A 70,155-nucleotide genomic window follows, 5' to 3' on the forward strand; every position below is an offset into this window, starting at 1 on the left:
AAGCAGAAAGTTACCGAAGAGATCTTAAGGTATAGAAGACATAAACCTCCTCGTCACATCATCTAATTAAAACTAGTCAGTATTTAAAAGGCTGGCAGATAACTTTGACAATCAGTGTATGCTTGTGTGAGCATTGCAACTCAAGTCTTTGCATTTGTGTGTGCGTGAATGTATGTATGCATATAATGACATCATTATTTATTGATGATTGTTTTTGGTGCACCTTTCTCTTTTTCTTTGTTTCATCCGATCAGGGATCGAATTCAGGCAGAACAAAAGTGAGAGTCAGTCATATGTTTTTTTTTTACAGTTATAACTTTATTTGAGTTATAGATGACACAGGCCGCAAGCTCTGTTTTTAAAGTTTGTGTCTATAGGCCAAAAAGGAAATAAAAATAGATTGCACAATTAACATAGTAGCAGCATAACATCAAACACATGCATTAATTCACGATTGAGATCTGGCTAAGATCCACTGTACTTTGACTTGCAAATACAAGCACTGTGAAAGCAAGGATTAGGACCATTAACTTCTGAATGCAAATCTACAAATACTTAACTCTGCATCGTTACATTACACTCACTTTGCTACCAAATTATTCTCATGATAAATACATTTTAGTTTTACAGTTGTTTTTAGAGTCAGGTCTCTCAAAGAGAATATTTCTCTTTGTAACGCAGACTTAGAGCAGCTTATCTTCTGTTTCTCATTTTCTGTCTGCATGTGGTCATTTTGTGATCACTAATCACTAATGTAAATCACAGCAGTCAGCAACTCATCCGACAAAGGATTGATATTTTTAGAAGTTGGACCAGAGGAAAAAAAATCCAGTAATTTAGTCAGACTTTGTTTAGAAAACCACAAACAGTAATCTTACTGATTTCGAGTACAATCACAAATTGTGCACGTGTTTTATAAAGTATATACTCTATTAGCGGTGAAAAGGAATAGTTAACCCTGCTAAAGTCGGGAGAGCCAACTCGTAAAATCATGTTTTGCTAAATTGCTTGAAGAAGTATTTACCAATAATCTTCAAGCACACAGCCATGCAAGGCTCAAATAATGATGGCAAAAGAAAAAAGGGAGGTGAACTACAAGTTCTGACTTGGATAGACGGACCTTGGATCAATCCAGATTAAACTTCACTAAAATTGGTCAAAGGATTTAAAACAAAACAAACTGTTCTGGTGAATGAAGCACAACTATAAGTATGATTTACAAAGTAACATTTTCCTCTCCTTTTACTCCTTTGTTACAATTGTTGTCGTATCACCTTCTGCTTGATTCCCCCCTATAAAGAAAAAAGAGAGGGACATTTCTCATCTTTTTTTCATTGGGTACTTCATACATTGTATTTTGTATAATACATTTAATTAGTGTACTTACTGAAGCACTCCTGGAAGGTCTCAGATCGTTGCAGCGTGATGTACACAAGAACAACCACCAACAGCATGCCGAAAAATCCCCCAATGACACAACCAATGAGAATGGCATAGTTTGTGCCGTTATCTAAGAGTAATGAGAATGGGATGGAGGGAGGGAGGGATTGTGATAAAGCAAAAAAACCAACAACAACAGCATAAGAAAGTTCATCTTTGCATCAAGATATCTTCAATCTAAGAATGACACATCTCGCTCTGACTGAATGGCTGCTCTATTCCACCTATTTTAGAAGGAAAAACATAAGAGTTAAAGGGGACTACATGATTTAAGTTTGTATTTATGTTGTGATGGACATGCTTGATGAAAAGATCAACAATTTGATGCTCTGTCACTTCCTCTATGTTTGTCAATAGAACATAGAATAAGATTTATTTAGTGAAAAAAATACTATATTTCAAAATCAGTAAAGAAATGAAAGGTGCTGTTTTGTCTAAAGGGGTCCATATAAGTGACACATTCTCAATACAGGGGTCTCCTGAAGGGATACAAACTTTAAGTTCCTCACAGGATCTTTAACAATAGCTCATTCAGTTAATGCCAAAATGTCAAAATGGCTGAATTACAAGGATAGAAATGATAAATGATAAAATGATTCAGTATCATGGCTTTAAACATATAAAACGATTAACGAGTCTTTACCATAAACACGTAGAACAGCAACACGTTTGTCAGGATTGTTTGACTGTTGACATTCAACTCGTGTGCCGTTGTCAGAGAAAGAAGTTCCCTTGATGGTCCAAACAGCCAAAGACTCCCTATCCTTCACTTCACAGCTGCCATAGAGAGCCTGAGAGAGGACGGTGACACTCAACAAGATTCAAGTTTACAGTGTTCACTTACATGTCTTTACACTTTTAATACCTCCAAACCTGATTAAAACAACACTCTGTTGCAGATGGGTGTGAAACAACTCTTTGAATCTTGACACTTACACTTCTACATTAAAAGATTTCAAGAGGGCATTTAAACCACACATGCAGGTAACAAACATAACTCACAACCTAATGCTGTATTCTTCTTCTTGTGTGTGCTGCATTTGACCCCATATTGTGTTTGCATTTAGTATGACATCCAGTTGATGCACATCTTTCTTCCACTAATTCTTCTTCTGCTTGTGTTGGGTATGATTGTTGAATCTTGTGCAGGAAAGGCTGAGTCTGTCACAATGTGGACATTTCAAATATGCTTGAAGAATCCGAGCCCTCGCAAAATGTTTAGTCAGATATGTCAGATATGATTATTTCAGCACTTATGTTCACCAGACAGACGAGAACTAATGTGTTCTTCTTTGAGAAATTCAACAAAAATGGTCAGAAGGTAAATATTATAGTGTTTGAAATGTTTTATGGAATCACCAATTAGGGCCCTCATGTTACCTTACACAGATAAAAACCAGGCTTTGTTTTTGGCTTAGCTTCATACGCAACAACTTGTCAAGCCAAGATTCAGAGTGTTTTCCCATATTTTTATGCCTCTAAAGACTTACTTTCTATGTTCAAATGCTTTTAGAGACTGAGATTGTAATGCATCCCACCACAAAACAGCTATCCTTCCATAACTGATGTTTTATTCTTCTTGGTCTAAATTAACATCCAATCAGGAGAAGTTGCTGTGTGAGCTGTTTTACAATCTAAATCAGTTCTCTTTCAAGATCGAGATCATAGACTGAGTACAATGTTAAAAATGTTGTTAATGTTCGAATTCTTACACTGACTTTGAAAAAAAAAGAAGTTAAATCCCGGAAAATATAGGCCTATACAATTTGCAGTAAACGAACTAGCTGTTCTGGGAAATGTTTACTCCCCCAATTGTGTGTGTGTGTGTGTGTGTGTGTGTGTGTGTGTGTGTGTGTTTGAATGTGTGTGTTTATCCACAACCTTACCTGGGGGATGTCCTCCATGTGGCCTTGAGGGCAGGTGAGACTGTAGTTGCCATGACTGCTGTAGAGAGTGAAGGTGAGGTTTGGAGAGGTTACAGGGACTCCACAGCGAAACACTGCAGGTTCTCCCAGAGCCACTCTGACGTCAGCTGGACGTGTGCGGTACTCCAGCCCGGCGGGGTTCGGTGCTGAAGTGGTGGTGGGGCTACTGGTTGTGCTTAGAGCTGAAACAGTGGTCAGGTGTTGATTATGAAACAGAAATGAACAGATAAAATCAACAGAAACACCACAGAACATACTCAGAGATCATACAAGATAAGGGAAGCAGACACACTGCACACAATATAACAATGTTATAGATCAGATCTTTGTGAGTTAAGTTTTCTAAGACCAAATAAAGCACCTGTGAGGATTTATCAGGTTGTGTGGATTTTGGCGCCCCCTGTGGACAAAGTGAGAAGATTCCTTTTGTCTTTGCTGATCTTGCCTTGTCCTTCCTCTAGACCTAACATGTGTAGGTTGTGCTTTATGTAAAATAAATCTCAACCTGCTTTATTTTTAATGCCTAATGCACAACTCACACTTATTCTCTAGCTAGGAAAAAATGTATAAAAGGTGTTTTCAGCAGCATGCTGTCACTCCCTTTATTTGACACTTACTTTTTTTATAGAAATAATGAATTTTCTCTCTGAGTGTCTGGTTTGTTTTTGTATTTCACCTCATGGCATAAATAAGAATTTCAGCCTGTTGTGTTACCAGCAAAAAAAGAAAACCTCCTCACAACAGCTTTAAAAGATCCAGATGGCCTTGTTGTTTATCAGAAACACATGTGCAAACACAAACGCACTCTCTTCCCTGTAATTTGAATATGCTAGGGAAGGAAACTTCCATGGCAGGGGTGAAAGATTTCCATGGCAGGGTTGGAACATTCTTGATGCAAACATTTGTTGATTAAAATTTCACTAAAAATCGAACAAAACCGAAGATCTATGTCTTTCCGCACACAGAAATTCCTGCTTTGACTTCTTCTTTCAGGTTATTTCTGGCTGTTCTAAGAATGTGTTGATGATAATGTCAGTAAGGTGTGGAAGCCTACACCTCACTCGTATAAGTCTTTTATGCTAACTAGTTGTTATTTACCGGAGGAGGGTGTGGAGATCTGGAGCAGAGCCAACAGCAGCAACACCAGACGATTCACCTTCATCATCTCTACTCTCCTCCTCTTCTCCATCTTTTTCTCCACTCAGTGTCTTTTAGCACATCAATGCAATTGTTTAGAAGATGTAACTTAAACTTTGATACAACAATAAAGAAAATACATCGCATCATGAAATGTAATTTTTCTACATAGACATCATTGTCAGTGAATGTTGTTGAATGAGAAAGAGAGGTGCAGAAGATGGATTCCTGAGGGCAGATAACAAGTTAAATATAATGTCACACCTTAATTTAGATACAATGATTCACTGCCTCATACAAAAGAGCTGAGAGTATTTTTGGATACTTCAAACAGGTTTTTTTTTGTGAAGATGACGGTGAGAAAGAATCATTGTAGTCTATTTAAAATATGTAGAATATATCTGCAGTGTGAGCAGTAAAATACATCCAAAAAGGAAAATCTTAAAAGTCTTTCATGACTTTTAAAAACTATTACTTATTCAAGACCTTGTTCTCATAACTTAGTAAACACAAGAGCTGTCTTTTGTGGATGGACAAAAGTAAATAAAAAAGTATTTGAATTTCACCCTTTCAAACGAGATATAAACAACAATATTCACAAAAGAAGATCAGCAAAACCAAATCAGTATTGACATGGTTTCTCTTCAGTTGCATTGCCACAAAGGTCAACATTGCGGCTACTTATAGTTACGACTACGAGTACTATTTCCATTTGCAGAGCTGACATGCTTCCAAATAATCTGCTACCTTCTTATAGAAATTTTTTAATTGTTAACTGAGATTTTAATCAATTCCTACTATTTTTCAAATCAGTGCTGTAATCCTGTCATCTACAATATGACTTCTTTATCCCTAAATCTAATTTATTTCTCATATGATATATGATATATGGAGTTGATGGAAAATTGTACCATGAATCATAAAGAAACTCTGAGAAACTTAAAGTGAAAAACACTGACCGCAAAATGAACTAGAAAATCCCCAGCAGGTTAGCAGGAAGCTTCCTTATTTGTAGATTGTGATGATTCTCCTTTTAAAGTAAAAAAAAAATAAAAATCATCTCCTTAGATGCCTCATTAAACTATTATTCCGATACAGATCAGAGTCTATATTATCTCCTGACAGTGCGACTCTCTCTCCAGCCCTCTCGGCCTGTCTGTCTCACTCCATCCTCCCGCTCTAACCAGGAACGATGTTAATAACAACAAGGCCTCTGAAGGAATGTGGCTATTCTCTTGATGCATGGGATGGATTTCTGCAAATGCAAAAAGAAACAGGTTGAGCAGGACGGGCCCAAGCCAATGGTAGCTGCTGGGAGTAACATCAGTCGGCCTTCTTGAAGCCTCATTTACTTTAATCTCAGGTAGCTTGTGCACACACAAGCTACCTGTTATCCCTCCATCCCTATGCCACACTCCAACCCCCCCCCCCCCCCCCACTTTCCTTTAGTATTGTCTTACAGAATGAGCTTTAAATACTTGCAAAACAAAATTTTACTTTCAAATACGCGTTCTTTCTTTCTTGAAGGGCACAGCTTGGCTCTCACCACTGCTTGAAAGCAAGAGAGCAGTGACGTCAGTAAAGCTTCATTAATGTAAAACCTTTAAAAACACACATGAAGTGGTCCAAACACACATAAATGAACGAATACACAAATTATTTAAAAAAACAACAACACAAAAGGTTAAAGGGATACTTCACCCATTTGCATTAATCTTTGTATCATTAAAAACCTGGTAGTATTTTCAAATGGTTGTGCATCCCGCCCTCATTTTCCCCTGAGATGGGAAATCTTTGTATTTTTTAGTCTGACAAGGAGCTTCCAGTGACGCAATAATCATCATTTTGCATCATCAGAGGCTGTTGAGGTTAGCAGGGTGAAACTACAACGCTAGTTCCTCATATTTTCCACCACTGAAGCTACAGATCTATCACAGATCAATGGGTGGGAACTCACTCCCAGAATCAAACTTAATGTCCACCATATTGCTTGGAAGCTATGCTAGCAGGCTCAATGGAGAAAGCTGATAAGAACCGACAATGGCGAAAAAAATATCTTCCAACTTCAAACTGATATGGATGAATGGGATTTTGAAGGTCTTGTGCTCGAATCGGGTGTTCGTGGCTATCGCAATGAACCGCAATATAGCAGCAAGGCAGCTGCAGCTGAGCCGGCGGTAATGAGGACGAGGAGTCGGGGCCGGCTCGAGCTGGGGCGGACTGGTAGTTTCGGTGCTCTCACTGTTTGCTATGGACACAGACGTAGAGTCTGTTTTCTGACAGGAATTTCCAAGATGCTAATTCCTTCTGGAAGAAATCTCGGAATCAGTTGAGGAAACGGCCTTATGTGTTGTAGTAAACGTCTGTTGAGGACCTTATTGGGAGTGGCCTGCGGTGCTGTGCATTCTGGGAGTTGGTGCCTTTTCTCAGTCAAGAAGGCACCAACTTCAAAATTTATTTGACATTTCTACTACATATATGACCCAATATCAATACAGATTCATGTTTCAATGGGTGAAGTATCCCTTTAATTAGAGAGAGTCAAAACCAAAATCAAACACAATATGAGACATACTGTAAACTAACCTTTTCTTGTTTGAATGCCAGCTCCAAAAATGGCGCTGTCGAAAGTTATTATTTATTCTACATAGTCGAAGAGAAAGATTACTTGTAGTAAATGTTTCCCTTAATAAACCGTGAAATCTGCAGCTAAACAAGCTAAATGCTAACACCTGCTTGTTACAACATGAAAGATGGCATGATGATGTAAAGCAGGTTTGTTTACGCACTAGTTTTGGTGAAGCCCGTTACCATGCTAACTTTGGCTTGCTAACAAAAACGTGATACAGAAAATGTTTTGAAGGAATTTTGTAGAATAGATGAAACGTCAGTGAATCAATGTCTATAAACTTTCTTCTGGGGATTGGGAAAATCTTTAGGCTAGCTGATTTCCTGTTGAGAGACATTTATCTATCACCACGTATAGTATCCACCAAATATCTGGAATATCAGGATACTTTGACTGATTGGTTAGTGCAGCTAAACGTTCATCTAAAAGTCCTGACTGTTTGTAACTCTCAGTCTGGATCAAACACTGACATGATGAACGTCTCATGACTAAGTGCTCTTTTTGAGTGCAAAGCTGTTCTCCTTTATCCAATGATTAAAAACACTGCAAGGCCCTGGAGATCATTGTGTTTTAGCAATTGCCTTAAAAAAGAAACGTTTGCTAAATTAAGGAAGTAAAAAACAGAAAACAGAAAACATGTGCTAAATGAACTGAAGCAAGAAGTGTCAACCACAAGTTCTCCATTTACTGACACGTATTATTACACATATTCAAACGATCCGGAGAAACAGAAAACTCCTCCTATCATATGGTTATGATGTATTGCAGTTTACAGAGCGTTGTGCTCAGGAATAAGAACCTTATTTTTGATCAGCTTGAGACTGTCTTATGTCACGCCCACTTATGAAAGATAAAAACAAATCACAGCCTTTTGCTTTTTGTTACTGATTTGAAGAAGATGATCGCTTTCCTGGTGCTTTCATTTCTCGGAGCAGGTAAGCAGTTACTTTTTAATACTAGATGAAAGATTTATTAACTTTATCTAGGTTGTTGCATTGTTTTTAAAGTGTTTCCATCCATTTGGACTGTTTCCATCCATCACATGCTCTTTCAATAAAACAATAGATCAACTTGTGAATGGAGATTTTATCTATGGAGCTCTCTGTGTGTAGGATGAACCAGGCAGGCCAGGTTAAGATTGAAAAAAGACTGAAAGTGATCAAGGATTCAAAGTTTACTTGTATATTAGCAGGGACACGTTGTTATCTTATGTTATGTTGTTAATTTAGTCACAATTTATGGATTTATGTCATGATGTACACCAACAACTTTTGTCTAAAAGAAATTGAAAAGTTGATCACAAAAGAATATTTGCCACATCCCCTTGAAAAGTGTTAAAATTACAATTTTTTGGAAAATATATATTGTGTTTTGTGTTTTTTTTTCAGCAAGCAAGGGGCAAAAAACCCTATTATTTAGTTATAACATATGCAACACAACAGTTTAAACTGAGTTTGTTGTGTTGTGTTGTTTTTATTTTATCTTGGAAGGAAGAGCCCATGATTTCATCATAATCCCTTTCATTTAAAACAATTCACACCCTTTAAAGTTTTCAAGTCACTTCTAAAGATTGTTGTTTATATATAATTTTGCTTGTTTTTCCTGCAAAGGTTAATTAAATGTTAAACACAATGCATGACATCTTTCTGATCTCTGTGCAGGAACTGTGGGTGCTGATAGGGCTGTGACTTTCGAAAACCCAAATCCATGTGCTGTGGAGGGGTCATCTGTGGAGTTCAGGTGCTTGTACAACTACCAAAATGGACAAACTGTTAGAAAGACTGAGTGGTACAAAGGGGAATTTAAAAATGACGTCTGGATACGTGTGAAGCTCTCAGACCTTGCTTCATATCGAAATCGCTTTGAATTCATTGGTGACCAGCAACACGACTGTAGCCTGGCACTCCATGACCTGCAGCATAGTGACACTGGGTATTACTACTTCAGGTTTGACACTGACAGGTTTGGGTGGCGCAGTAAGACTTCAGTGTATCTCTCTGTCACAGGTACATTTATTCTACAATGAGCTTTATTCTACACTTTACAGTAGATATATTTAACTTTTCTTAATATGATGTTCTCTGTTTTTTTAAAACTTGGGATATCAAGAGCTGCATGTCAGACTGTACCCTGACACTGTGAGAGCAGGAGACAGCGTGAGTCTTCAATGTAATACATCCTGCCATCTTAGCAGCACAGTTTGGTTCAAAGATGGACACCCAGTATCCAAACCAGAGTTCCAGGCTCAGGCAGAGGATGCTGGGAATTATTTTTGTGCGGTTGAAGGGCAGGAGTCAGTGCAATCGGAACCTGTAGCTCTAGATGTTCAGTGTAAGTATATTCACCACTGAATCATTGGTTGAATTATTGTGTGATGTATGGAAGTATGGAATAGTTCAATATTTTAGACATAAATGTTAGGGTAAATATGACTACAAAGGTGCAATACAAGTGTAGTCCATTTAGTACTGTGTATAATGATCCAGAATTAGATGTGAAAAAAATATGGCCTACAACTTCCATGTTCATTTATTAGATAATAAACTAAATCCAGCAGCTAGTTAGCTTGGCCTTGCAAAAAGACATAAACAGGGATGTACAGCTAGCCTGTGTCTAGTAGTTAGCTACAACCAAGGGGGACATGAGAAGACATTAAAACACAATGTCCATCTTTACATGCAGTTGATGCTCTCTACAAATGAAGCCAAAATATCCCCCACAACATGTGCGGACATATTGCACTTGTTACATGATTTTGTTAAGCTAGTTAAGCTGTTGACTAAGCTGTGGTTTTGTTCTCCTGCCCCTTTCAAAACACAGATTTAACTTATAAGGACCCTCACAGTTAATGTTTGTCATGTCTCCTCTCTGTTCCTTTATTCTTTTTTATGATCAAATAACTTATTCAAACTTAAATTCTAAAAGTAATGCACACTTGGAAATAAATCAGCGCAATTGGAATCATCATTTTCTATTCTGATTTTCTAGTTTGATCCATGTCCCACCTGTTAACATGAAGGAGGCAGAGTTCATGACCTATACTGCAGCCAGTCAGGATGGGGAGCTAGATGTTTTGGCCTCACTTTTAAGAAGATGTTGCGTTCATTTCTTTTATACAGTCTATGAGTTGTACAGTCCTTAAGTGAGTGTATCAAACAATGTTTATTTTACAGATCCTCCTCTGAATGTGTCTGTCAAGGTGACTTATCCTGACAACCTAAATGAGAGCAGCAGTGTGAATCTGACCTGCAGCAGCTCTGCTAACCCTGCAGCACAAAACTACACCTGGTTCAGGAGGACAGCTTCTCCCAGCTCCGGCTCGAGCTCCATCTTCCAGGTGGGCTCAGGACAGGTGTTGTCTCTCCCCTCTATGGAGGTGAACCACACTGGACTCTACCTCTGCCAGGCCAGGAACACAGTGGGGGAAACCAACTCAACTGAGGTGCTGCTGACCATAAGTGCCAAAAATTATGGTTTGTTTCACTTAGGAGTCACAAGAAATCACACAGAGATAACTAAAGGTCAAGATCTCCATTTTCAATAATCAACTATAACTCTTGCTAAGTTTATTTTATCAAAACAATCTAACATATGGCTGAACTTTTCATGCAGAGCTTTGGAGTTCTTTCTCATTAAGCCAAGTCATCCTCCTGATTGGAGTCAAAGTAGTAATTTTGCTTCTTCTTACACTGGTTATCATCTGGGCTGGGTAAGTTCAGATATGAATAAAATGTTCTTAACTTGTGACTCTCAGATATTGCTGTTTTTATTTATAAACCTCTTCTCGTTTCATTTTAAAGGAGACATATACGTATCAAAAATGAAGAGGTGAGAGAAACCCCAGCCCTATTTAAATGAATTATGACCAGTGTTTTTGTGTGAAATTGTCTAATTTGCCCTATTACATTTCAGGAGAACGACCACGACTATGAAAATGAAAGCACTGGAGTATAATGGATTACAAAGAGAAGCCTGGCCTGCAGGAAATGTCTGTTTAAGCATCTCAGAGATGAGTGATGGTATTTAAATGACACGCTGCCATGCAACTTGGCATAAGTCTGTGACTTGTGTTGTGGATGGAGAGCGACTACAAGAACTGGAGGAACAGCTCAGGAGCAGGTTATTCTTCTTTATTTCCTGTCTGTGACACATGAAGAGACATGTAAGAGTATCAAATGTTATCAATAAGACATCATTGCTGTTCCTTTCATCAAAGAAAGACCTTTTCGGAGAAGCACAGTGAATTTTATTGAACAAAAAAAGGCATTATAATTCTAAAAGCTATGCTTTATAATGAAAGTGGAGTGGACTAATTCATGTTTTATTCTTACCTCTATGCCATCGTGTTTAGTTCATTTCATCAGAGTTTGTGTCCTGTGAATGTTGTTCTTGATCTACTTTTAGCGATGTGACAAGTTAAACCATTGTTGTAAAACCAGAATATGCTGCCCCCTTCAGTTGAAACTCATGTACATCAATGTGAGGACTTTTAAAATAAAGATCATTACAATTATTGGTATAATTTACCTAAACAATGCCCTCGTAAGGTCAGGGCTTAAGTTGGTTAAGATTTTATTTTAAGCTTTTATTATATCAGTATACTTGCAAAAAAAAAAGAGAAAACAACACAGCCTTAATTTGATGGAAAGAGTAAGAGTGTCTTAGAGAAGAAATAATTACTATTTAATTATCTTGTCATTAAATAAAATTACTGCCATTTGTATACATATAAACCTGTTATATTCAAAAGTTGAATATAAATGCTGGCTGCTGTAATGAAGTGTATGTGGTATTCAAGAGTTTGATCATGCTATAAACATACTTATCTTATTTATGAGTCAAGCTTCTCCTTAAACATTTGACAATTTGAAACTGACATAAAAAAGCAAGGCTTTTCATCATATCTAGGTTCTGACATACTCTCAATGTCACTCTTCAAAGTGGTTCATAAAACGTATTTTGGACAAATCCCATATAACACACTATGTAGCCTTCGATATTTATATATGCAACAATAATTATCTCTGTTTCTTGTTTTAACATCATGTAAAAACAAACAGTTTATTCGACTGAAAAATTGCCTTCATGTAGATCTGCTGATTTTTTAAAACTGCAATGTAAAGCACTGTTCCCTTTTCAAAAGAGAACATGGAGGCACCAATAAACTACTATTTTGACTATAATACAAACAATAGACAAATGCTATATTCTTAAAATAGACTAACGATGACTAACGATGGGTTGATGTTTAAGTTCATTTTGTACATGTATGTCCGGCTGTCAGAGTCACTGTCCTGCTGGTTTATCAACCTCCTCCACATCTCCTCAGGCTCTGGTCTGTGTCTGTGTGAGCCTTATCACAGGAACAGTTCACCCCAAACCAGACAGCCCTCTCTTCCAACAGCCTTTAATTGGATCATTAGGATCATATTTTCCATCATCATCATCATCATGCTCATCATCACAAACAGGCTTTCAGGCTGGACATTGCTCATACAGTCCTTGCTTTGTGTCCTTGCTTACAAACAGCTCTGGATGTCTTCTTGTGGTCTTTTGTGACAAACTCTCAAGGGTGTATTTAACTTCACATTGGACACTGTCTCAATTCAAACAACTTCAGCACAGCCCTTTTTATTACAGCTTGGGGATAAAAAGGGCTTAGACGGTCTAATTTCTCATCTATAAATTCAGATTTTAACGTGAAGATGGCTAGGTGTATTCCTTGCAGAAGCATTTAGCTTCTCCCACAGCACAATTGTATTTAAATAAATTGAAAAAAAAAAATAGAACATCATAATAATAAGAGTTGCTTCACTTCCAGCAATTTTCTAATCAAGCTGTCTGCCGAGTTCATCCTCTTTCAGCCGACTGACCCCCAGGACTTCAGTGATTCAGCTCTTTCTCCTGAATGTGCAGTAGAATCAGCCACATGATCTTCAGGTTCTCTGTGTGAAATAACACCACTGTCAACAGGATTTAAAGCTGTCTCTTGTCTCTGTAGACATAATTTCAGTAATGTCCAAGCAGGCTGAAACGTGCTCTAGTTTCAAGATGTTTCCACATTAAATGCACACAATGCATGAAGGCAAACACACAAGATCGAGGGTATTGAGAAACAGTTAATACCTCTCTTGAGTTATTGGAGTGAAATAAAAAAAAAATGTCTTTTGTCTTTTGTGTGTCTGTCATCTGTTTGAAGTTTGCACACAACAGGCCCTGGTCTTGCTCAGTCCTTAAGATGCATTAGTCGCTGTGAGGACATATGACTGGTTTCTCGATGACTTTCGCCTCCTGAAAGGAAAAACAGATGATTCCTCATTCACATTATCGAGTTATTCCTGTCTTGATTTATTTTTCTTGACACGTAATAGAAAATATAAACTGATTAAATGTTTCAGGATAATATTTTACAAATCTGACTGTAAATCTCCCACTTTTACAGTCATTTGATATCAGACATGATTGACAAATCTAACCATGTCAGTCCAATCAACGACCTGTGAAACATACTACTTTGAGTGGTGCATCGGGGTCCTTCAGTATCGCTTCTTGTTAGGTTGTGCATATAATGTCTTAACCACACATTTTACATATGCCAGGTTTACTGAAGCAGTGATTTTTATACCAATTTGATTTTTTTGAACAATCCAGCTACAGTCCCTTTCCTTTAATGCTTAAATTCTGTTTTTGTTATTGGTTGTTAGATGAGCAAAAAACTCACCTGCTCAGGAGAAAGGCCACTATGGCTATAACAACCAGCAGAACTCCGATGGTCACTCCGATCATCACCCATCTGCCTCCTGAAGACTCTGATGGGGTTAATGCTTTAGTGGACAGAAAAGAGATGAGATGAGACGACACTCTCATGAAGTATCTAAACTACAATGTGCATGGGACAATCTAGACCTGGGACCAACGCCGACCTAGTTATCTGTTTTAGTTACAGACCAAAAGTTAGCTCCTTTTCACACATGCACTCCTGATAGTTTCAAGAAAATTGAGTTCAGTCTGCCCCCTGAAACCTTCCTGAGCTGTTCATTCACATGTCTTTCACTGAAGGAGATTTCCCATGTTGGAAAGGAGAAGAAATGGGGTGGGATGGGTTCCAGGAGGCAAGAAATGATGTACAAAAACAACAAACGAGGAGCACTCTCGACAGTTAAACACAGTAAAAGGTGCACGACCCAGGTTTCTTTTATCTGGGTAAGGCAGCAACAACAACAGCAACGGACGTGTTTCGGCACTATAGGCCTTCATCAGCGTTCACTGAACTGATAAAAGAAGCCGACATTTACAGTTGACTTTTTGTCTCTTTCAAGAAATGATGTAGGTAAGATGCTGCTGAAGTGACGGGGTGTAATGTTTTCAATGGCAAAGCCACAGAGTTATAAGCTTTTGTGACAGTTTTCCTTTAATCACTGTTATGGTATTTAGTCACAGTATCAAGGAAAGAGTGGAAATTAAGATACTGGTGAGCAGAAAAGAGTATGAAGCAGCCTCTCTATGTGCACACATATCACACCGGTTTCACGACAGTTACATGATATGAACATCATCACCCGGTTCACTCAGTAGCGGTTAATATTACTGACTTTTATGCTGCATTCTTACTCAGCTCCCCCTTACTTCTTACAGAAATCTTACTTTGGCGCTGGCAGAAAAAAATGCAGGATGAAGTCTGAGTGAAAAATCCATACTGCAGTGCATGTGTGAAAGGGGCTTACAACTATTTTTTTGCAGGGTTATGAAGCAAACATGCAGACTCTTTATTGACGCACCTCTGGAGCTCATGAGTGTCACGCTGAAAGTCTGTGATCCATGTTTGTTATGTGCAACACAGCAGTGCAGTCCTGGCTCCTTGGTGCTGCTGAGCGTCGGGGCTCTCCCTGTCTGTATGGCTTGATAAAAGCTTTTGTCTGATGTAGGGAGACATGCTGCACCCGTGTACCAGGTGTACGTGTGGACAGGTGGGTTAGCATCACTGCTGCAGGTCAGAGTCACAGGATGGTCATCTTTCAGGTCAAAAGAGGGTGAGCCTGATACAGCCGTGTTTCGAGGAGAGTCTAGACAGGGCAGAGGTCAAAGGTCAGTAACACATGCTTCTATGAAAACATTTACTACACTATAAAAACCATATGGGGAAGTTTCTTTAGTCAAAGATGAATTTTTCAAGAAATAATCTAATTCTAAATGTTAAGTGTAGCAATCGCTTGGTGAGTTATTTTTCCTTCCTTCTTTTGTTTTCTCTGTTTCTGTTTCTTTTTTTTCTTTCTGTTAACTGTGTCTCATCTTTGTCTGTCTATTTTTCTTCCTTTATCAGTTGGTCTATGTGTCTTTTTTCTGTCCGTCTTTCTTTCTTCTGTCTTTTTTACTTTCTTCCTGTCTTTTGAATTTCCTGAATTTTGTTGTTGGGTTGTCTTAAGTCTGACAATCTGTCTTCTTTTCTTTCCAGCCATCCTTTTTGTCTTTCTTGTCCACAAAACGTGAAATATTGACATGAATACCAGTTCAGGATCAAACTCTACTCACACTGGACATCAATGTGCAGCATTGTTGAGTTTTGCACTTCATCTCCAGTCTGTATCTGACAGAAGTAGCTGCCTGAGGCCTCAGATGTGATGTCGCTGACGCTCCACACTTGGTCGGTGTGTTTCAGGCTGCTGCTCATGCTCTTGTACCATCTGAAATGAGTCTGTGGCGTGGCTGCAGGGCTGGAGCAGGCCAGACGTAAGGTCCTGCCTTCTGTGATGTCACTGGATGGACTTGCTGACACTGAGACTGCGCTAAAGGAGTCTGCAGAAATCAAGAGTTATAAGAGAAAAATAAACTTTAAATACACATGTGGATTCAAGTATTGCAAAATCAAGTTTTTTTATTGGAATCCAATACGTCCTTGATGTGCCCAAAAGTTTAGGTCTTTGCAAATCTATCACAAGATCGAATTCAGATTTGAGAGATAAATTCCTCTTTAATGCATTTGGAATTTTTTTTTCAATACTCTAATTACTCTAATTATTTCATTTATAGACACTAGGTCTGAAAATATTGTTATCAGCCTTTAAAACCTTATTTTGAGTAATGCATTTTCATAGTTGTGTAAAGTAAGAAACATGAAGAAATTGTGGACATTTGAAGGGATGAGTTGAACTCCTTCCTTTTAGTTTCTTTCAAAAACACTAAAAGGTCTCGTAGTGTGAACGTCCTTATCATGATTCAAAGATGTTTTTTGACCATCTAGCTGGTTTAATCTTAAACTAGTATTGTTTTTAATTAGCTGTGAAGCTGTCGTGTCATTTCTGTTCATACAGTTTTGATAGTTTGATTAATCAAAGTTACAGGTCGACATTTACAGACGCCATGGCAACGGCATGACAACAGGAAAACAACACGAGTATGACTCAAGACAGAAGTTTCTCAACGAGAAGTCTTTGATGCAAAATGACAACTGCACTTCCCCACACCAACACACACAGAAAAGAATTAGCTTTATGTCTGCACTAATACTTTGAATCATTCTAAAACCGCCTAATTTTAACAAAGTAAAGACATGTTACAGATTTTCTCGGACTTGCATAAAAAAATCTACATTATTAACTGATTATTATGTCTTACTGAGTTTACACTTTGTGCATTTGTGGTGAGTTTCAGTTCTGTAAATAACACATCCCTGCACAAAGGAAGTGGTTTAACGGAAATAGAATGATGCTCAAACTCACACTTTTTGACTGAATAAAAATAAAACCGATGTGAGTTTCGAAAGTACAGATACTGCAAGTTTTCTGTTTTATTCTCCAATCCATACTGCAGCAACACAAACAAGTACGAATCTTCAGACAGTCAGGATAGTGGCAGGTTCAATGAGAAACAGGAAGAGTGAAAAACTGTCTCAACATAAAGGAATGACACATAACAGGACACTGTGGTTTGTCTACCATCATCATTAAAAAAGTCTAAATGAATGACTGATAATTGTGATGATAATGCTTTGTTAAAGGGACAACTGTTTATCACAATGAGGTTGATAGAGTTGATCAGATAATATATTCCCACCTGCCACCAGCAGATGTACACCTCTCTGCTCCGGCATCTTCTGTGTCGGGTGGCTTGTGATGATGTAAAACACGTAAGCTCCGCTGTCCGACTGCCTCAGATCAGAAATCCTCAGAGAACAGTTCTTTGTTCCTGGTCGTCCCAGATACTCCACTCTGCTCTGGTAGGATGGATCAGGGAAGATGCCATCGCTGTGGAAGACATAGCTAAGACAAACATACAGACCGACAATTAGATACTAGGTCTGTCTCAAACATATATGAGCTCTGTGTGCGGCTTAAACGATACCTAGGTGTGATACAGCGGCTGTCCTCGAGACACCACATCTCAGACAAAACGTCTCCTCCAGCCTGAGGGGGAACATTACATTTTCTGGTTAAAAACACACTACAGAGTTTCCTGTGGCTGCTAACAAAGCCCTCTTTGTTGAATCACCTGAGCAAAGGTGGTTTCATTGGAACTTTGGGGGTAGTCATAGGAACAAGGAAGAACCACTGAGGAACCACTCACAGCGCAGATAGGACTTGAGGGGAGACGAACTGACCAATCACCAGCAAGAACACCTGGAGTCCAGAGGATAAGTCACTACGGTGTAATTACTGAGTCACATTCAAATTGTGAACCATTCTCTCATAATTAATATATTCTTATAGATTTAGTTTAAAATAAGTCACTTTTGTAAATACACTTAAATATAGGCCTATAGGCTACTGTATGCAAAACATATTGTTACCACACTGCATAGGCTAGAGTTTGAGTTTTACATGGTCTAATGACTTTCAATTCACTCTGGTGTTAGAGTGTTGACACAGACACAGACAGATGTTTGGTCAGCTGATCCTCACTTAGCTAAATGTTGATGAAACCATGATGCTCTTACCTTTTAGACAGAGTGAAACCAGCAGCCAGATGATCTTTGTAGCTCCTCCAACCATCTTCTCCTCCTGTAGTAACTTGTCCACTTTCCCTCTCCTTCCTCTACCTCTCTTGAACTACTCTTTAGTTCAATCGGTCAAATGCAAGCTTTTCTTCTTAAGGAACAAACTGTTAGGCTATAGGTCAGATTTTTCAACTACCCTTTTATTTCCTCTTCTAAAAGGGAACTGTGGAAATGACTGTGGTTGACTGGCACTAAAAGGAACTCAGAAGACACAATGTGTTTGCAGGAAACGTTTAGAGGCATCAAAGTTGCTGTGACCTTGAAAAGTAGACAATAACTGACATCCTTATAAAATCCCTGTGAACTTGGTTTTGTTTCTTATTATTTACACTTGTGGGACAGTGTGTTCACCTGGAGCAGGTCTGCAGACTCCTGAGGGCTCTCACGCAGGGACGTATGCTGACGTCACACGTGCCCCTCTTGTGTGCTTAGCTGACCGCTCTCAGGACGACCACACAGACCGACTGAAACTTCGGAGAAACTTTTTCTAAATTTGTCTAAATTACTCCAAATCATCCAAATGTTTCTCTCTGCTTCATTAAAAGCTGGCACCGATGGTTTCGGTTGATGTAAGCGGTCACTAAAAAAACTTTGCTACGTTTTTTCCTCTTCTTTCTGTGGGGTCAGTAACCTGTGAAGAGAGCAGAAAAAGGATTTACCGCAAACTTTGGATTTATCTGTGGTGGCGTTTTAACAGCCTGTCGCCTGTAGAGGCTTTAAGTAGCCTATTTTACCTTTTTACAATTTTCAAAAGGAGGCTTGAAAAGGTAATAACTGTCAATAAAGACGAAGGCAAGAATCCACCTGCTTCAAGAAAAGACAGGTGAGTCACTTCCCTGGAAGGCGACTTTAATATTAGTAGCCTAAAGTCAAGTGTTAGGTGAACTCTGAAAACTAGCTTCTTTTATCAGATAATAGTTAGGCTATGAATTTGCTGTGGAAACAATAAAGTAGCATATGCCCTCAGAATTATTCAGTTGTAAAAGCTAGTAGCCTATTTTTTTTATTTCAAAATATCAGTTTATCTTTCCCAAAACTTTTTAATGTACTTTGGTATGTTGACCTGTTTTACAATGTTTGTCCCAGGACCTTCACAGTCCCAATTACCCTAATGGGCTCAGGCTAATATAAAAAAGCAAAATATGAATTTTAAAGCATTTTCATATACTTCTGCTTATAAATTGGGACATAAAGTAATCGAATATGACATAAAAACTTCTACTGTTATTCTTGAATTTAACTAATGCCTGTTAGCTGCCATGAGATTTCATGTCCTGTTATTTGCAATACTGTAGGCTACCTGGTTAAACTTTTTTTAACAGTTTAATATTAAACAGTTGTATTCGTCTTAATATGAGGAGCTTGTGAACAATGATTTAAGTTGCAAATATTTGGAAAAAGCAGCTCAGTGAGTTTACAAAGTATTGATTTTTATTTTCCTTGTCAGTTTTCCACATCAGAAATAATAAGGGCACAACTTGTTAGTATAGATCTGGCTTTCTGGAGGGGTGGGCCCTACAATTTGAAGGTATTCAGAGTGTGTGCCTTAGACTGTAAATATTAAGGTGTGTGTTAGTGTTCATGTGTGTAAGTGAATAACCCACCTAAATAAATACAACTGATCTAAAACAAACATGATCTGACTAAAATGTAATTTTGGGGATATCTATCACTTTTTATTCATTTAATAAACTATTACAAAAAGATAGACTTTATAGCCACATTTCTGTTACCTATTGGCTCTTGAACTACTGTTTTGAAGTCCCATATTTGTCTTTTTGGACTTCCCAATGAATTCTGGGGGCTACAACAGACCATATTTGGAAGGGAGGATGGATAACACATGTGTAGTCCTTATCCTGGTTGACAGGTCACCTTGTTAGCAATTTGCCAATCACAGTTAGTGAAGCTCACCCTGCTTTATCATCTACTCTGAATAGGACCATCATTTACAAAAATAATCATGCTGTTTTATAAAATAAAAATCACTTTAGTAAAATATTTGCTGAGTTTATTAAACAACAGAGAAGTAGAGTCATTTGTTTATTGACTTGACTCCAATACAATTGGAATTGTTTTTGCAACCTGTGCATTTGCCCCTTTCTGCCCTGGGACTGCATATGATATTTCATCATCAACTTAATCTGGTGCACTGCATCTCCTCTCATTAACTGAGATTTACGTATGTTGTACATGGTCCCTGACAAGCTAAACAACAAACTAATATCCTATAAAGAATACAGGTCGAAGTTGGTTATAAATCTGTAACTCTGATCATTTTTCTTACTTCAACCTGATGTCTATTTATTAATTTAGACCCTCAACATTATATTTCAGGCAAACTTGGTTACCAAGGGGGTCTAGACCATCTGCCCTGAGGAGTCAAGGAGAGAAGGACATAAGGAAGGAAGGAAGGAAGGAGACAGATCATTATCTATTGTTGCACTCTGCTTCACACTGCATACAAATGTATGCTGAGAAGGTGGTGACAGAGGGGAAGATGGGTGAGTGCATGCATAAAGCACACGCACACATGCTTAAAGCACACAAACATACAAGCATGCACACACACGTACCGACATATACACGCACACACATGTATTCACAAACGTATTTACGCACGCATGCAAGCATGCACACAAACACAAAAAAAACCTTCTTGCTGGTCGGACTGCAGCTCATGCAACCAGTCTGTCTGTATTAATGAATTACATTTATTTTAAAAAGGGACCATGTACAATATTATTTAATTTTGCCATCTGATGCCTTGTACCAGAGTTAGCTTAGAGCTAACATCAGCAGTCCCTTGGCAGGTCATATTTGGGACCAGATATCAGTTCACTTGACAAGTTAAACATTAACTGGTTTCTTTAAAGCTGGCTCTCTTTCTCTCTATTCACTTGGTTTATTTGTCCGCTTAAAAAAAGATTAAAAGGTTGTGATTTTCTTCTTTTCATTGGATTGGATTAAGTCCTTACCCAAATAGAAATGTGATGGCATTACTGAAAAAGGGAAACACGTGCTCTGTTACTTTGCGTTTGCTTACTTGCAATGTTGTCGTGTTGGCAAAATATCATTCAATTTATGGCTCCTAATTATTTTACTGCCAATTATATGATACTGTTTTACAGAAGAAGAGATAAGATGTTTACTGTGGCTAGAAAGCACACCTGTCAGTATAAAATGTGAGACTTTGCCATGAGCACAAGTGTGTCTTCTATTTGTACTGTTTTTTTGGTGCATAATTTTAATGTTAAGGAAGGAGGGAGGAAGCAATGAATGAAGGTGTGTAGAAAGGGGATTCTGACTCTGCATGTGCTACAACTTTGTAGAAACTATTTATTAACACTGATCCTGTTTTTACCCGATAATAAGATCCCAAATAATAGTTGAAGTACCTACCTCCCATTGCAGGGAAAAACAGTCAGTACAAAGAAGTAGGTTGTCTCTAGTCCATCTAGGTAGTTGTGTCAGCGATGTGCAGTTCCTTACTTTCTGTCTGAAAACAGAGCTAGTTCTTTGGTTTTACAGTTTCTGTGGCTGACTGAAGGAGTCCACCCATATGCAGTGAATCAGACCGTTTATTTGGTGTGTCTAATTACAGGACAAACAGGGTCTAGCCAAGGAGTGGCACGTATGCTCTGACTCGGTGTGCGTAGACGAGGTGGGGCATCATCTATTTTCAGAAACAAACTGAGTTTACCTTAATCCTGACATGCACACATTAACAAGTGGAGAAGCAGAAATCTGCACACACAATCATACAGCAGAGCAGAGTGTTTGTCTAATCGGGCTCATATTTACTGCACGCTTTGATTGTGTTTATTTTCTACTTTTACAGCTACCATTATGACTCATAGCTTCTGCTACATCTTCATCTGTGTGTATGTGTGTGTGTGTGTGTGTGTGTGTGTGTGTGTGTGTGTGTGTGTGTGTGTGTGTGTGTGTGTGTGTGTGTGTGAGGTGTGTGTGAGGTTTCCCCCAGTGCCTGCGCTGTTGTCTTTGCTTCACCCCACTGTTACCAGGGTTCACTTCAGTCTGCACAGGATGGTGAAGCTCCTTTGAAACTCCTTGTCCTGTTTCAGCTGTAGGAGAAAAAGCGAACTCTTGTTTTAAATGAACAACAGGAAACATAAAGTGCCTCTAAGAGGATGAAAAATAATACTGTTGATTGTGACCATACACAAATAGTCAGCTTACATTAGGTTTGGATTATTGTGACAAACCACTCTTTTCAAGGAAATGAATAAAAAAGCCACATGAAACCAAAATCAAACATGAAACCAAAATCAAACCTTAAACAATGTATATGAATTTCAGAACAACCACTGAGCTGTCAGCTCCATCTCCATGACAACAATTCAAGGGTTTACGGCTGATGAAGTTTGTGGTCCAATCAAAAGCTCTGAAAAAATCTTGTAAAATACTGATGACGTCAGATTTTTTGATCAAAAACAGGATTCTGAATAACTCTGACGCATGCGTGCCAAGAATGATCCAGGGAGTTCGCCTCAGGAAAAAATACACTTCTGCTTCACGTCTGATAAAAATCAGTTTTTTGTTATAGGACATAGGATTTTTGTCAAAGATGATAAGTCACAATAAATGTAGTTCTATGGATAACAGTCATCAGCTTGTCCATTTTGGCTTTTGGGAGTATGTGGCCAGCCTCACATCTCGTCTGCTACGCAGATGCTTTTTCCGTTTAACACTACGGTGTGAGAGAGGATATCCTAGAGGATGAGTCAAAGGCGTAGTGAACCTTTTCCATCGTGCTGCTTCTGTGTGGTCATGTTACTCATCCATGAGGGTGGACATAACCCAAAATAAAACTTTGATGCGTACATTAAATCTCTGTCGATTGGTCACTAACTGTAAGCGATGAATCATTCTGACCTCTCTTGCCAGGCTTGTTTACAGCAGTGGTGAAAAAAAAACACTGAAAGAAACGATGCAGTCACGCTGTGGCTAAACCCTAAAGGAGTGGTATTGAACAATATACCTGATGTACAGAAACAGCGGTACATATTACTACTCTTATTTGTTACCAATGTATGGTTTTTAAGCCCAAATTGAGCGCGAATAAGTTAGTTTGTAACTTGCTTGAAGCTCTGAAATGATTAACAGGAATGCACAGTGTTTAGATAAACTTTAATTATTCGATTATATGTATAGATCCAGCTGTTGAATAGCTTGACACTATCACCATTGTTATGGACCAGTAAAGCATAATTTAAATAGTATGTCTTACATGATTGGTATTAAAACTGCATGGATTTAATGTTACTGATCCAGAATTTAACTTTCGTCAACATTTAAGGTTCAATAAACACACACTTTGTGTAGGTGCTAGGTAAATGACTAAATATATGTTTATCATCAACCAGTGCGATGAACTTAATGGACCTTCACAACGGTTCTTCAGTATTTGTATTATGAAAATACAAGCCGCACAAAATATGAAGTGCACTCACAACTGCCCACAGACTTTGACTATTTTAGCCGACACAGCACGTGAGGCCCCTGAGTTCAGGAGAGCCCTGACTCATGACACATGCATGCAGACTCACATATACACAACAGAACGTGGTCTCAGGTAGAAATGAATACCGTAGAGTGTTTGTTCTGTCCTGCTCTGTGATCAGGAACACATAGCTGGGGGAAGTGAGCAGGAGAAAAAAAAAGAAGAAAGGAGATTTGGGAATGAGCAGGATGGCCAGACTAGTGGTGTTTGTGCTGGAGTGTGTGGAGGAAACATTGGGGTATTTTCTGGGAAATACAATCTGGATGAACGAGCCTGAATGTCCCTCTGATGTATCAGGTAATGTATGTATGATATACATACATGAATCAAATCTTCACTGACCTTTTGGTCAACAATTACATTTCAAATGTTTGAACAAATAGCACATTTTTCTCTAGGCATGATGATTGGAGGAGAGGATCCAGTATTAGAGGGACAAGAGTAACAGACGTGAAGCACAAATAGAGGAAGAGAGGTGTGAACAAAACAGAGAAGAACACATTTTTAAGACAATTTAGTTCAGAGCTGTCAGATTGGCTCATATATGTCCAAAGAAAGAATAATAAATGCCTTCAGAATATGAACATTTACATTTGGTAAACTTTAAGTTACAGTTCATCGACTGTGTGGGTACATTATTCTTCCTCAAACGTTTTCACAGAAAATTTAAAAAAAAGACAGAGATCGTGAGGGAGCAAGGATAGCGTGCGATAGAGACAGAAGCAGGAAGGAAATGAGGCATGTAGTGTTTCTCTCTGACTCGATCGGATACTCATATACTTACTGTATCTTCAGTTGTTTCCTGGCACATTGATATGAGCTATTACTTCAAATCCTGATTGTCTTATGCAATATAATGAACAGACAGTCCTCTAAATTATAGTTAATTCTCCCTGCTTTTAAAGATTATCAGGCTCTAAATGGCAAATATGAATGTACTCCACTCTGGGTTTCATTATCAATTTCAACATTGAAAACTAATTATTTCCTTCATCTAAAGTATTATTATTAATACATTAAAACACACAATTGCTTAATTAAATACAAAATACATTTACTGGAGTCTATCTGTCTGCATACCAGTTTGTTTGACATTTCATAACATCATGATGGCTGCCACTGTGCATGTGATGTATTGACAAGGCTTGTATTTGGTGCAGCCATCATAGTACTATTTATAACACCTGCTTGGCTCTCTAAGACAAATCAAATGTGCTGCTAAAATGCCTGTATTATTACTTGTCTACTTCTTACACTGGGAAGAAGTGATCCCTCCTTATGTGTGTCAGGGCCATTAGAGGGGCTTAGTAGACATGGCCTCCAGAAGATAAGGAGTGTTATTAATGCAGAAAGGGGTTGAATGCCTGTGTGTTAATTTTGTTTGAATTTAAAACAGCTGCTTTGTTTTGTTGAGTGCATGTGGGCTTAGTGTGATACAGTCATGGATTTCTACAATACCTGAAGCCATTATTAAAGGTCCCATATTATGCTTTTTCTGGTTTTATATGCCCTTTAGAGTGTTTTCCAAGTGTCCTGTGCATGTTTAGGCACATCTATGTGCAAAAATCCGCGAAAACGCAGCTTCTCCTACCTCCTTCTGTTAGCTGTAGCATTAGCTGCATGTAACGCTCGGTTCTAGCCCCCCTCGAAAACAATTTGTCAGTCTGACGTCATTGTCAGTGTGAGATCAAATCCATTGGCTCGTTGTGGCAAGCCCAGCAGCTCAAAGAAATTTCCGAGAAGCGTGCTGAGCAACTGACCAATAACGACAGAGTGGATCGGCAGACCAATCAGAGCAGACTTGGCCCACATGGGATCTCAGCAGAGCGTAGCTGACGGACTCAGAGCGTAGAGGGAGCAAGGAGGAGCAGTACATGAAAACAGACTTTCGGACTTTAGCTATTGTGAACGTACAAAAGTAGATACATAGATTAAATATACAAACCCCAAAAAGGGCAGAATATGAGCTCTTTAATGTCCTTAGTGATGCTGGTGATTTGTCTGCTGTGACAACTAAACAATTAGTCAAAGATAATATTCTTAGTTTGATGCACTTGCTTATACTTACATCCCACAATGTGTAACTCAAACCTACTTCCATCCCAGAATTTTTTTAAAAGTTTATAAATTATAGGTGACAAATGCAAGAGGGGGTTTGTAGATCCAGAAAAATGAAATAGTAAATAAAACTGGAATAGGGTTTTTTTTCCTTTTGTGAACCAACATTGTTGCCAGCTGTTTTTGGGTAGAGTCATAAAACTTAAAGCAACAGTAAAATGACTCACCCTTTCCTGTAGTTAAGAGGTGTAGCCTTTTGTCTGCACTGTTGATATATATGAAAATGATGATGATTATGACCATGGATTTTCAATCTTTGTTGATGGTGGGAAGTACAACCCCATCTCCTAAATAGTTGGGATAATGTCTAAAATGTAAATAAAAACTGAATGTGAAGATTTGCAAAAAAGTGTGTCAAATGTGAATCTGAGATATTTCATTGTTTTTATAAAATTGTACGGCCAATTTGAATTTGATGCCAACAACATGTTTCAAAAAAGTTGGGATAGTGGCAACGAAAGACTTAAAAAGTTGTAAAAATCTTAAAAAACACCTGACGGAACATCTCAGTTAGTAAGGTATATAAGCTGCCAAATAGACAACTTGTTTTTGAAGACACTTAATTCATGATGAAAGAGTCAGGTGAAAACTGGCTTCCTGCAGTCCTGATTTGTCACCCATTAAATATGTTTGGAGCGTTAAGAAGCGTATAATAAGACAAAGGAGACCCCGAACTGCTGAACAGTCCTACAAAGTTCTACATAAAGCATTTAAGAATGGTAAAACATTATTTTGGACCTGAGGAGAAGTAGGTCTCCTCAGATCCCAAATGCTAATGACAAAGTGATGCAACAGAGTGGTAAACATGACCTTTTTCCAACTTTTTTTAAACCTGTTGCTGGCATTGGAATTAAAATGAGCATATCATTTTCCAAAACACAACAACATTTCTTAGTGTGAACATATGACATGTTGTTCCAATTAAATATGGGGTCTTAATCTTTTGCAAATCATCACATTCTGTTTTTGCTTTCCTTTCACACAACATCCCAACTTTTTAGGAAACAGGGTTGTATAATAAGCAGTTCAGTGAAAAGGGCATTTCAGGCTGATTACATGAACAGAAGATTTTTGAGTGTTTAATAATATTTGCATTTTTGTTTGTTCTCCTACTTTCCTTGAAGTTAGTTTTTAACAGCATAAAAAGAAAACCTTGAGATGAAAAGAAGAAAAATGGGAGAATTGGGACTTCACAAGTTCCCTCATGACTGTGAGTCAGCATGCACAGCAATAAGACTCTGAAACTGGCACAGTTGGATGGATTTATACATTTGAATAATCACACTGGCAGTGCTTTCTTCAACTTCTTTTGCTACAGTGTGTTTAAACTCTTAGCTGTAGGTCGAGTTGACAAAACTCTGCTCGGAGCAGAGTGGGACACACACTGAGAATAACACTCACATGCAGGGGCACACACACTTATATACATGCACGCTGCACAGACATGGCACCGTATCTTCGTTTAAAAGTTTGTTCTTGCTTTGTGGAGAAATGGTAGACTTTAGACTATTGATCTCATCAGTGTCATTTGTACTTTTCTATCTGTGCCAGGAAAGTGCTGCATGCCCCTTCACATCAGGACAGAGAGCTGACAGCAGCCAGTTTGCTGATGTTTGTTATTGGATGGCTTAAGACCCCCCCCCCCCTAAAAAAAGCCCAAATTAAACACTAGCATCCAAATATCGAATAAAATCTAGACATATAAACTCAATAATATTTAGCCTTTGCCCTCTCTTCAGCCACCTGTGTGATAGAATATTATTTACTGTTGAAGGCTTGAGTGCTGCAGTCACATATATGTGCACTTGACCGTGTGTCTGTGTGTGTGTGTGTGTGTCTGCATCTACAGGGAGCAGGGGAATCTCTCTGACCTGTGTGTTAACCCCCTGTCGTGTCATTGGGGTGTGTGTGGTCCTGATGACCCTGGGAGCCATTGGAGCAGCCGTCTGGGCCATAGGTCAGACCACATGCTTTCACACACACATAGAGATGAATAATAAGGATGCAGCTTGTGTATAATCTCTGATACGTGATCCTACTGGCCATTGATTTATAACCCCTGGAAACATGTTCCTTTTGATGTATAGTCTCAATTACTGGTTTGGAGTTTCCTTAATAAAGCATTATACCTATTTTGTAAGTAATTGTCCCTTTAAGAGTAAACAAGACGATGTAGCAGGGTTTTAAAAAGTGTGTTGGCTGTTCATTCTCTAATTTGTTTTATTGACTTTTGTTTGTTTTTCTACCCGTTTGTAGTGACATATTGCACAATGGAGGAAGACACAGGACTGTATGATGGTAAGCATGTGAATGTTTTCAAATGATTTTTGACTCTGTTCTCATGTGAAAACTTGTTTAACTGAACATAAAAAACAAACACATCACTTAATCCAGCAGAGTGCGCTCTGATCCCCTGGATTACAATACTCTCATCACTTCCTGCAGTCACATGTAACCCAGCATCAAAGGAAGAATGTGCAACGTTTTACACATAAATATAGCAGAAATCAAGTACATCCTATGTAAATGTATCTCTGAGTCATGACTGTCTACAGTAAGTGAGAGTGCCATCTATCTGTACAGTTGTCGGAGATGTGTTTACATCATTTTAACATGGACAAGGCGGCCTTGCTTAGAAAGCTATTTTAGTCAAGGACTTGAGAAAAGAAGAATAACATACTCACTGCTTATTTGAATGTCCCGTAAATGTGTTTAGATCATGGTCATTCTGTGTCAATTTATGTACAATGTGAAACTATAAGTTAACCAAAGTGCGCTAACATTAGCCTGCTAACACAACAATGCAGACCACAGGCATTTGCAGCTTGTGCAAAAGACAATTTTGTCTGCGGCCTGCTCTTAATGGTGATAACTACTATCAAAAAGTTGCACATTCTTCCTTTAAAGATTTGCAGGCAGTCATACATACAAATGTTTTCAAAATATAGAATATTTATAAATGTTCATTCATTCAAGCCACAGTAACTTGACTTGGTAATTTTAGTGTACATATTTTATTTTCACTACAGCTCAGAAATCTACTTTGTTAGCTTTCATAGCCATAATCATTGATCATTGAGACCATTGTAAAGATGTTTAAACTACCTGAACCTGAATGATATATTTCCACTGCTGTCTGAGACAAACAAAGAAGGACTTTTTAATTAGTTGCAGATCCACAATAAGCCCAGATCCTGGTGTCACAAAGAATTCTTTGTTGATCATTTCAGTTACAATGGGGGAAGAAATACATGTAGGATACTTGTAAGCAGGACTTTGTTTTTGCATTAAGCTTGTTTGAAAACAAACCTTTATTATCCCCTAAAGTTCAGGTAAATTCTCCTGACCAACGCCTCAGAGTCTTTGACTCCGCCCAGAGGAGGTGGCGTCAGGTGTGCTCCTCCTCAGCAGACGAGCTTCTAGCTAGCATCAGCTGTGAAGAAATGGGCTTTGTCAGGTGAGAGCATTTTCACAATTACACCTCACTGTCTTCATGAAGCAAAATTTTATACAACACAATGCGTTTGTTTTAGTGTGGTGAATTACTCCCTCACGTTGGTGCCTGAGGCCAGTGGAGACGGAGGGGAGTTCTTCTGCGTCAGAGAGAAAGAGCTCAGCTATGGCAAGAAAATCAAAGACTCATTGTTTCCATGGTAATAAACACTTGCCTGTTTGATCCTTCAACTGTCTAACAACAGTCTCACTATCCTCACTGTTCCTCGTCCTGCCTCCTCGGTTTACAAGGAGAGAACTTTACAGTTTGGATGTCCTCTCTTTGTTCGTTGGTGTGATATAACTCTGTGTGTCTTTTTTTCAGTGACTGTGAGAGCAGGGAGGTTCTCACACTCCTGTGCCAAGGTAAGATGTGATCTCAGATCTGCTCTTGTTCTGTCTGACACACTGACACACTTTATTCTCCGATAACCCAGACCCCCCTCCAATCTCAGACTCAGACAAACTTTTCTAACACATACGTTTATCAACATGGGCCTGTCACTGTTCATTACGTTCTTTTTCTTCTAAATCTGCCATTATTTCATTTGACTTAACTGTTCTCATTCTTGCATCACATTGAGTTAATCCAGACATTAACATTCTCTGCAGACTGCGGCAGGCGTAGTTTTGCAGCAGACCGCATAGTTAATGGTGTGGATGCAAGGCAGGGCAGCTGGCCGTGGCAGGTGAGCCTGCAATACGATGGGGTCCATCAGTGTGGAGGATCCATCATCTCAGACCGATGGATTGTGTCTGCAGCTCACTGCTTCCCAGAGTAAGTGATCCATCCTGAAACCATACTGACATCACATTTGAATTGAAGTGATTGTTGTCATTTTAAGATATTCTTAATTTTGGCACATATCTGGGAGAGAAAAAAAACTAAAGACACTGTTAAAAATTGATTGTATCTTTCAGTTGAGACCAAAGACTGTATATAAGTAGATGTAGTCAATCACCGCCTCACCCCATGTTATATTTCCTTGTCCTCAACTTGTCTTTTGGAGCCTAAAGTGACTACATTAGGCAGGTGGGTGGATACTCATGCTACACCTTTTTATTGTTGGATGTGTCGGTGATGTAGTGACCATAGGATACAAAGAATACCATTCTGCATGAAATGACTTATAAATGCAAAATAGACAATAAATCATGAAGAAAATGATAGAGCCGAAACAAAGGACTTACAGCTTGTGTTCAATTTTCAACACTCGGTACTTCTCATCTCTCTGAAGATCCTGTTCTGTAAAAAAAGGTCTCCTTCTGGTTTCATATAACATATCAGTCGGATGGATAATGACAATAAAAATGAACAAAAAGGCTTTTCAGTCTGCATTCTATAAATTGCTTCATCGCCAAGCTGATGACAGATGTGACAGATGAAAAAAAAACGTAACTCTCTGTTGGTCTTGGTTACTTTTGAAGGTTTTATGGAGGCAGCATTATTAAAAAGACTCTCTTTCCTCACAGTCAGGTTAACTGAGGAGGTAAATCAGCTGTTTGAGAAGCATGCTTTTTAAACTTGTCTGTCAATACATTTGACATTTGAACTCGCCCCCTGCTGGCCATTAGAAAGAATGCTGGATTTGTTCACTTTGTATTGATCTTGCTTTTGAAACATAAAGACTGCGTCACCTCTTATATAGAGTCTATATTATTAACACACAATGAGAAATAATCTGAACAACTAACTCTTATGCTCAGTTTTGCAAACATGAATTTGTTTCCGTGTTGATGTCTAATTTTCCATCAGTCTAGAAGTGATGGTTCTGTCTGTGTTACAGTAATGGAGGTGTATCTGTGTACATTGTATGATAATACTCTTATCAGGCATTATAATGTTTTCCTCTGTCACTCCTCTGTGTCAGGCGGCATCGCTTCGTTAACCGCTGGCGTGTGCTGCTGGGCTCCATCTATAATAAACCAGGGAACGGTAACCTGGTGGAGGTGAAGACCATCGTGTACCACAGCAGCTACCTGCCCTTTGTAGACCCTAATATTGATGATAACAGTAGAGACATCGCTGTTCTGGCCCTTACCCAGCCCCTCACCTTTAACGGTAGGTTTCATAACAACTTATAGACATAATTGTTGACCTGAGAAACACACTCATCAACACACAAGGATAGGAATACATAATAACAATCAACAGAGACGAATAGGAGGGATGACAAAGAAAGACTCAACAAGAGTCAGTCGTTTGGTTATTTACTATCTGGAGGTTGCCTGTTTCCCAAAGTTCCTTTATTCAACATAACTATTTATCAATCCTAAACACTGAGGTAAGATACTTTTAGAGCAAATCTTTTGCTTCCTTTGTAATGTTACTGGAATCTGAGGAAGCTTGTGAAAAGATTGATGAGAAATTGATTTTCAAAATCATTTTGCTTTTTTTAAGAGTGTTTAACGGAGCAATCTATTTATACAATTGTGATAGTCAAGAAGCTAAATAAATCTAGGCCTACATGCTTAATGGGTTATCAGCAAATATCACAGTGCAGATATATATTGTATTGTTGCATGATCTGATCAGGATAAAGAAACAGTATGGACAAATTGTCTGAAGCAGTGTTTACACAAGGAGGCTTTGAAAGGCTTCATCATACTGTTGAGTCATTATTGTTAGAAAATATCATGACCTACTATGAAGCAGAAGAAAAGTTAGAAATGGTTCAGTAGTTCATGTCTGCCATCTGGTGTCTGGTGTTCATAATTACAGCAACAGCACAAAGTCCACTATTGGTTTAAAATCAAACAAATTCCTGTTCCCCGTTACACCCTGTTCAGTACACAAGTGCAAATGTAAGGCTTATAAAAAAGAGATATTGCAATTAAAGACATTGTGACTGTGATGATCACTAAGTGATGGTTAAACAGAATGTGTGTATTGCTGGTATTGTTTACACTTAAAACATCAAAACGTCAATGTGGTATTTGTTGGGGTTTAGGAAAACACAGTAAATAGAAAAAAAGATTTAAAGGCCAGGCTATTTCATCATCACTACAGTTACTAATTAAAATCATAAAAGTTTACAGTTATTGAAAAAATCCAGCTGTGCATTTACATTTTACACTTGGAAATATGACAGCTTTGATTGTAATTAATTTAATTGTGTAGCCCAAGTGTAAAGCTTGAACCTTTATGTCATTCATTCAGCCTGGACTCAGACAGGAGGTGTTATGTTTGAACATGTCATACACGTCTCTACTGTACATGTTGGTTCCAGAGTCTCTCAACCCTCCCTGAACTAATTTCTCCAGTAATAAATGTTCCATGACTGAATGTGAGGACATGGACAGATCCTTTATTATAAACAGTATGACTTCTCATGCTTAATTATTGTTTTGTTTAACTGATCCGGGACTTCATATATTTCAATACTTCAAATGTCTCGATGTTTTTGTTTGTTTTCAATACTGTGACAAAAGTTTAGATGATTGTGTTTAAGTGTTTTTTAGATTTTATAATGCTCATATGTTTAATACCTTTGTGTGTGGACCCCAGAACACATCCAGCCTGTTTGCCTGCCAGCGTATGGTCAGAGACTGATAGACGGACAGATGGGAACTGTTACAGGCTGGGGTAATGTCGGATACTACGGTGAGTTGACATTTGACCACTTGAAGTGAAATTAGATATTGTCAGATATAAGCCTTTTTTTTTTTTTTTTTTTTTTTTAATAAAAAAATGTTTTGCTTGAAAATGTTGCCTCTCCATCCTTATTTTGCTTTTCTGCATTAGTTTGCTGTATTTAATTTTCTCACTCTGAGTTAATGAGTCTGACATTTTTAAAAGTTCAGGACTCAGTAGAAAGATAAATTCACTTTCATATATGGTTTTTAACTGTTAATGACTGAGATATTTCTTACTTAAGGTCATCAAGCAGATGTTCTGCAGGAAGCAAATGTCCCGATCATCAGTGACAATGTCTGTAACGCTCCTGATTACTATGACAACCAGATCACCACCAGCATGTTTTGTGCAGGTTATGACAAAGGAGGCATTGATGCCTGCCAGGTAAGATTGTGACTGTGTTTGTGTGTTTATTTGTTCAGGTTTTACTTCTTTTTATAATCGTATTCCCGCACATCACTGATATGAATGTATTTAAGTATACTATGTATGTATTTTTGCCTGACTTATAAAGTATGTCGATGGTTTCAGGGAGACAGCGGCGGTCCGTTTGTGGCAGATGACTGCCTGTCTAAAACTAATCGGTATCGTCTGCTGGGCGTGGTCAGCTGGGGAACGGGCTGTGCCATGGCAAAGAAACCTGGGGTCTACACTCGGGTGTCCAGATTTCTGCCCTGGATATCTACGGCCATGAGGGTGAGAGAGGGGATTGTTTTATTATATCCGCTTTTTTGATTGTATGAACTCGTTAATCACTTTCAGTGGTTTTGTCCATGAGCTGTAAAGCAGAAATCACGTTCCTCTAATACTATCTAGTTTATTGTTGATACTGTTATGTTTAAAGAATTCTCACTGAGGACAGGCTGGTTTGTCCTCACAAAATATAAAATATTTGTGTAAACTTTTATACTACCGATGGTTAGATAGATGAGGTACTAACATGAATCTAGGTCCTACAGGAGGATACAACTTAATTGACTCTCGGAGGGTGTTGGTTTGAACAGTTGACAATTTTTAATGCCACTTTTCAGCATCAATAAACATGTATACAAACCATAAAACATAGATTTTCATAAAAATAAACAACAACAAAAGAAGTTGTCCCTTCGAGTTGGAGTCGAAACTTGAATGCTCCTCAGTAGAGAAGAGTTGTGAAGCTCAAAAGAGTTCAATTCTGGGGGGGAATAATCCAGATGTTTGTGTTCAGTGTAAATGTCTACTACTTGGGTAGGTCAGTGGTGTGTATGTGGGATCAGAACTATTGAATCAAGCAATCAACGTCCTCTGGGGAAGGTTCCTGTAGCTGGCCACACTGCGTAAGCCACCGTCCTCACTGGGCTGGGCTCACCATCACTGAGTTTGTTTATGTTCTGATATTAAAAAAAACAACAACTGGAGATTTATGAAGACATTTATAACTCGACAGAAGTTTCTCCCTCAGGCTCTCAGCATATGTTAAAGAAAAGCTCTGTCTGCTTGTGGCTGTGTACCTCACGCCTGCAGGACGATTAGGCAGGACGTGAAGATGCTGACTTTATGTAGCACTTTCTACTGTTGATGCTACACAGCGGTTAGCGCTGTCTACTTGGGAAAGGGGGCATCTGCACATCGTAATGACATATAAGGGTTTAGTAACCTTATATTTTATATGGGCGACAGATGTATTTAACCACACAGTCTGCTCTCCTCTCTCTCTTCCAGAATTATCACAACTCACCAGGACTTCACAAAATGGCCCGAACATGAGATTCCTGCTCTCACCTTTCCTTTTATTCTATTCTTGGATGACAATACTGAAAGAACCTTAACAATGTCCATGGGGACTGTATAACAGAAGGATCAAGGGATGTGAGGTTCCCCTTATGTCACGGTTCATGAGATTCCCCTTCTTATCCTAAACCTGCGATGAGGATTTAACCCCTTCATGAATCTGCCAACATTTCTTAATGTCCTGTGTCAGACAGACAGAGCTCTTTAGGAGAAGTGTAGTAGGAAATGTGATACTCATTAGGAAGGAGCTATTTTGGTTGCCCTTTTTTGTTTTTCAGAAAAAGTACAATGACAAAAGGGTGAAAATGAAATTGCATTAGAAATACTAAACTGGATTAAAGCTGCCAGTTTCCTTTTTCAGCTGCTGCTAAGTAACCAAAAGTCAAGTTTTTTTTTACTAACGTGCTGACCAGATTTAAGACTTGTAAAAGTAAGATTCATTTTAAGCACTCTCCAGGTAATTGAAAAGATGTATACACTATAATGAATGGGCTTCTTGCAGCACAGTGAGCCTGATCAGTGTAAGTAAGTGCAGACTGCACCTTCAATTTCTACAAAGTAAAGATGTTTCATCTTGAAGTACAAAGAGCTGCACATTGTGCATCACTAAGACACAGACACACACACACACGCACACATACACACAAACATACACACACACACAAAGAACAAACATGAACAAAGATTTTAAATTTCAGTAATTATGAGTAAAGCTGACGTATTCAACTTTCCCTGGTTAGCATCATTTTGTAAAATTGATGCACAAATCAAGACTTTTAAACATAAATGTCGTTTTAAATGTCTTATTTTTTTTGTTAAAACTAACTATTCATTTACAATCAGACTTTATGAAAGTAATAACAGGTGAGGATGAAACTTGATTTCAATAATACTGAAATCCACTTTCTTTTGTTGTCTTGTAAATATTTGTCAATGTGAACATGTTTATTTGAGCCATGTTACGGATGTCTTCATGAACCACAGATCGTACACCACGAGTCTTAAAAACTGACGTAATCACCGAGAAATAACTTGATGTCTAATGATTACCAAACATCAGGTTGATGTCTGAAGTGCTGTGTTGAATACAAAAATGTAATATTGTCATTTTAAACGTAAAACACTAACATACTGTATTTCAGCCTTGCCCAGTTTTTATTTTTTTATTTTTTTTTATTGTTTGTACAGTTAAGATGACAGTGGCATCTGGCAATAGTTTCGTTTTTACACTTCAGTAACACTGTTTGCTTTTGGACATTAAACTTATTATGTAAGAAAAGGCATTCAGACAGAAAAAGGAAACATTTTAAGAACAATCGAGAATATGTGCGCACTAGAAATTACGCTTTATTGACACACATTATACAGGATAAAGATTAATGCACATAGGCAACCTGTTGTCATCATCATCATCAACCTATTACTGTAAGTTCTCGGAGAGATCATTGAGGGCGACCCTCATTTACAATGATGCCGAGAAAACATACATAAATGATAAAAAACGAGAAATAAGATAAAGCTACTACAGAAAATAAAATCAATAAAAGAGCAATAAGAACAATAAAATATATACACTAAAATAATTTAAAAGCTTGAAATTACTACAATGATAAGTCAGAAATTAAAATCAAATAAAACAGTTACAGTCAGGTATTGGACGGTTAAAAATAATATTTCTAAAGTGTCCATAAGGGATTAAAGTGCTCAAATTCAGGTCCTGTTGTGAAATATTCCAGGAGTTTGCAGCACTAACACTAAAAGCAGTTTTCCCCAGGTCAGTCCTGGCATAAGAAACCTGGAGAACCAACCTCTCACTCGAGCGAGTTAAAAATGGACCAGGGTTCAGATGTAACAATGAGATGATATATGATGGAAGCTTTCCAGTAAGTACTTTATTGTTAAAGAAAATGTGCCAGTTGTTATTGCGTCTTTCAGTGAGGGAGGGCCAACCAACTTTATCACGTAGAATGCAGTGGTGATGCCTATAGACCACATCACCATAATCCAAAACTGAGAGAAAAACTGCTCCAATTATTATTTTCCGACAGAACATAAAGAAATTTGATTTATTTCTAGGTAACCAATCTTTTGTCGTAGTTTGACAGTAAGATTATCAATGTGAAGTTTGAATGTTAGTCTGTCATCTATCAATATACCAATATATTTATGCTCAGAAAACCATATGCATTTAGTTTTCTGAACATTTAAAACCAATTAAATATCATTTAGTGCAACTTGGAGAACATTAAAGGAATGTTGCAGGTTCTCCATGGCAAGCTGAGCAGAATTAGCAATACAGTACTATATTGTATCATCTGCATATAAGTGAGCATGTGAATGTTCGCTAGATAATAATGGAATCATTTTATTAATGAAAAATTGTCTGGGCCTAAGATTGAACCTTGTGGAACACCATTAGTGACTGAAAGAAACTCAGAGTGTGAGCATACACAAATGATACACTACAGCGAGCCTGTCAAGAAATGTTATCAAAAATACAATATTCGTCTGTTAATGCAGAATGCAAACATCACTGAATCTGAATCTGCACCTGCACCTCTTCTGAATAAAGGATGATGTAAAGAGATGTGAACCCAACTAACTCTCATCATTTAACTTATCTTCTTTAAACCCCAGAAAATTCACTACCTGTTCCCCCTTTGAAAAAAAATCCATGTATGTACATTTATAGCAATTGTGATGAAATAAATACTGTAAACTGTGAATTATGTCATTGAGTATTGTATTTGAGTAAAGACTTAATAAAACATTTAACTCTACAAACTACAAAAATGGAAAAACAATTATACTGAGGTACACAACATGAGAACAAATACTGTATTATATAAAAGCATATCTTTTAATCATCCATATTTAAAGTTTTTAAGAATAGAGAATAGAGTAGTAAGAACATACAAATACACAACTTGAAATAACATAATAATATAACTTAATACAATAAATACTGTCACTGATACTGTTGAAAATGTTGAAAATTTATGAAAGTGGTTTTAAGACTAGGATCTTAAACCTCACTGATAAGCCCCTCATAGACTGAGCTTTGATCTTCTCATGCTGCTACATTACATGAATGACGACTCGCTGGTTTTGATTTTGACTCAGGTGGAGAAGGTGTCAGTCAGACTCAGCGGGATTTAGCCACTGTGGCGTAGATCACAGCATCCTCATATTCTCCCGCTCTGGACCTGAGGAGAAAACAATATCACCTGTTTGTTTTATTTGAAGATGTCACTCTGACTGAAGTCTGATAAGGTCATACCGAAGTTTGATTTTTAATTTAGTTAGTTTCTCATTTGTCCTGCATATTTGGCAGAATTAAAATCATTCAATTTGAAAAAAAGAGTTTTCTAATTAAATCAAGTTATCAAATGATTTAACAGAGAGAAAGTAAAGATGTCCAAACCAAGACACTGTTGGGTAGTTTATGGTAGGAGGTATTTTGCTCTCAAGAACTCCTTTGCTGTGATATTGTGTCTAATAACAGAAATGTGTCATAATTCTCATTAAAGGTCAAAGGTTCTGCTACTTGGTTATACATCTGTATAAAAACAATGACCAAAGACTAAAAACATGAACTTAACAGTGAACTTACGCGGAGTCCCTCATGGCTCTGTTGTTGTTCATGTGTTGTGGAGCATCTGGGATTCTGGGTTTGATGGTCACTGTTGAGTACATTACGTCATCTTCAGGAGATGTTGGAGACTGAGGAAGAGAAAAGAGTCTATCAAAGCAACTCATGCAGACTGTAATGAGTAGACTTGGATCAACATAAGTCTATGTTCTGATAATGTATTTGTGATGCTGTAACATAAAGTTCTGATTTTAATGTACTTCACTTCTTTCACTAAATGCTGCAGCACAGACTTACATGACATTGAAAAAGGTTTTACCACATTTAATAGTCTTTTTGTCATGAATAAATAATAAAAACATATATGAAGTACTCACGTTTTTTTACTGTGTAGTTAGTCTTTTTCCTCCTAGCAAGACAAGAAAAACCCAAATAAACTAATAAATCAGGCTGAAAAAAACCATTGTTGCACAAACTGTTATGTCACATTTCACAGGAAGTTGTTCTGTAACAACAGGAATCACAGACGCTCTGCTCTGAGTGGAGCGTCTGTGATTACATCACTGCTCAGAGCACACATATTCACTTTCTGTTTGTCAGAGGTGAGCTGCAGAAAACTAGAAGTGTGTGAGAATAAATTATATTTGTGTATATATAGCCATAGCCCTATTAATATAAGCCAATAATAACATTAACAGCTTGGAGCATTATAACCTATTCCTAACAGTATGCCTAACAGAAAACAAAATTACAACTTTTTTCAATTATTTCAGGGCATGAAATATATTTATATCCCTGAGGCGATGGCATGTGTAATCTTTGTAAGAAGTTAAAACAGAATGGAAACAAAGATGACACACAGAGCACATGCTATATTACACATTCAACAATGACAACTTTGGGTGAAAAGTTACAAAACATCTTGAAAAGAGATGCAAAAATATGCAAACATAAGTCTGCATCTTTTGATCACGGGACTAACCAGAAGAAAAAAACAGTGAGCACAAGTGCAATGAAAAGAAAGACTCCGACTCCAGCCAAGAAGAGGACAGACTGACCACCTGAGGAAAAGCACAAAGAGTGGTTTCTTAGTACAACATAAAGATGAAATATGAAATGTTTTTAATAAGTATCAATGACTAAATGAAACTTCTCCTATCAGGATTTTTAACAGTTCATCTTTTCTTAATGATGAACAATAACAGTTAAGAGGTACAAACCATGATTTTTGGCACTTATGGTCAGCAGCACCTCAGTTGAGTTGGTTTCCCCCACTGTGTTCCTGGCCTGGCAGAGGTAGAGTCCAGTGTGGTTCACCTCCATAGAGGGGAGAGACAACACCTGTCCTGAGCCCACCTGGAAGATGGAGCTCGAGCCGGAGCTGGGAGAAGCTGTCCTCCTGAACCAGGTGTAGTTTTGTACTGCAGGGTTAGCAGAGCTGCTGCAGGTCAGATTCACACTGCTGCCCTCAGTGACATGAGGAGGGTCCATTGACACAGAAATGTTCACTGGAGGGTCTGAAATAAATACAAACAATACATGTGTTTACATTTAATACTTGTTTATTTTAAAATCATTAATCTGTTTCTTCTCCTAATTTAGTTGTTTTTCTTTTCAAATTCACCTCTTAGGCACCCAAAGTCCTTCAAACAAAACAATCTAAAGTAAATAACTGCTAAGATTACTGCTATAATCTGACATTATGTGTTATAACTGATAATGGGTCACAGTGCTAAAAGGTTGGAAACCAAAGATAATTACACGTTAAAAAATCATTTGATTATGAACTTGTCAGAGCTCAGTTTTATGTGATTAATCTTCTCTAAGTCAACATTTTAAAGAGACCAAAGCTCACACTTGGTAGTTCTTTGTCATGAAACAATTTCTTTAAGGGGAAGTTTGCATTATTTTTTATGGGGCAATAAGTGGAAACTTATTTTTTAACAATTATTCTGACACCTGAATGCAGCACGGTCTGAACCTTCTTTTACTCCCAGATCATTTTACACTTTTACTGAACTCCTTCCTTTTCTGTCAGGGGAATTTTTGACCCCACATGAATGCAGATCAACAAAAGGCTAAGATAAAGATTGCATTTGTAGCAAAACAGTTTCTTTAACAGCTAAAACATTGAACGCAGTGTGTCATGTCAAGCAAACTTACACTGTACGTCAAGGTGAACCGCAGTAGAGTTGATCAGGTCCACGGCCCTCCTGCTGATGTTATTCCAGGCCTGACACCAGAACAGTCCACTGTAGCTTGGCTGGATGTCAGAGATGCTGTGATTCGCTCCTGAACTGATCAAATGTCCATCTTTATGCAGGCTGTATCCGTTGTGTGTCACGGTTGGATTTGCATCACTGCTGCATGTGAAGGTCACCGCACTCCCTTTGAGGACTTCTGATGATGGACTCACTGACAGCGAGACTTTCCTTGGAGCATCTGAGGGAGAAAATGTAAGATTCACTTCAGGATTCAAAATAACTGTGACACATTACAAATGACAGGCAGTTGTATATTTCAAAAGCTGGGTGTTAAGTTTACATGCTTACACTGAACATTGAGAGCCACAGAGGCAGATCGAATCATCTCCTGTCCCTGGACGGCACAGTAATACCTCCCAGCATCCTCTCTCCTGGCCTGAAAGATTGGATTTGCTACAGGTTGTCCGTCTTTGAACCAAACTACGTCTACATGTGAAGGACACCCTGACACACAGGCCAGATTGACGCAATCTCCCTCTGTCACAGTGCTCGGCTCGACAAAAGCAGTCAACTCTAATTGAGAAACACAAACAGAACCCTTTTAATGAAACCAATACAAACAACCACATTAAGAAGACTTTTTATTGTTTTCAATATTTACCTGTGACAGTCAAAAGAGCAGGTCTCTGGCTCAACCATTTATTGTTTAAGGTTGTCTTAAATTGAAAATAGTATTCTCTAGCATCGGAGCTTTGAACATCATTAATCCTCAGACTACAGTTAGACCACTTGTTGCCCACATATCTAAAGTGATCAGGGGCTGAACGTATCTTTGAAAGGTGAACCAGTCCCGATATCCTCTGTCTCTGATACCACGCCACTCCAGTGACAACAAGACCAGAAGGATAGTCATACTCGCACTTTATTAACACTGATGTTCCTTTCAGAGCACACTGATCCGTAGAGGTCACACCCCAGTTTCCACTCCAGACACCTTTGAGCAAAAATAATAAAAGAGACACATTGAAAACTCATTCCCCACAGGATCATGGGTTAATAACATAAAATACTCTAATTAGACTGTATGAGTTGAATGAGTACATTTCCAAGTATTTGGCAGAAGCTGCATTATTATTTGATAACAGACACCATACAGAATTAAAAATGTAAACAAAATAAAAGTTTCCCTACCTGGGATAATGAACAGAATGATCAGAATCGAACTCTCCATTAGCTCTGTTAAAATGAATCTGCAACAACATGACACAGAATACATTTTACTATACAGTCTGTGAACATGATTAAGCACATATTAAATTAAAGATAAACATACTCACCAAGAAGACACAATGCTGTCCCTGTCTTCTTCTCTGACTTTTATTTTGTGTGGCGAAAAGCAGAAGTTGGCCGTATTGAGGAAGGTGCTTTGAAAGAATTGCTATGCAAGAAGTTACAGTAAAGCTTCCCCAGGGAGAAATCCAATTTTGTACTAAACTAAATCTACAGAGAAAAAACAAGTTTAGACAAAAACAATACCTTAAATTTACTGTGAAATTGTAAATAGATTGACTAAAAATTGGTCACCTGCCATCAGAAAATGCCACTTAGCTAATTCAGTGCAAAAAAGTTCCCACTTGATCAAATGATTAATAAACCAATTAAAAAGAATATTCATGGGGAAATCAAGGAACGTCACTTTTGATGTTGTGTAAAATGAAATCAGTGAGAGACCTACAAAGTGCAGGTGGAGGGGGTACACCAAGTTAACAAGGCATCATCTATTACATTCATCAACATCTCTGTTGACTGTCCCAAACTAAGGTTCCTTTTCTCTTGTAAAAACATCTGGATGTTATATAATCAGACAAACTAAAGCAGTTAAGAAAAAAAGTTTGTTGCTGCAGTTGTTAACAACACAACAAAATACAATACAAAAAACGATTAAAATACCAGACTTATTCTCCTTAGGCTGCATAACTATGAGAGAGGGAGGGTGAGTAAGATAAAGTTAGAAGTTCCATAAAGAAAGGCTTTACTTATAACCTGCACATCATTTGTTTGTGTCATGAAGTGACCATCCTGCATGGAACCAGGTTTAAAGTATAAGATCTGAGATTTGTCTGAACTATCAGCATGTCAGTAACAGCTAACTTCACTTTTATTTAAAACCATTGATCTATTTTAGGCCACAGGGTGGTGGTCTTACTGGACCTTGTAACCAATATCCGCCACTGGTGGGTTTCCAAAAGGAAAACTGGATGCTAAATTAAACATGTTCCTCTTTTGCAAATGTCACTTTTAGACAGATGTGGTTGTATGATTAGCTTTTAGTTGTTGTCATGTCTTTCTTCGACAACGGTTTCTTTTTATTTGCAGCCTGCATAATGTGTTGACCTCTTGTTGATGACCTCCAGAATCTTTCTTTTCAACGTGTGTTTATGTGTGTATCAGAAGTAAAGGCTTTGTTATTGGTGAGTGCAGAAGAACTCTATTCCCTCTGCCGTCAAATAGCTTATATTGAGGAAGAGAAAAGATTAATAAATCATTGTTTTAAAATGTATTCATGATGGTGATAATGATGGATTCAAGCTTTGATGAGCGGGCATATCTTCTTCTTCAAATTGATTTTTTTTAAACATTAATAAACACTTAAATTTGATTAAATACATTTTCAAATGTTGTCTTATAACATCAATCAAATGACACAACCGACATTGAACATCTCAGCTTCAAATGAAGAGAGGAAGGTTTTTTTGCACAACATTTACTACACTCAACAGTTCCTCTGCAACATGTGAAACAAAGTCTGCGACAAAGTGAGAAATTGAGGTGACAAAAAGTTCATGTTTGGAAACTGAGTGCTATTATAATTGATTTGCATTGCAAGAAGAGGGTTCCTGAATTTTGTAAGGAGTGTGACATGAGTTTCCGTAAGTGAAACACAACACAAACGTAGAAACATGTCCCTTTACTGACATGTGTCATCTGGAACATTCTCAAATGTCTGGGTAAAACAATCCTTTCTAATGCTGTGCTGTACATTTAAAATCACATGAGCATAAAACAGTTCAGCTCAGTAAATATATAGAGAAGCCGATATAAGATTTTCTCTGTGTTTCATAACAAACTGGTCAAACAATATTTAATTTGAAGTCGTAAGAAATCCTCACAGTAGAGAAGGAAAAAGTATAAGAAAAAAACCATTTATTTTTATTTTACACTCAATTATTTGTGTGTGATGAGTTTAAACAGAAAAGAAACAACACGTTAATGTTTTTGATATCAACTCTTTATTGCCACTATTGTTAAACATGGCTGACCATCAGGATCTACGTTTTATCACATCATTGTACCAAAACAAATACTGTCAGTCAAACTGTAAGAAAGAAACTGACGCGTAAGAGAGATATGATATTTTCTCTTTTATAATCCTGAGACACATTTTTATGAGAATTCAGACAATCTCAATGATTTAACCCTTTAACTTTCCTTACTGTCACTCCTCACTTCGGTAAGCTTTACCGCCTGTTTTTTTTTTTGGTTCACTTGAAAAAATTCCAACAAACTTCCAAGCACCAATACTTTTTGTTGTTTCCAATTATGTAATTATATTTCATTATTTTCAGTCAAAATGAGCGTCTCTATAGGTCAGTCCACTATAAGTGTGAACATCTGAATGTGTCAAATATTACACATTCTTCATAAATGTCAAATTATTTTCTACAGATTACTGACACTAAAGTATCTATACAAAGGAACTATATTCTAATACAAACAATTATAGTTCAATGTTGAGGAAATAGCAACCAGTCTCTTTGTGGCTTGGAATAATTATAGGTTTGGGAAATTCCTTTTCATCCATCGACTTAAAAGCAGCAGTATACTGTACTGTATTTAGCATGTAGGGTGGATCAAGCAACGTGGCAGACAATTGTTTGAAGCATGTGTCCTTCATCAGGGTGCATACAGGGGTTAGATGCATAGAACAAAAACAGGAAAAGACATGCAACACAGTTTTGGACCACAGCCCAAAGTTGTTCTCAGGGTCAGATGAAACATGTCAGGCCTACAACGCACACGCACAGTAAGGCATCATCCGGGTCCACAAGGAGCGACTGACCTGTCCCACAGTCTGAGAAGTACATGGATCGGTTCACATCAGGTGTGCTGTGTTGTTCAGATGAGGAAGAGGAGAATAGATAATGGGTAATTAAGTCAATAAATAAGTTAGTAAGATAAAGTAGGTAGAAAGTTGAAACAGCAGCAGGTAAGACAGGAAATTAATAAATAAAGAAGGTTATTGTGAAAGTAAAAATAAGAAAACCAAAAGCAAAAAAACTTGACAGGCTGTTCATTTGGAAATGTAAATACTGAAAGTTATAATGTCTCATACCTGATTTGCCATCGTTTTGCTGTTAGTGGCATGGCTGCTGCAGCAAAGTGTAAACAACTTTGGATGAATCCTTGGGCTTTCTGTCTCCCCCTCGTGGCAGATTGTGGACCTGCACATGTTCTGAGCTGAAACCGACGGCAGCAACAACAGCAGCCACATGAGTTCTTCTCCACATATGAGTCAAATCACACCGTAAAAACAAGTCTTTGTTTTACTCCACGTCCATTAAAATGTTTTTTTAACCTTCAAAACTGGATGAGAAATGTATTATCCTCTCTTAAACAGACAGAGGTGTTGGATATCACAGACGACAGAGTAAAGACGGAGCTGAACTGACAAGGAGTGGAAAGCATAGAGAATGTGATGACAGGAAGATAAAGAAGAAAGGAAGAGGGCCAGTGTAGCTGTAAAATAAAAATCAGTGACATGCAAGACACGAAACAGTAGATTAGTCAGGGGGTCGACAGTCTGCAGGGAGACAGATGGTGCAGACAGGAGACAGAAAAGGAAGGAAAAAATATTAAAATAAAAGAGTCAGAAGCAGAGAGAAACAGATATAGAATCGATGAGTTATTCAGAGACTGAGAAAGGTGGATGTAGTGTCGATCTTTCTATTTTCAATTGATCAAAACATACAAAAATGTTCAAATTAAATGGAGCACAGGGTGGTCAAGCCCTCCAATCTTATTGAACACCTGCCCACAAATATACACCATACCCACAGCAATATTACCCAGTTCTACCAAAAACACTTGAAATAAAATCAAGTCTTCTCAATAAAATACAAATAATTAATAATAATTAATCATTAATTTGATATCCACCTTATACGAAAACACAAAAAATGCCAAAAGTCAACTACATGGATGACACATGGCTGACGGATAGCTCCAAAATATTGTGTTTACCTGGACAATTTGGAGTAATGGACAGTGATGCAGTTGGGGGCGGGGCTTCGACTTTCAACTTCTGTGATTGGAGAGGCATCCTTCAGGGGGACGATGGCCGGGTGGCAGCTGTCACTCAAGTCTTCTGGCTCCTCCTGCATCACACACACAAACACAAAGACACACTTTGATAAAATGCATTGATGTAGTTTACCTATTTTCTTTTCACAATATTATAGAAGAGTCTGCGAGGGTCTACTTGGTTGTGTACCGGTATGTCGGACATCTTGCCCTTCCTCATTGGAAAGCTCTGCTGGGCTAACTCGTAAAACATGGTGTCAGCTGTCACTGATGGACGCTGGGGTCACACAAAGACACACGCATATGCACACGGTAAATAAAAGGAAAGAAGTTATACATAATGATGGAATACTGCACAGTTTTGGAAGTATTGAAAATGTGTTTTTCACCTAAGACATCAGAAAATGTCGAATATTTTACCTTGTTTGGTACCTCTCCTGTCTCCATGTCTACTCTGTGCATGTTCTTACTGTGAAGACATGGGGACAGTATTATCAAACTATTAAGAAGTGATGACTCCTTCCACAAAAGTGATTCATATAAACCATGAAATTGACTTTTTGAAGATCAAAATGTGGTGCAAATCCACAAGACACTGAATAAATTGTGCTGAACACAAAAAGTAACAACAATGGGAACTACATTTTGGGGTCTTCTTCCCTAAACAAAACAGAGAGTAGGCTTATAGAATGAATTTTTGTTGTATGTCCACTAGTGCAAAAATTGCTTATCAAGCACTGACTAAATAGCAGTGTACTTCCTGTCACCTGATCATAATGGCCACAGTGAGAGTGATGAGTCCAGCAGACACGCCTACAGCCGACGCCAGGGCGATGACCTTTAGACGACCTGCCGGTTTAAAGACAGTTGATCAGCCTGACTTCTAACATCAAGTAGAAGAGAGAAACTGAAGGTTACTTGTGTTGAATAAAAATAGAAGTGCAGCAAGCTATAAAAATAACAGAACCATAAAAATAGAAAGCGAGAAAGTGAAGAAAGAGGAAAACATTGTGCATCATCTTTGAAGTGTCTAGACTTCAGACTTATGTTTCCACTTCTGATTTCCAAACCGAACTCCACAACTTCTGCTGTCTAGACTCAAATAGTAGTTTTCCACAACACCTCATCACCCTGTCCTCTCTCCTCATAGTGAGACAGATTAACATGACTCACAATGACTCATAAAAACAGTCAGAAACCATGACACCATATGCAGCGAGGAGTTAGACCCATGCTGTAATAGAGACAGGGGAGGTCTCATCACCCATCACTCCGAGCAAACATCAGACCCATCCTAACATCCTGTGAGCTATAACCTCAGAATAATCTCTTCTTTTTGGTCCTTGTCTGAGATAATCAGAAACATAGATGTACACAGGAGGTAGGAGGGTTTCACTGAGCTTATCAGTGACAGTTCATCCCATCCATGACACGTCCAAAGATGGGAAGGGTGTAACCAACATGCCAGTCAACAATTCATCACTTCATTTATGTTTTTGGCTTTTGTTGGTCAACTCAGTTCCTGGGTGTTGTTTCCAACGAAATTATATATACATTTACAAGAGTCTTTAGTTTTTACTCGATGCTCTGTGATGCTGTATTTACTTAGTTGTGCTTACAGCTAAATGCTAACATTTGCATGCTAAGTTTCTACCAATGGCAATGCTAACATGCTGTTTAGCACGTATAATGTTTTTCCATATCTTTGTGCAGCTTTATTACTTTAACTCAGTGTTCAGTGTCTAGCTGAAGGACACTTCAACTTGTGGCTGCTGGAGATCGAACCCTGGACCTTACAGTTAAGAGACGTTTGACTCTACCACTTAGCCACAGTGGTAGTTTCAAATCAGTGTGTAACATCACATTTTGGTCTCAGCCAGTCATGAGACCAAAATGTGTTTGCAAGAAAGAAAAAGAACTTAACTCAAAAGGTAACAGAAAGAAAGAGTGGTATAGAGCCATTGCTCGGTAAAGAGTTGTAAGTTCCATCACCAAGACAAATTCCGCTCAAAACTGCAAATCTGAACCTTATGGTGGAGCCTTCAAAGTTAGTGGGATTCATCCTCAAGAGTCCATAAATGTCCTTCCAAAATTTTATACAACTTAAGCAAACTCCAAAGTTGCTTTCAGTTACACGTTTTCCATACATGTATCATTTTTTACCTCTGACTCGTACGGTGAGGACAGGAGAGCTGTGGGCTCCGATTCGGTTCCTGGCCTCGCAGTAGTACTGACCGCTCTCTCCAGGGCCGACCTCTGAGAAGGTGAAGACAGGCCCGGACTTTGTGCCCCACGCTACAGGGAGCACACACAGAGAGAGAATATACTCTGACAGTGTTTGAGGATCCAAACCAACAGACAGTCCAGAAACACACAAAGAGCAACACCTTACTGACTGCAAACATTATCCAGTGGTTATAGAGTTGATGATTTCTTAATGTTAACCTTGAGTGGAACCACATTTTTTAAGATGCTAACATTGTACAGAGCCCCCGTCCAGAGCTAGACGGTGCCATGTGAAGTTGTCCACTGCGGGGTTAGCCTGACTGCTGCAGGTCAACGTCAAAGGCCGGCCAGCGTCCACCACAGTGGAGGGACGAGCCAGAACAGACGTGTTCTTAGGAGGATCTGTAGTGGAAGGAGAATAAATGACATTCTGTTCATTAGATACATACCAGTACATTGAACCAAATGGAAAAACTTAGACCTGCACTTACACAGTACTGTGAGTGTAGCCACAGGGGAGCTTTGGTATCCTAACCGGTTCCATGCTGAGCAGTAGTACTGACCAGTGTGACGAGCCCGCACTGAGGGGAACGTCAGATTCTGGACGTTTCCTTTATTCATCATCTGATCACCTACAATATGATACCAAACAAACCTACAAGAGAGTACATGGAGAATATGATGAAAATGATCATAGGGCTGGAAAATTGTTGTTTATGATTTCCATCATATTCACATTCAAAAACACCATTTTCATATGAATATATTAATTTTTTTCACATTGTCAACTCCTTATTCACAACACCTTGAAATAAGGTAAAAGTCTGCACTTTTAAAGTGAATAAAAAAAATAAAAGAGAAATAGGTTTTCAGATGACGAAGACAAATTTAAGATTGATGCTAACCATGGCAGAATAATTTAAATCCTTTATTTTTTTTAAAGAAAGGAGAAGTATTGATTGTACCTGCTAGCAGGAGGGTGGGCTTGGTTTACACAGCTCAAGTTTACATACGAGCCCTCTCTGATGTCCCCTGGAGGACTCAGCAGCACACGCGTGTTCTTTGGAGAGTCTAAACAGGCAGACGGAAGAGGAGGAAACAACTTTTAGCATAAGCTCATGTTTGATCCCTTCGTGTGATGTGTGTGAAACAGATGCTGGTGCATACGTCCTGTATGGCTTTGAAAATCAACAAACTTAAAAACAGAAGATTCGAAATATAGTCAAGTCTTGATTCATTAAATTCAGATAAATTGTCAGTTCCCTTATGTGACTAAAAATGACATTTTCCCCAGCCCACAACAGTGTAACAGAAAAGTATAAAAATGAAAATGACTGTGCAAAAATCAAGTTAAAAAATGAAACAAAAAATAAATCAAGGAAAGGTTTAAGAACAAGTCTGCTGATACTTTCAGTTTAGTTATGAAAAAAAATGAGTCAGGTAGGAAGGACAAGTACCAGGAGAGACTAAATCACACATTAAAAATGACAAAAAAAAATGTTATTGCAATATGATACAGGCAAATGTTTCATAATGTCAAAAGATTATTTTCTGCTTGAAGACTTAGTTGATGCATCACTTTAGCTCTACTACTTTTATTTTGTACATGTATAAACCAAAAGTAATATGTCAGTAGTTTCTGTTTTTATCACTTCCTTCTAAATGCACATGATAGAAGAGTCCTGATTACAATAGAGTTGTTTCCTCATCAGTTTAACCCAGACTGACCCCAGACAGATTTACACAACAAGGACCTAAGATATAAACCTGCAGCAGACCTTACACTTCTAAGAAAAGCTTTTTTTTCTGTTCTAAAGTGTGCAGCTGTTTGAACCTCCAGTATGGCTTACAGGTGACATTGAGCAGGAGGGATTTGGAGCGGTCAGTTCCCAGTGAGTTTCTTGCTACACAGAAATACTCTCCTCTGTCTGTGTATTTGAGGTGAGGCAGGAGGAGCTGAGGCCTGAAACTGTCTGGGATGCTGCCGCTTTCCATATCTGGAGAGCAAGGAAGACACATCAGTCAATCTTTATTTGTATATCTCTGACGCTTGACAAAAAGAGTAGGTCTAGACCGTGCGGTTGTTATATAAAGCAGAGACCCAAAATAAATCCACCTCGAGCAAAACACTTGGCAAAATTTAACAAGAAACAGCGGTAAGGAAAAACTTCCTTTTGTCAAGAAGAAACTGTGAGCAGAACTAGACTCGTGCTGAACAGCCAAAACATGTGTGCCAAATTAGTTCACACACAAATTCACATTAACATTTAAGAGTATGCATAAACAGCAAACGGTTTAGATATTCTGCAACTCTACAGGAAACTCACAAAACATCAGTTGTTCATTAGTATCCACATACACCTCTACCAATCTGCTTCAACAAATCATTAATGGATATTTCCTTTTCCGACTGCAGGAAGAAACTCTGAACAAAGTAAACCAGTGAACATTAAGAGTAAAGTACCTCTATTATGTTGGGCAACACAATAGCAACATGCTGTTTCATACCTTTGAACCATGCATAGCTCTCCACAGGTGGAGCTGCATCACTGCTGCAGGTCAGAGTGGCTGATCCCCCCTCTGACAACTCCCCTACAGGAAAGACTGATATGGAGGTGGAGCGAGGAGTGTCTGCAAGGGAAGAAATTGAAAATGGGAGGGATGGAAAATAAAAATATGAGAAAGAAATGGAGGGAACGCAATATGCAGAATAACAAACTTTCAATTATTTTGCCCTTTATAAGGAAAAGTGGCAGTTCTCTCTTTGATCACTCTTCGGTGGACATCTTTAAAATGTCTTAATTTCATAGTTTAAGCGACTCATATTTCTGTGTTTTTTTAATTTCTGACATTTTGATTGTTTGATTTTGATGACTCACGTCCCAGAGCGAGGGAGAGAGAGGGTGACTGGACGTTCTGTGGTGGGATCGGTCGACAGCTGTATGCTCCAGCGTGCTGCAGGTCAAATCGGTTTATAATCATCCATTTCTCATAGGAGCCCAGGTTGAGTCCATTCCTACAGAAAATCATATAATCATATTCTTTTAATACAATATGCTCTGAACCACTTTTTGGCTGACCCATTATACTCTCACATATAACTCACCTGTACAGAGCAAGGCTCCTTCCAGGTGCAGCACATCCTGAAGCCTGACAGCCGACAAACACAGTCTCACCAAATCCAAACATGTTTGAGGGCCGTGCTGGATGGACCTGGACCTGGAGGTCTGAAATAGGAAGACATCGAGGTAAAAAGAATGGGTGTTTTAGCCCAGCGCAGAACTTTTACAAATCAGTTAATCTGGGTGATGGTTTGTGTACGTCTAACCTGTCACATCCAGAGTGATGGTGTTGGGGGAGGTCCATCTCCCCAGTGGTTGGTCCGTCTCAAACCTGAAGTGGTACTGACCTGCATCACTCAGTCTCACAACCCGGATCTGGACTGAACAGCTGGAGTAGCTTCCCCCAATGTAGCTGGAACCAAATACTAATTTGTCAAACATTTATGTATATATTTTACATTTGTAATATTTGTAAATTAGCTTTTAAACATTAATGCGTGTTTCTCCAACCGTGTACGTCCTCTGTAAGACAGGCTGATCTGGTTTGGGTCCGTGTGGTGAGTAAACTCCCTGCGACCGTCTGTAGAAACCCGGAACCACATGACCCTCTTCACAGTGTGACCTGTGGAGAAAAACATAGCAGAGCCTGTGAGTAAATGTTACATGAACAAATAACAGAGACAAAAGGAGCGAAACATAATCAGGCTTTATGGGGTTTAGGTTTATGGATCTTAGATATATAATATTTAGAGACTTTTAGACTTTGCCAATCACTGTATGAAAACACAAATGAATTCTGGTGAAGGATCACTAATGGATTTTATACCTGAAGGGTAGTCATATCTGCAGGGCAAAGTTACAGTTGTTCCTGCCCACACACAGATCTCCCTTCGAGAAAATGTCACACTCCACCTGCTCTGGATACCTGTAAGACAATTTAAATAACAAATAAAATGAAGATCATAAAGATACAGCGTGGAATGATAGGATCCAATACGATGTACATCTCAGTATAAATTATTTAATAAAATACAATTCGATATGATACAATGTCATATAATATGAAATGATAGGAAAGGATATGATTCATTGTGGTATAACATGATAGGATAGGATACAATATATACAACATACAGTATGAGTGCCAAAAACTTGAGAATGAAAGATATCAAGAAAATAAACTACCCCCAAGAAAAGAAGCAACATCTTTAGAAATGAATACACAGACATACATACACATCCAAACAATGAAATGAGAGAGAGAAAAATATATATATAACTATATATATAATAAAAAAAAGAAAATTCATTCAACATCTTTTGTTGAAAACATGTTTGTTGAAATGAAATGACCATATGAATGAAGCAACTCTTTGAAAAAAATAAAAACAAAGTATAAAAAAAAAGAGAATGAAAGATAAAGATCTTCTCCATTCTGATTTATCTTTTTACACTGTTCACCATTAGTGCTCATGTGTAATTTTTATTTTTATTTCATCAAGGACTAGTAACGGTTTAAAATCTTAATTAAAACTAACAGATTAGGGAATACATACTTGAAAACTAAAAGAACTGTGAATTTCAATCTTTCCTTCAGAGAGGCTCCTCAGAGTAAAACTTGTCAAACCACAACTTGGATGTGCTCACAGAGCGACACATAAAACTGAAGCAGTGACAATGAGCCTGTATGTGCAGCCGTGGTGTCGTCCTGCGCTGCTATCTGCCTGCCTGGCTGACTACCTTGCACAAAAGGCAATCAATACTTATAAATAACTTGAGCGTAAAGACAAGGGCACCTGGCTGCAGCACCTTTCATCATGTGCATAATGAATCCAAAAAGCCAGGCTATTCTTTCTTCAACAGTTTCCACCTGTTTTACCTTTTGTATGAAACATCTGAAACTCAAAACAGTTATCTGACAATGATGGAGCTTTGCAGCTCTAAGTAAGTAATAAAACAATATACTTATTTCTACATTTTCTGTTCAGTTTTACACCTCAACATAAAAAGTTATCAGCTTTGTTATAGTCCTCTTACCTGGTACAGCTGTAAGGATGGTGGCCAGAGCTAACACACCTGCCAACATCTCCGCTGACACAAACGCTGTAATGGCACCGGAGATGCAGCACAAGAAGAAGGAGAAGGAGAGATGATCAAATATTTTAACCAGGATAAACAAATCCAGCTGATTTAAGGTGAAGCACTTACCCCTTAAAGTATCTTTATACACATCAGTCAGTCAGATGGGGCAGGGCTTCAGGGACGCAGTGATGGAGGTGATCTTTTATGGCGATGGTTGTTGCATGGTGATCAGAATCAGGTGGTAGGAGATGGGAGGAGTAAAAGGGGCAGAAGCAGGAGGAAGGGGAAGTAGTGTGTTTACCCTCTAATAGTCTTGAAACTTTGAACTATTTCTATTTTGACTTTTTCCACGTCTCCCTCTGAAGCAGATTTTAAAGGTCAATGACTTGATGGCTTTACGCTATTTTGAACTTGTGATGTCCTTTTGATGGAATCACTTTCGATCAGTCTCCTCGACTGTGACTTAATGTAACTGACCTGAGGTCAGTAAGACATGAATGAAAAGATTAAATGTGTGTGCATTCTCATATAACTAAAGAAAACAATTACACAAATAAGTATTCTTTAGAAATAAAAAGCTGTGAAAAGAACAGAAACATTTATACTGTAAGTTATAAATACCTGCATACACTATGAACGGATTCTTTCAACAACAAAAAAAAATCAATAAAAAAACTGTTTTTTATCTTTTTTGAAATTCTGTCTTTATTCTGTTTTCTTTTTCCCCTTTTTTATTTAAAGCTCCTGTGAGGAAATTTGAGTGTTTCCATTTGGCGCCCCCTGTTGACAAAGTGCTAACACTGATCTCTTTAAAGATTTTGTCCTGTTCAAGTATAAGTTGTGTTTTTTCAGACAAATTTCAGTCAAATGTAACACTCGTTAGGAATCTGTCATGGACAATGTAAAAAAATAGTTTACAACATTCTGTACTTCATTTAGTTGTTAAATGAGAAAACAAATAGTTTAGTATAGTAGTTCTGTGTTTGCCTGCTGAGACTGTAGAAAGACTGATGAGAGATGGAGAGAGTTGAGAGTGAACCAAAACACTGAAGTTGTTCTCTCTTAAACCAAAACAATGTGCTGAAAAATGACCCCGTTCAGGAGATCTACAGATACTGGTAATAATTCTCTGTTCGATCACCTCAGTGAGTGGCACCTTGGTATTACACATACCGTAGTCATTTTTAGCCATTTTAAACATGTATAATATCAAAATGTACAAGATTTATTGCAGGAAAACAGTCAGCCTTCAATCTGAGAATTTCACAATATCTCTCAATCATGATTGACTGATTGTTGAAAAGACATGTACGGTTCATTTGTCGAGGGAACTCAGCTCTGTTGGCGTACATTAATACACATTAGTCAAGCAGACACACACTCTGCAGCCCAGATGTCCTCTCATCCACTGCTCTAATTGAAAATTGTTGGCGCAGAAATCTACCCACAAGCAGACGTGGGGAGGTTCGAGACCTCTCATTCAACTGTGTCCACTTAGCCTGATGAGTCTAAATGACTTTAACATCCCACCCTGCCACAGCTCGGCCAATAGATGTCAGTTTAACATCACGACTTGGCCAATTGGCTACTTACCCGCGCTCTGACCCAGGAGTAATGATGATGTACAGTTTAACATTTCAGTCAATCTCTCTTCACTGGCATCAAGTCAGGGAGAAAGAAGGGAGAGAAAGTTAAGGTTAAAGAGATGATATCGAGATCTACATCTGGAAATGAACAGTGACTGCTTAATTATTTGCCAAGTGAGGGTGGCAATAAGGGATCAATGAAGAAAGATGGATGTATATTGGATTTATATCCTGCTATATTTCAAGATTCGGAAGCTTCCTTTTTTGTTCAGCCTGTTATTTATTCAAATAAGATCAAAAGAATATTTTCCTTCCTGCATGTTGTTCCTAAAAACACTGATTATTTTAAGATTATTTTTGCGGTATTTTAGCTGTAATCAGATAGGACAGTGTAATGGAAATAAATATTAAAAGTTGGAATATGACTTACAACCCTGGTTTTTGTATTTTAACTATAAGGCTATCAGGAAACACTTAAAAAAAAAACTTTATTCAAGAGGTCTGTATTATGTTAAGTTGGGGATTTCAACCCGACTTTAAACAGGAACCTTAATAAGGAACAGAGACTCTCTGGTTGGGAAAGTTATTTAGAAAAAAAACCCATCAAAATCCTCAGGATGTGAGGTCAAATGAACAATATATTCCAGTTCACAGATTGCTAGGTTGGATTATGAGCTGGGACCCAAAATGGGTCGCAGGCCCTCCTCTGACGGGTCTCCACATGACAAAAAATGCTCGCATGATTTAATGATCTGCAGGAAAAATAAAAGTCATTTTGGTCGGAGGCTGAGAAGTTTTAAAAACCCTCTCCTTATAAATACAGTCTGTGTTATGTAGAGTAAGAAGAGTGGTGGGCTTTGAGCTTAACCTGTAACCACAGAATGACTTCAAAAGGATCACGGCGCACTAATAGGTCAAAGCCTGATGTAATCTTAATGGAAAACAGACCAGACTAAACGAATGAAGAGAAACAGATGGATGGAGGTAGATTAAGTGTGACTGACCACAAACAGAGAGAGAAAGAGAGTGAGAGATGGAGGATTGAGAACGTTTGAGGGGGAAGGTGGGTGAGTGGGAGGAGAAAAGAGGGCGAAAACAGAATGAGGTAAGGCTGCTACAGGGGGAGGGAAGACGAGACTGAGGATGAAACAGAGAACTGTAAGGAAAGGGAGGGGGACGATTTAAAAAACAAAAGTGTCCAGTTTGTCCAAAGAGAGAGAAAGAGGAGGAGAAATAGAGAAAAAAAAAAGTTTGAGGGGGAGCAACAGACAAATGCATGACAGCATATCCAACCCCTATGGTAGAGAAGGTATCCGTCCGCTGACCGCAGCCTCCAGGCCCGATGAAGTGTGACCGTCTGGTGGTCAGACTGGACCTGAAGATTTTCCGCTGTTGCAAAACACTTCCTGCCTGCTGTTTTCATGTAACGTGAGCGCTCACAGTTTGCTCCCCTGCCATTCTTTAAGTTGTACAATATGTTATTTCTGTGTTCCTCCTCATGCCCACAGATTAGACTCCTGGCTCTACAGGCCCCTCCAGCCTTGGACGCACTCCACATAAGCAAATAATGATTTGACTGTCCAACATGTGTTAGTCTTCACATTGAGTGGTGGTCTCCACAGGGGGATGTCTGGGCAAAGACTGACGATGATCAGAGCTACAGTTGTATCTGACAAGGTGATGTGTTGTTCCTGCGCTGTCTTTTAGGAGCTCTGCAGGATGACTGGATGGGATGGGGGGGTAGCCAGAAGAATCACTGAACCAACAGGGAATTTAAAAAAGAGGAATGAAAAGAAACGGCAAGCGAGAAAGAATGACTTTTTCCTTTGTTGAGCCGCACTTATGAATAAAAAATATCATATTTAGCCTCCCAGACTCTTAACTTTCATAAATAAGCCAAACCAAGCGTTTATGAATTTTTAAAACTCTTAAATCTTTGAGACCTATAGGAGCTCTAATAAAATCACTCTGGTTTTGCTCATTTGGGTTCCATTCACAAACTGGGCTGCAGGGTCGGGTTTCTGCTCGTCGTCTGCCAGAGACCTGTCTGTGGCTGCTGTGGTATTCCACGCTGAATGAGTCATGTCTGGTGGTTATTATGGGCAGGGGTTTGGCTCCCCCCATCTCTCACCCCGTCTAGTGGCAGCTGACAAAATTACATCTTTTTTGAGCCCCTTCCAGCTGAGCTGACTCTAGGATCGGGTTCTCTTTCAACCAAGCTGGATGAGTTAAGGAAACATTTTTGGTTTGTGGTGTAAGACTGCAGTTGAGTTTACTTTTTGTCCTATTTTTTATTGAGGTCAAAATAAAAGGAGGAAGTGTATCTTTAAATCTGAAAATCGAGACATGTCTGATCTGCTTTTTAAATGTTAAAACAATGATAATTGACAGATGTTTTAGGGGAGGGACATTAGATTTAGAAAAAAAAAATCCAAATTCATGCAGAAAACAATCTTTCCCTCACGCTGTGTGGTTAATAGAAACTTATCTTACCTTTGTATTTGGACTGAAAAAAGAGAAAGGGAAACCCTTGACATCATTTAGAGTAAGTGAGGTGCCCTGCTTGTAAAAAGTCTGGCATACACACCCCTGTGAAACCACAATTTGTTGTTTTTATCTTCTCTTCTTTCACACATGGGACATATTGTGTTTACTAAATGACCTTTAGAGGCGCTGGAGACAGATTTTCTCCTAAAATACAGAACTATTCCTTTACTATTTCATTGTGATGATCATGTACCCTTTATCCAAATTAGAAGTCAGTTCCTGATGCCATAACTTTTGATCAACATGAAATTCCTCATTGTCTTTCAAAATAAAAAGGTATTCATTCAAACAGGAAGTAAAGTACCTAAGCTTGAAAAATACAAAATCAAAAGAACACCTAAATATGTCTTGAAATGAAAAATAATAAACTTTCAAACATGCGACATATGAAATGGAATTAAACGCGATTAAAAAAATATTTATTTGGAGCCCCAGTGTGTTCACAATCAGCGTTTATACCTAAAATTAATATACATCTATTCTATCATATCTATGATTCTAAAATGTAAATATTAACATTGAGGTGTCTGAATGCTAATGCTAGCTGTGTCCTGATGGTGGCTGATTGGAGTTTCTGTATGGATTGTCTTTGTAGTTTCTGAACAATCGGGAGGAACTGACATGAAAACGATTCTCAACTTTTATATGTCTACCTGGAACACAGAAGTACGACATGATAACATTGAGCTTCCCACCTTAAACGTGACGTCACATGACTTGACCATCGTGTTAATATCGTCTATTTTGCAAGATACATTTAAAATGTAACTGTAGAAGAATGGTAGCAACAGAAGATACAGCAACAGGGAAAACGTAGCTCACTACATCAAAGTTATATAAACTTAAAACAAAGCAAATAGCTTGGACTATGAACTTAAGTTCACTGCCTTACACTAGTGTAAGTAGAATTATCTGTTTCAGTTTTATTTCCAAATCATTCCCGAGCAATCTAGTTTTCTCTTTGGCTAAATTGTCAACTCAATTTTACCTCTGTGCACAGAGGCGTTGGTATGTTTGGTTAACATGTCATTAACATGTATGCTGAACCTGAGGCGATTATTAACAGCACGTCAACACATACAGACATAAAGCTGTTTGTAACTTGTAGCTTCTCTAGAGCCACAGTGACAGTCTTGGGTATCAGGAAACACACCTTGTTCACTTCTACTTTCCAGATTTTCACTGCTGGTTATCTTCATCTCATCTCCTGCGTGCGTGCGTGCGTGCGTGTGTGTGCCTGTGATGGGTTTACCATGTGCAGAGTCCCTGTATGGGACTGAATGAAGTCGGATATGAGGGAAGCTGTCAGGTGAGGGCTACTGTCGGAAACACTTCTTCTTTCACCTACTCCTCCTCTTTGTTTTTTTTTTACATGTGAAGATCATACAACGCATACAGGTTATATATTTCGTCATGAAGTTAGTATGTTATACATCATTTTAAAGGTACAATGTATCACTTGGGGGAAGTTAAAAAAAAGATTTGCAGTGTTTTCATGGCACTGCTTTTACAGGATTGTTTCTTCTAATCTGTCCCTTTCATTTTAACAGGAACACATTAGGGGTCAAGGTCAAAGGTCAATGTTACAGAGACATCTCAAAGAACATATTTTGGTAATTCCCCACAATTTTGTACACATCATAGCTAAAAAAGGGTAAAAATGCATAGGCCACAAACTCATTTTTAAAAAGCAAGCAAAATATCACATTATTAAATGTCTTTTGTAAAGTGTTGCCCTTCATCTGAGGGATGATGAGTAAAACAAAAAGCTATAATCTGAGATACAGATGAATAAAGAATGAAGAATATTATGGGATAATTCAAAGGTGAAAGTGAGAAACAAAAGTTATTATTAATATGGCCCAATCCCACATTGTTGTTGAATAACAATAATTCATTTTTGCTTAGAATTATCCTAATTGGAACCTTAATGGGAAAGGACACCTCAAAATAAAACTGTCACATTCTGCAGTGTTTCATCTGATGGAGTTTGCTGTTCGTATAAAAAAACAACAACCATAGGAATCATTTTTGTTAAGAAATGTAAATAAGCTGCCACCAATAGATCAGTTTCTCTAGCTGTTAGAGAGATGATTGAACATTATGATGTCTGTAACAAGCTTTCATTAAAACTGTGTGTAGTGAAGTGACTCACATTCATCAGGCTTAATGTGTTTTAATGTTGTGATTTTAAAGGAAGAATAGACTGAACTCTGTGTAAACTTTTTAGACTGTAAAGGTTGTTGTTGAAGGATTGACTGTTCTGTGGCTGCTTAATACTTGTAAAAAATAAAGTCTTACAGTCAGGGAGGCTACCTTAGTGACTTGAAATGCGGAACCCGAAAATATCTTAAGATAAACTAAAAGCTTTGGGGTGGTACAAAGGGGGAGCAATCAGATTTGGATGGAGTCCAGTTCCACTCTGACCGTGCTCCGGCTACGCCTCTGGTTTCACGTCGTCCACATCGAACCAACTCAGCTTTCCTGCAGTCCAATCCTAACCTTAACCCAAACCCTATCATTAGATTGTCATCATTTTTTTGGAGGGAAAATAGTCCACACAAGTCATTTTCTGGTAATTGACTGTGAGTAGAGTTTAAACGGTAACAAAAGCGCACACACTAACACATACACACAATGCAGCCTGCATGCACACGCGTATTTAAACACAGTCATTCATACACACAGCGGTGGTGCAGCTGCGGCGTGTGTGATAATGAGACAATCCTTGGAGAGGCTCATCTGGACTGCGTTATATCATCTCACTGGAAACGGTCCACAGTTTTAAAATAGGACTGTTTGCTCCCAGTCAGCTGCAGCATGATGTCATCCAATATATTTCCAACAATCAAGGGAAAAAAAAAGATATTTGATGACAAGTGAATGTGCAAAGAACAGCGGTTTCCTTAAATATGGAGATTCTTGTGGTGCAGACTAATTTGGTTCTCCGTCTGAAGCTAATGTTTGTCTACACAGAGACTCGCCATAAACACAGAAACTTGTTGCCTGAGCTCTTGCACCTGCTGTCTTTTATTTTCACAAGTGGATGAACCGTTAAAACAGCACTAAAACTGTTTTTTTAAGATGCAGAGCACATCATTTACAAGTCGTTTAAGCAGTTCATGCAGTTTTATCGGCTTAATGAGTAAACAGAGCCCTATCATGTAGAAAACACACAACACACCTGAGAAACTTTACCTATTTCTGGTATTTCTCAGGCTCTTCCAGGTGTTTGACTTTTCTAATGAGTTTCACTGAGCTACTGACTTCATAGAGCTCTTAAGGTGTCCCCTCCTGCTGTGGCTTGTATTACTAACTCCACATCTGGACTCCACAGTTTTACAGTACATTTACAGTTTTACAGTGGAACCACATGCAGACAAAATATATACTTATACTTGTAATTGATAACATCAGTAAAAAGGAGTCCATGATTGGCCTTCATTTTAATACATCCACTTCTTGTCTATCATATATTTTTTTATTGTCTGATTTGGAATCTGCTGCTTTGTCAGGCTTAAAGTCAGAACAATGAGTTTCTTCTGTCTTTGTTTCTGGCTAAGAGGATGTGAATGTGTATGAATGAGAGCATGACCGAGTCATTCTCACCTTAAAGCAGCCTCAGATCAGTCGGGTCTGGTCTGTTTCCCGAGCAATGGCTTTATTAAAGAGTGCATCTGAGTGTGTGTGTGTGTGTGTGGTTTACTAGCCGGCTGCGGTGGTTCTCAGGGGACAGCCCTCTCCAGCTGCTGCTTTACAAGACTGTAACATCAAACACACACATACACACACACTTAACACAAAGGTTCGACTTCACACATCTTTCACTTCAACCTTCAGCCTCCCTTAACAAGTTCATCAAATGAACTCTTCTACTCACATTTTCTTTTGTTGACACACCTCTGATCTTTACTCCCATCTTTGTGGTCGCTAACTCTTCTTTAAAATAAAAGAAAATGTCCAAACAATCTGTTCGCTAGTATTCTGTACATGTTGTGCATATGCCTGAAATAGAGACACAAACTGTCTTTTGTATCATTGAAATATAAAAGTGAATCTGATCTTTGAACTTAGGAAGCAAGACTCTAAAAATCCTCTCTTTAACTCGCTGCCAAATAATTGAAGTGATATTTTTAAAGAAGGATTGTTTTTCAGTCATCGGGGTCTGGTCTGGGAAAGTCGCCTGGCTGCTGCGCCACAGTAGTAAAGTCATAAAATGTAGTATGAAGTATGAAAGGTTTGGCTATGACCTGACAATTAAACTGCTTTTACATTTTAATATTTATTTATATTACACCTCCACTTTAGCTTTTCCAAAGTCTGGCTTCTGGAAAAAAACGGGCATTTCAAAAGTTGTCAAAAACCAGAGTGTTTGAAATCTGTGAGCAGAGTCGAGTGAACTCACTTGGCCATTAAAATAATGACACTTTGCACATTAAGGACTTTCAGTAAAATAATTTAACCCATGCCTGCCGCCACAGAGCCCTAAAGATGTCACCTAACCTTGCATTTGTTTGTACAGGAAAAAAAACTGTTAAATATCACAACAGCTATAAACACTGAAACAGATGAGTGTTAAAAGTCACATCTTTACCATGTTTTCAAAACACTAATATGTGTCCCTAATCTGTTTAAAAAACCCTAATTATTAAAGAAGAAACTCCTCTCCATCTTTTGCCTGCTCCACTTTTCAGAAAATATGTGGTTTTGAGATTTTCCCTTCATGACATCACAAAGGACAGTAACCCCTCCCCCATGTGGACGTCTCCCACAGCTAGGTGTTTGTTCTGCCGTCTGAGTCCGTATTCTTACTGTTAAGAATAGGGCACGGTGCAAGAAAGTCCAAGCCACATCCCCTTGCAGAGGGGGCGTAGTCAGACACAGCTGATTGGCATTTAAAGGTACAGACACAGAAACAGCTTGTTCTGACCAGGGATGAAATAGAGGGGTTTATCTGATCCTGTGTTTATGACAAAACACAGGATCAGAGTGGATTTAGAACAAGAAACCTTACATAATTTTTTTGGGGACCTCTGAGACTTAATTAAACTTGTTGAGTATAATATGTGAACTGTAAAAACAGTGCGTTTGTTTCTTATGTTTCCTTTTTGTGCCTTGTTTTTCATTTGCAGTGCACTTCTGGCGATGCATTTATTTTGGACTTTTGCTCGTTTTTAAATATACACCTTTTCGGAATGGCAGCCATTTTTCCACTGGGTCACTGCAGTGAGAGTGCACTTTGCTGCAGTCACTTTCTGCCCAAAGGTGATCTTTACCACTTCCTAACCCCTTTCTTTCTATTGCTCTCTCTGTATCTCCTTTTTATTTCCCATCATCTCTCTCTCTTTCTCTCTCTTTACTGGTGTACAGAAGCAATGATTGAGCATGAATAACCGTTGCAGCCGCTGTTGCACTAACATCAGATGGATAGACCTCCTGTGCCACTTAAAGCCATCTCACAGTGACTGCACACTTCATCAACTCTGAGTGATCATTATGCATTAACCAACCAGATCATAAATATGATTCATTGCTCTTAAAGGCATGTATTTTATTTTGTCTCATATTTCAAAATCAGGGGATTTCATTTCTATGTTGCTGTTTATTTTCATAATTTATTTTAGATTTTTGATACACTATGACTGTAGCGACTGTCACACAGGTAGCAGCCTAATTGAAACTAGATGGAACAAACTAACAACTTGCACTGCAGTCAGTTAAAAAAACAAATTATTAAGACCTAGAATTATGCATCCTGGACTTCTGTTGATTTTTTTCCATTGTACTGAACTTTGACTAAACCGTGACCCCAAAACCGAGGTACGGACCGTACCATGACTTCAGTGTACCGTTACACCACTGGTGTTAGCAGTGAAGCTGCTAACATTACCAGTCAGGTTAGAGATGTGGGGAGCTGTGCTTTGATTTACATGAGATACTAAAACACTAAACTGGGAGAACCAATCTAAGAAGCCTAACAAGAAACCACTGAAGTGCTGATGTTTGGATTCTTTTATCTTGTTGGAACTAGACCCAGGAAACATAGTAATTTAAGAAGACCTAATTGTTGGTTAAATGTTAAGCCACTGAGGTAAGCTTCATTTACTGTAAGTTGTTTTTCATGTGTTTGTGTAACGCGCTGAAAATGCTTTTTCATATTTTCATATTTTTTCTGTCATTTTGTTATATCAGTATGTCTAGTTAAAATAAGTTAATTTGCAGAAGTATTAAAGTTAATTTAAATTTCTAAGAGTAAACAGTAAATACTGTGTGTTTTATTTACCTTTTAAGATTAAGACACTGGCCCTTTAAGGGAGGCGCAGTGAAGGAGACACAGAGGTGTGTGTAGGCTGAAAACGAAGCTTGTGTAAAGCTGTGGGCATTTTCTTTAATAAAAGTTGCAAATAAGTGAAAATGGACAAGTTCTGACCGGTTCATTTCAAGGGTGCAACATTTGTCTCAGTAAGCTCATACTGCCCCACTGCTTCATTTAAGAGTTGCAGTCATGAAGCCACTGTACAACAGAGCAGGACAACCTGGGAAATCACATGAACCAGGACAACAACACGAGTGGTTGGCAGGGAGGGTGCAGATGGGGGGAGGAAGGAGGGGGGAGTGAGAAAATGTTTGGGAGAATTTAAGAGAAAGCTAAAAATACAGAGAGAGAGAGAGAGAGAGAGAGAGGTGAGCTGGTGAGTGAGTCAGGTGGTCACAATCGTTCCTGCCACCTCATTAGTGGCGATGACATCACAGCTGATTTCTCCTTTAGCCTGCTACTATAATGCTCAAACACTTCACCGCTCCTCTGTTACAGGAGGGGGAAGCTGCTACTGACCACAGCCTTTAACGGCAGAGTCTGGGGAGCTGCTTTTATATCGTCTATAACTCAGAGCGAGTAAAAAGGAGGCCGGATCTGCTCAGATTTGAGAGGCCTTTTTTTTGAGCTGAGTAATCACAGCTCAGATTCTTTAATACCACTTACTAATACCAGGGCAGCTGCAGCTGTCTGTCTTGAACTGATTTAGCTGAAACAAAGACTTTAACAGTTTCCCATGAGGATGAGGCTCACTTTAATGTCTACAGAGAGGTTTCAGATATTTTACTCTGAAACAAAGCAAATATCTTTACATTTGAGCCGCAGTCTTTCCAAACAGGCCCTTTATCAACTTCACTCAATCTCTTTGTCAAGTTTCCCTCCATTTGTCTTATGTGTCGAACAGCCATTCATCAGGAAGTAGAGGAATAATACTCCCCAGAAGAGCATAACAAGCATTGTTCAGGGATCTGATTAGCTGCAGGAAATTGAATGATTTTTTATATCCATTGACATTACCCAGATCTTTCACCCAACACTGGGCCTATCAGATTGTTGAGAGTGGTTTGTCTATGTTATTGAATATAGTTAGCGCACAATTAAATGTAACGTAATTTACTGTGGGATAAAAATGATGTACTGCTGTCATCTAAAAACTATAGTATACAGTTTGGCTTAGATATAAGTGGAAATGTAACACCTTAGATGGCTTATGTTTGTGCATATTGATCAAGCTAAGACATGAACTCTCTCACACACACACACACACTCCCACGTACACATGCACGCACACAAGCTCACAAGCACACAAGCACACACATATCATTGCTGCCAATGCAACAGGCTACATCATAAAGGAGGATGACAAAATTAGAAGACCAAACTTTTATGCTGTGGGGGCATTTTGCTGGTATGTTTTGGGTTTACTTGTCCTTAAGTGTCACTGTAAATCAACACAAAGTTTGTGTTTGCTATCAACTTCATTTTATAAGAGAAACACTTCTATCTTGGTGGGAGTTGAGTCTTTAGGATAACAATGCCCCATTTGTAGAGCACGAATATTCACAACATGATTTGTTGAATATGATTGAAAGAAAAGGTTACCACCACTAGATTGCAACCCAAGTAAACACCTACAGAAGACTTTGGGCAGGTGTGTTAAAGTGCTTTCTTCCACACACCTTCGAAATAATGTTGATCCATTTGTTCACATTTTCATTCTTACTCCCTGCCTCCAAAGCTTTTCTTGCATTGTGTAACTTTGGTTGAGGTGTTTTGATCAGCAGGGACGAGTTTCCCTTGATTTTAAACAGAATGATCTGATGCATTTCTCCCATCACTCCCAGCAGCTCCATTATTCTCTTCAGAAAGTAGACAATGACAGAGAAGTGGAAAAAATAAGTCAGAGAGTAATACCAACAATACAACGAAAGGACTTCTCCTTGGACTCACAATATTAATACTAGTTGCTCTTTGAATCAGGGTTCATTGATAAAAGTAAACTTAAAGGCACTCTCTTAAGATTAATAAAACATGCCTTTATTGTCATGTAGACCTTGGAAAACTCATGCATGTTTCAACATTAAAACTTTGGCTTTCATTTCGACTGCCTGGGAGATTTTTCTTGTGATTAAGAAGTAAATCTTGGAAATATTTAATTGTATGTGAGAGCTGAATTGCACCCTGAAACTGTACTAAAAAACTGTTACTAAAAACATTTATTGTTTGCTTGCATCCATTGGTCATTATTTTTGCAATGATTTACTCCTTATAGACTGTCCCAGGGTGCTTAAAATGAAAGTACAACTCAATGTAATATATGGCTGCCATATTGTTGCTCGAGTCTAGCAAATCCAAACAAAATGATTGACTTTTGCAATAGGCTTTTGTTAGCTGTAGAGTTCTGCCAATTTGACTGCAGACTGAAGATACAGGAGGTGATATGTTGACTTACAATGTGCTTCAGCATCAGTTGCCCAAGTGGAGCAGATCATTGGCCAAGAGGCTGTTTGTGGAAACTCTCAGTGCTATTCTGTCATTCTAAAACAGACATTGTGAAGAAAAACTCCTGAAGGTCAAACTGAAACTCAGACAAGCTACAGTAGAAAAGACACAAATTACAAATGAACACCAGATAATGGATTGGAAACAGCCTCCAAACCCTCACAGTTTCTTTTATTGCCCCAGTGTGTTCACAAATACAGTCGGATTCAGATCAACATCGTTGTGCAGCGTGGCTCAGATGCATGACGACAGCCTTCAGACACACTCAGACAATTGAGATAAAAGTCACACAGACTTTAATTTCCAGGCATTTGTTTCATTGTTTTACAGCATTCTGGGGGATGTCGAATCAAACAATAGCTTTTTTACTATGTGTTTGAACCCAGTGCTCCGCCAGAGTGTTTGTGAGAAACTCTATCATAAAACGGGATATGAACGGAAAAAAGAGAGCCAGCACGGTTTCAGCTGATGTCTTCCAGTTGTGTGACCTCTCTTTCCTTCTCCCTTCTTTTTTTTTTTTTTCTGTCTCTCAGCCTCTCTCGGTTTAATAAGGCCAGCTGTAGAGTTGGGCTCCCTTGGGAAACACAGTAGAGTGTGGCTGGAGCTGGGGCTGAATGAGGCTGAAATTGGGGCTGGTGGTGGGGGGTGCAAAGTTAGAGGGGTGAGCACTTCCGACCATTTTCCCCCCTTGCGATACACCACGCAGTCTGGAGCTTTGGCAGGCAGCCGCCGGCTCTATCCCCTTTCTATTCTTCCATTTCTTCCTTCATTTCCTTCCTTTCCATCCTACTTTTCCTCATCTGTCTCCAAACTCCTTTCCAACATCTCACATTCTCATCTTCCTTTGCTCCTGTTCTTCTTTTTGTGCTCACTGGTTAGCAGACGGTTACGTTTGGTAATGACCCTCTCCAGACGTCTGCTCAGTCGCACCATAACAAGTCTCTTCCTCTCCTTCTATCACTTTCAGCAAAAGAAAAAAAACAACCTTCCAAGGACTACGATAAATAGCTCAGTTCCTCAGAGTCCCCCCCCCACCATCTCCCCGCTCTCTGGTACCATATCGGGTCCAGACCTGCTTCCGAGTTTTGACAGGTCCCTGACCCACGCCAGAGCGGTTCAGCTGGGCTGGGACTGTGTGTTTGTGTGTGTGTGTGAGATGTGTCTTTGTGTGCGTGTGTGTAAGCGAGGCTAAGTCGGTGGGTGTTTTTCATCAGACTAATGAATAATACGTCTGAGCTGAGAGAAGAGTATCAAGCGAGAGGAGAGGAGAAGGAGGAGAGAGCAGGGGGAGGAGAGGGGAGGGTAATGACTATCAGATGGTCTTCTACTACTGTGCTGCTGCTTCTGCTGCTGTTTCCTTAAAGGAGAACACCACTCAATTGATAAAATACACAGATGTGATTATAGATCTTTATAAGTGTGCAAATATCACTTTAAAGAGGAAACAATGTCTCTGTTGAAGCAGACACGAGAGTACAACTTGTGATTGTAATTTAACACTTTAGCACAAGTAACAGAAACCTTTACTAAAACTGTCAGGAGGGACTGATTCACTCTTTGGTAGAACCTATGTAGTATTTTTTATTTTTAAACAAAAGAGAAAGTGCAATCAGTGGAACAATGTGAAAATATCCCCAGTAGCATTGAACCACCATAGAACTATAACCTAAATCTGCATTTGGCTTTAAGGTGGTATGTGTAGTCTGATCTGATTGTTTGCATGCTATCACTTTATAGCAGCACAATATGTATATTTCTTTAATTTTAAAAATATGTTGAAACGTCTGTTCACTACCTGCTGAAAGAAAACCACGACTTTGCAATGAGCAGGTAAACAGTTGAGAACTTTGCTGCTGAAGAGCCAGTCAGTCAGGAGAAGGTAGAGACCAAAACACGAGTCAAAAAGGAGAATATGGGGTGGATAACTGTTCGTTCATGTGGGGCCAGTAAAAGGTTTCCCTCCATTTTGATTTTTGTCTGATAACTCCAGTGTCTGATAACTCCAGTGTCTGATAACTCCAGTGTCTGATAACTCCAGTGTCGATTTAGTTTCAGTTCATTCATTTACCTACCTGTGTTTCCAGGTGACTTCTTTTCTCCTCATGGATTTTTTAGTTTTAAAATAGTTTTTACTCTAAAGCGTAAAACCTTGGTTTGCCTTTTTAGTTTTTTTTGTTTAAGAAATATTTCAGTTTTTGTTCTGTCTAGGATTGGGTCCAGTTACTATTTTTTCCACAACATAACATATATAGTTTACTTGATGCAGACTTGGAACTTTTATGATTTCACCGAGTTTGTCTTGTCTTTTGTAATTTGTTCAAATGTGAACTATGTAAAAGCAGTTATATCAACGTGTACATATTCTTGTCCCAAAGACTTGCTTGTGTCTGTGTTGCTATATCCTTCTGATCTGCACTGTCTGAACTTAACTCATAAATCTATATTTAACTTTATTAAATGTAAAAACTTAACCAATACCATGTAAGAGACAACCAGTGGTGGTTATTTAATATTCAGAAATCCAGAGTGTGTGTGTAGACTGAGGTCAACACTTTATGTAGTTTGATGTAAATGTCACCATTACTGTGCTGTAATGGAGCTATTTCCTTTATATAACATTCCTCTGGCAAATAAAGCCATTTGTGATTTTGAAAACCCAACATTATACCCAGTCAATGTTTTCTGGCCTGCGGGCAGTGATTCAGAGAGAAATGGATACTGTGTGAGAGCAGCCACACACTCCTGGGAGATGCAAATGAGAGGAAGATCATGCTAATGCATGTAATGTGGGACCACAGAGAGTGAGGTTGGCTTGAAAATATAGTCAAGTATCAAGACAAATCGTAAATCCACATATATTCAGTCTGAAAACAGTCATAAATCCAGGTGTGGATCTACTTGCTCCTGGCTCTCCCTGTTCATCAGTCTACACGGTTAATTGAGCTGTGTTGGGGTAGGTAGTCTCATCATTGTCACTACGTGGAGCTCTCATCAACACAGCCTGGCTCTGTTGAAGGTGGCAATGCTGTTTTGGTTGTGGTGGCAACTATAAGGGCCATAGGGTAGGTTATGTAACTTCTTAGTAGGGCATAGGGGCATTTTTGGGACACGAGATGGATTCACTGAGAGATTATTTAATTAGGGCATAGGTACCTTGTGTTTAATTCAAAGCTGTCACCATTTTTTATTTACAATTCTACAATTCACTTAGCAGATGCTTTGATCCAAAGCCACGTACATCAGAGAATAAGTACAACACAAGCAAGGATCTAGAAAAAAGGAACAATGTCAGTAAGAGCAAACGATCAGCTTTGAGTCTGATTGGACACACAGGTGCTGACAGGAAGTGACCAGAGGCAAAGCACAACATTGACGGCAGCTCTAATCAGTATAGAAACCATCTTATAAGTCGTCGTTAATCAAACAAAAACCATTGCAACAACCATCATCATCATCAATAATATCTAGACCATCATCATCCTCATCATTAATCCGCTATTATTTAATCCACTTTTTAGCTAAATATATATTCTAAGAAATATAATCAGTTTAAAATCATCATAGACTTTCCTTAGATCTGAACTAAAAGTCCCTCAAAATATAAAATATTAGCTCTCATTGGGTCTTTCAACTCTCTGCACCCTAAACGAAACATGATCAAAAGAATTCCCTGATAGTTTGTATTGTTCAATTTGGATAATTTCAAGGTCTGCAATGATTTGCCATGAGTTCTCTGACTTTTATAATAAATTATCCACAAGGGAATCTGACCCAAGCCACATTGTTTACCTCTTGTTGTCATGTTTTTCCCCTCACGGGAGCTATGAACTGTTTGATTGCTTTGCAAAGTTGACTCTCTCAGTTTGTTTAAATTGGGCAATTATTTTCTTTAGTCCTGTTTCATTGAGGGTTTGGTTATTTTAAAAAACCAACATAACTCTAACCAAAGTAATACAGGCTTTTGAAGATCACAAATGGAAGTGAAGATCTGGTGATGGAATTGGATCTAAAGGTT

General features: G+C 38.4%; 6 protein-coding genes across 12 annotated transcripts; 2 read left to right on the top strand and 4 right to left on the bottom strand.

The window, feature by feature from the left end:
• Window positions 1-296: 296 nt before the first annotated feature.
• LOC136179818 (uncharacterized) lies at window positions 297-5,719 on the bottom strand. The gene is made up of 6 exons (XM_065957943.1): window positions 5,462-5,719; window positions 4,464-4,573; window positions 3,327-3,547; window positions 2,084-2,231; window positions 1,388-1,510; window positions 297-1,292 (listed from the first exon to the last, which is right to left on the bottom strand). Exons 2-6 carry the CDS (start codon window positions 4,552-4,554, stop codon window positions 1,243-1,245), a joined length of 633 nt encoding a protein of 210 aa, XP_065814015.1. The 5' UTR covers window positions 4,555-4,573; window positions 5,462-5,719; the 3' UTR covers window positions 297-1,242.
• A 2,169-nt stretch (window positions 5,720-7,888) lies between these two features.
• LOC109985004 (B-cell receptor CD22) lies at window positions 7,889-11,961 on the top strand. Of its 2 annotated transcripts, none has more exons than XM_020635209.3 (7): window positions 7,889-8,066; window positions 8,793-9,137; window positions 9,241-9,462; window positions 10,305-10,652; window positions 10,744-10,840; window positions 10,932-10,959; window positions 11,044-11,961. In XM_020635209.3, the coding sequence occupies exons 1-7, from the start codon at window positions 8,030-8,032 to the stop codon at window positions 11,083-11,085; spliced, it is 1,119 nt and encodes a 372-aa protein (XP_020490865.1). In that variant the 5' UTR covers window positions 7,889-8,029; the 3' UTR covers window positions 11,086-11,961. The 2 variants fall into 2 exon arrangements, with proteins under 2 accessions (XP_020490865.1, XP_020490874.1); XM_020635218.3 differs by having other exon boundaries at window positions 10,305-10,604.
• Window positions 11,962-12,522: 561 nt separating this feature from the next.
• On the bottom strand, window positions 12,523-21,736 carry LOC109984996 (sialic acid-binding Ig-like lectin 14). 4 transcript variants are annotated; one of them, XR_002278008.3, is made up of 10 exons: window positions 21,524-21,730; window positions 18,062-18,752; window positions 17,617-17,744; window positions 17,470-17,531; window positions 17,182-17,387; window positions 15,661-15,924; window positions 14,910-15,194; window positions 13,853-13,955; window positions 13,258-13,422; window positions 12,523-13,076 (listed from the first exon to the last, which is right to left on the bottom strand). XR_002278008.3 is itself a non-coding variant. In XM_065957941.1 (9 exons), the coding sequence occupies exons 2-9, from the start codon at window positions 18,114-18,116 to the stop codon at window positions 13,365-13,367; spliced, it is 1,086 nt and encodes a 361-aa protein (XP_065814013.1). In that variant the 5' UTR covers window positions 18,117-18,752; window positions 21,524-21,736; the 3' UTR covers window positions 12,523-13,364. The 4 variants fall into 4 exon arrangements, 3 of the variants coding, with proteins under 3 accessions (XP_065814013.1, XP_020490846.2, XP_065814014.1); XM_065957941.1 differs by having other exon boundaries at window positions 12,523-13,422; window positions 17,692-17,744; window positions 21,524-21,736; XM_020635190.3 differs by having other exon boundaries at window positions 12,523-13,422.
• hpn (hepsin) lies at window positions 18,813-37,388 on the top strand. The gene is made up of 13 exons (XM_029277578.2): window positions 18,813-18,944; window positions 20,459-20,625; window positions 27,613-27,720; window positions 28,020-28,061; window positions 29,091-29,220; window positions 29,297-29,416; window positions 29,581-29,621; window positions 29,868-30,033; window positions 31,127-31,317; window positions 32,764-32,859; window positions 33,134-33,276; window positions 33,424-33,588; window positions 34,594-37,388. Exons 2-13 carry the CDS (start codon window positions 20,589-20,591, stop codon window positions 34,636-34,638), a joined length of 1,284 nt encoding a protein of 427 aa, XP_029133411.2. The 5' UTR covers window positions 18,813-18,944; window positions 20,459-20,588; the 3' UTR covers window positions 34,639-37,388.
• LOC109984477 (B-cell receptor CD22) lies at window positions 35,990-41,833 on the bottom strand. Of its 2 annotated transcripts, XR_010666767.1 has the most exons (10): window positions 41,796-41,833; window positions 41,650-41,708; window positions 41,120-41,452; window positions 40,807-41,031; window positions 40,418-40,696; window positions 39,475-39,771; window positions 39,237-39,315; window positions 38,632-38,663; window positions 38,276-38,385; window positions 35,990-37,868 (listed from the first exon to the last, which is right to left on the bottom strand). XR_010666767.1 is itself a non-coding variant. In XM_065957940.1 (9 exons), exons 2-9 carry the CDS (start codon window positions 41,687-41,689, stop codon window positions 38,369-38,371), a joined length of 1,302 nt encoding a protein of 433 aa, XP_065814012.1. In that variant the 5' UTR covers window positions 41,690-41,708; window positions 41,796-41,833; the 3' UTR covers window positions 35,990-38,368. The 2 variants fall into 2 exon arrangements, 1 of the variants encoding a protein (XP_065814012.1); XM_065957940.1 differs by having other exon boundaries at window positions 35,990-38,385.
• Window positions 41,834-43,729: 1,896 nt separating this feature from the next.
• si:dkey-33i11.1 (B-cell receptor CD22) lies at window positions 43,730-53,407 on the bottom strand. Of its 2 annotated transcripts, none has more exons than XM_065958328.1 (19): window positions 53,316-53,407; window positions 53,145-53,210; window positions 51,934-52,032; window positions 51,618-51,729; window positions 51,374-51,519; window positions 51,152-51,272; window positions 50,925-51,061; window positions 50,554-50,676; window positions 49,896-50,042; window positions 49,011-49,116; window positions 48,537-48,700; window positions 48,298-48,447; window positions 47,983-48,114; window positions 46,587-46,668; window positions 46,240-46,288; window positions 46,010-46,096; window positions 45,760-45,893; window positions 44,852-45,015; window positions 43,730-44,625 (listed from the first exon to the last, which is right to left on the bottom strand). In XM_065958328.1, the coding sequence occupies exons 2-18, from the start codon at window positions 53,191-53,193 to the stop codon at window positions 44,874-44,876; spliced, it is 1,980 nt and encodes a 659-aa protein (XP_065814400.1). In that variant the 5' UTR covers window positions 53,194-53,210; window positions 53,316-53,407; the 3' UTR covers window positions 43,730-44,625; window positions 44,852-44,873. The 2 variants fall into 2 exon arrangements, with proteins under 2 accessions (XP_065814400.1, XP_020490227.1); XM_020634571.3 differs by having other exon boundaries at window positions 44,852-44,976; window positions 53,316-53,406.
• Window positions 53,408-70,155: the final 16,748 nt, after the last annotated feature.

This window comes from Labrus bergylta, chromosome 8, assembly GCF_963930695.1.
Source record: "Labrus bergylta chromosome 8, fLabBer1.1, whole genome shotgun sequence".
Taxonomy (NCBI): Eukaryota; Metazoa; Chordata; class Actinopteri; order Labriformes; family Labridae; genus Labrus; species Labrus bergylta.

Coding starts and splice junctions, on each gene's coding strand:
- LOC136179818 (XM_065957943.1), bottom strand. CDS start 4,554: ATGGAGAAGAGGAGGAGAGTAGAGATGATGAAGGTGAATCGTCTGGTG. Junction 1,511..2,083: donor TGCTGTTCTACGTGTTTATG/GTAAAGACTCGT, acceptor CATTACTCTTAG/ATAACGGCACAAACTATGCC. Junction 1,293..1,387: donor GACCTTCCAGGAGTGCTTCA/GTAAGTACACTA, acceptor TTTTCTTTATAG/GGGGGAATCAAGCAGAAGGT.
- LOC109985004 (XM_020635209.3), top strand. CDS start 8,030: ATGATCGCTTTCCTGGTGCTTTCATTTCTCGGAGCAG. Junction 9,463..10,304: donor TGTAGCTCTAGATGTTCAGT/GTAAGTATATTC, acceptor TTTATTTTACAG/ATCCTCCTCTGAATGTGTCT. Junction 10,841..10,931: donor CTGGTTATCATCTGGGCTGG/GTAAGTTCAGAT, acceptor TTCATTTTAAAG/GAGACATATACGTATCAAAA.
- LOC109984996 (XM_020635190.3), bottom strand. CDS start 18,116: ATGGTTGGAGGAGCTACAAAGATCATCTGGCTGCTGGTTTCACTCTGT. Junction 17,532..17,616: donor ATGAAACCACCTTTGCTCAG/GTGATTCAACAA, acceptor GTTCCCCCTCAG/GCTGGAGGAGACGTTTTGTC. Junction 13,423..13,852: donor GTGGCCTTTCTCCTGAGCAG/GTGAGTTTTTTG, acceptor TTTTCCTTTCAG/GAGGCGAAAGTCATCGAGAA.
- hpn (XM_029277578.2), top strand. CDS start 20,589: ATGTATGCTGAGAAGGTGGTGACAGAGGGGAAGATGG. Junction 29,221..29,296: donor GAAGAAATGGGCTTTGTCAG/GTGAGAGCATTT, acceptor CGTTTGTTTTAG/TGTGGTGAATTACTCCCTCA. Junction 29,417..29,580: donor AAAGACTCATTGTTTCCATG/GTAATAAACACT, acceptor TCTTTTTTTCAG/TGACTGTGAGAGCAGGGAGG.
- LOC109984477 (XM_065957940.1), bottom strand. CDS start 41,689: ATGGAGAGTTCGATTCTGATCATTCTGTTCATTATCCCAG. Junction 41,032..41,119: donor TGCTCTTTTGACTGTCACAG/GTAAATATTGAA, acceptor TTTCTCAATTAG/AGTTGACTGCTTTTGTCGAG. Junction 38,664..39,236: donor CTCACTGTTTTTTTCTTCTG/GTTAGTCCCGTG, acceptor TTGTCTTGCTAG/GAGGAAAAAGACTAACTACA.
- si:dkey-33i11.1 (XM_065958328.1), bottom strand. CDS start 53,193: ATGTTGGCAGGTGTGTTAGCTCTGGCCACCATCCTTACAGCTGTACCA. Junction 52,033..53,144: donor CATCCTTACAGCTGTACCAG/GTAAGAGGACTA, acceptor ATTGTCTTACAG/GTATCCAGAGCAGGTGGAGT. Junction 48,701..49,010: donor GCCCACCCTCCTGCTAGCAG/GTACAATCAATA, acceptor ACTCTCTTGTAG/GTTTGTTTGGTATCATATTG.